We start from the raw sequence: 72,089 nt of genomic DNA, 5'->3' as shown, positions 1-72,089 counted from the left end.
GTTGCAAAACTAAAATTAAAAATTTTGGTTAAATTAATTGAAAGATATTAATATCGTCATTATTTAAAGGATTATTACTTATTCTCCATATTGTTATTAATTGAGAGAGGTATTCTTTCACAAATTTATTTATCGACAGATGGAAAAATAACTATAAAGAAATGATTTTAAAGTAAATATTTGAATTTTTTGAAATGCATATCATCATTATAATAATCATATTCACTATACACGTATCCTAATTAAAAAAAGAAAGCTTTTTAGTATTAATTTTATGCATTAATAAATAAGATTTAATGCATTTATTTCAGGCAATGACAACATCCACTCTCTTACAAATCAGGGGCAATATTCAGTAAGATTTGATATGAGAGACGAAAACCGAACATCTGTTTTTGCCATATACGAAAATTTCTGGATTGGAAATGAAGAAAGTAAATATCGAATTCACCTATCAGAGTACAGTGGGACAGCGGGTAAGTAACTAAAAAAAAAAAAAAAAAAAAAAAAAAAAAATTCCACAATTCATTTCAGCATATTTTAGCAATAAAAGCAGTTAAAGATGCTCAAAAAAAAAAAAAAAGAGTAATTTTCAAAATAAATTTATGAAGATTCAACAATAACTGCACATTAATTACAGATATCTGCTTGTAACTATATCACAAAGCAGACAATACATGTGTTCCTGTAGGTCACAAGAATATCTCCTAAGCATTGGAAGGTATTCTGGATTTTAAAATTACAACTAATTTGTACGAGATCTTATTCTTCAGATATTTTTGTGGTGTTCTTTCTTATGGCACTTGTCATGGACAAGCCCACTGTTACGAAGGCAGCGATTTTAAGCCAGTGTGGAAGCGTCTCTTGTTTTTATAGTAGGGTCATCTAGGTCCAAGAGAACGACTTAGCTACATACACGTCACAACTCTTTTTACGGGGCGGCCTTCATTCACAGATCGTAATTTAGACCTGAATCAGAGAACGATCACCCTTGATCCAGTACCCCCAGTGGTATCGTTCTCGAAATGGAGGACTTTGTGACCACGACAGGTTTATACGCGTGTCAGCCATCAAGCACACGGGGAATCTTCGGCCGGCGGGGTTCGAACTCGCAACCTAAGGGACACGAATCCAACGCTCTACCAATCAGGCTATCCCGGCCCAGATAATGGTGTAATTATATGAAATGCAATCTTGTTAATGCGGGATGGAATCCATTTTCAGTCCTGAAGAGAAGGACAATAAAAGTGCTTATATGTTTATGCGATTGCAATACCTCGTGTCGTGTACCCTAGGCTGTGGACCCCTGGCATTTTGTCATCCTAATTATAAAGCACTGTTACAGAAAAAGAGTTTCCTTTACTTTTTGTTTTCTTTACAATTTGCTGAACACTGGAAAAATGAAATGAAGAATAACAATTCTTGTCTTAATTTTTTTTCTTTCTAAATAGGGGATTCTCTTTCTTCTCACAGTGGAGGTTTATTCTACACGGCAGACAAGCCAAACTTACCATCCGGCAAAGATGGTAAAACGATGCGTTCTGGTGGTTGGTGGTTGAATAGGATGCCCAGTAGCAGTCTCAATGGTTTGAACCTTGTCGGAACAGACAGAATTGGTTCCAGAGACGGCATCTCGTGGAATACTTTTGGTGGATACGACAATTCATTGGCGGGAACAGAAATTAAAATACGCCCAAGGAGATTTTACTAAGTATTTAGCTACGTAAGGCCGTCTCAGAAAGGCCAACATATGTTAATATAATATAGTAATAATGGACTGTATTAAATAACAACACTTGTGGAATCTAATAATTATTCTGTATTTATTTTAACTGAGAATAAATCATTTTTCTGGCATCATATAGTGATTTCATTATGAACATACATACTTAAAAAAGATTAATTGCTGGAAATAATAAGTTTTTGGGCGAATTCGCAATTTTTTTTTGACAGCTAGATAGTAAAAAAAATTATACTTAATTTCAAAAAAAAAAAAAAAAAGAAACAACGCAGTACAAAAGACTATGTTGTTGTTGTTTATAATGGCACTTCCCATGCACAAGCTCGCTGACGAAGTCAGCGATTTTAAGCCAAGGGAGCGTCTCTTGTTTTAGTAACGCCAACTAGGGCCAAGAGTACGTCTTAGCTACTCACACATCTCATTCGCTTGCACAACCCCTTTTAACAGGGGGGAACATTCACACATCTCACAGATAGAACGGAGGAAGAACAACCATGCCCGTACCGGGACTCGAACCCAGGACGCCAAGAACACGGGGAAGACGTGCTACCCCTGTGCCAGGACGCCGGTACAAAAGATTATAAGTACTATGAATGTTTTAAGTTTTTGGTTCCGCTAATTTGTTATGCTTTCTTATGCAGATTTCTTGTTTGCAGAATCGAATTTTTCTTTTTATTACAGATAACAAAAAAAAAATCTCTGATTAATGATGAACTAGTTCAGTCAAGCGAGATAAATGTCATGTTTAGAATATGAGTTCTCCGTTGTTTTGTGATAATTGGGCTTACAGTATAATTTTTCTCTAAGAAAGTGCTCATCGTACAAAAGAAAGTTCATCCTGTTATAACAAATGTACGATAAAACCTTGAGTAATTCAGCTATTTTTTCTATAAAAAAAGTAGAACCAATACATAAGTACATTAACAAAACCAACAAATTTATAAATGAGATTTATAAATCTCATTTATAAATTTATAATTGAGATTGTATTCCTCTAATTATAATAACTAGTAATGACAAAAATAAAAATAATTAATTATTTTAAATACATTTATATAAAGATTAAATTAATGTGAGAGTGATTGTCACTGAAAATTCAACGCAAGTCAGAAGCTGAACTTATAAAAACCCTTCATTCAGTTGCTCTTTATTGATAGCATATTTAATGCTGACAAGATTGTAAATGAACTTAGTTATAAACTTCCACTTATATTCAACTGAAATTTTTTTTTCTTTATTGAAACAATTTTAAATGCATTTTAATTTTAAGCAAAACTGACATAATTGTTTTTTTTCTCTTATTGAAGCAGTTTTAAATTATTTTAATTTAAAGTGAGGTAGACATAAAAATAGTAGACATAAAAAGTAAGCTTTTTGAAATGATAGAAATGTAATAATCTTTATAATGCAATAATCGTGACAATATTAGACAGTATTTAATAGATAATCGTATGTTTTATGGAAACATTTATAAATTTATAAAAGAAAATGTTTATAAGCCCTTTAAATAGTTTTCTTATTTAATATTTCACGAAGAAATCTGGTTTGTGTTTATAAGTACCATCGTTGCTGCTTTAACTAAAATATAATGAATATCAGAAGCACCAAGATTGGAAGTGAAATAAATGAAAGTAAAAATAAAACCCAGGAGACCAACATAAAGACATATAACCTTATAAAAATGCGATAATTGTGAATGATATATATTTTAACCATCAGTCGTCAAAAGCCCCAAACGTCCGTTCAAATAAATTACGGCAGGCACTTGAGATGCCTGAGTATTCCGAAGAAATTCCTCCCTTCTCTGTTAATTGCACTTATTGGATATGGAAGAGCTTGCTTTGTTCGTTAGATATGCTCGCCCAAATGAGTTTGTTGTTGTTTCTAATGGCACTTGTCATAGACAAGCCTACTGACTTTAGAAGTCAGTGATTTTAAGCCAAGGGTGCGTCTATCATTTTTTCAGTAGCGCCATCTAGGGCGAAGAGTACGCCTTTGCTACACATACGTCACAACCCTTTTTACGGAGCGGACTTCATTCATGCATTCATTCACTCATTCACAGATCGTAATTTAGACCTGATTCAGACGACAATCACCCCTGATACTGTACCCCCAGTGGTATTACTCTCGACATGGAGAACTTTGTGACCATGACGGATTTATACGTGCTCCAGCCACCACATACACGGAGAATCTTCGGCCGGCGGGGTTCGAATTCGCAACTCAAGGGACGCCCTACAAACCTGGCTATCCCGGCGAGGTTTCCAGAGAATTTCCAAAAAGGTCTTGGCATATATTTTCTTAATAGGAATCAGTTCTTTTGCATATCAAATCTTTAAGAACATTTGCAGCCATTACGGTTAAAGAACTCTAATTCAGAGTTCTTATCAGTTTCACAACCAGCTGTCAAAAGATCATTGATTGATAGTTTTTTTTATCTGTAAGGCAATCATCCGAATAAAATTTGACTGAAACTGATAGATAATAATTTTCTGATTAGAGTATTCAATTTTCTGCTTTTAAAGAGTACAAGGTCGTTAGTATAAATGTTGACTTTTCTTTAGTAACTTATAATTGAAATAGCAATCTAAAATAATTTAACTGAAATGAATTATAATCAATATAACCGGCAGATCAGCTGGTCCTGAAGATGGCTAGTAGGGACCCCCCCCCCGTCTAAGCTCAATTATCGATAAAGCTTGACGTAATGCACGGTTATTGACAGGCACGGTTATCTCTAAAAGACGCAAATGAGCTTAAGCTTAAATTTTTGATCTTTTAATCTTCAACCCTTCCTATCCCACACATTTTTTTTAGATACGACCTGAGGCAAAAGTATACTAGACTTTCAGAAAGATAAGATATCATTGTGGAAATACAACATGTGTGTACTTGTGTTATCATTTAAATAAGAAAAAGATCCTCCGAAATTCCGTGATATTTACTTTCCTTTTTAGAAGGCATATAAGTAATGTATAAAACATTATTCAAATAAATATAAGTAACTTTGATTGATGATTAATTTATCCTACATTCAACACAATTTCAAATAGAGTAACAACTTGGTATGGTATACTTTTCCCATGAGGAAATTCACATATTTTCAATGTTAATTCTGCAAAATAAAGAAAAAAATTAAGTTTATGTCATGCAGTTTTGTTCTTCTAAGATGTCTCTTATAAACGCTTTACTCTTGGTAAACTTTCATGAGCTTGGCGTATTCTTCAATCTAACCATTATTGTCACTAACGCATGGTTCATTTTAATATGATTTTATTTATTTATTTTCGCGTAAATGTATTTAGATTTTTTTCTACATCTCCAGAAGAAATTCATTCCTTGATTTCAAGAATTATTTTTGAAAGAGATATTGACTGGATTTAGTTGAAAAGAATACATTTCAAGAAATATTACATTTAAGTATAGAATATAGATTTTGCTGATATTGAATAAATATTATTTTTTATACATGGCAAATATTAAGTTGATTCTTGCTAAGCTTTCTGTAACATATCTACGCCTATGCTTATAATTATACTGGTATTATGGGCATTAAAATCCCTAATAGTCTTTGCGTATGAAACCACATATAAATGATATCGTACCCTCCGCCTCCATATACATACAAAAGATTCTCACATAAAATGAAATAGGATGGCATAATGATCAAAATAGTATTTCTATATATTTACCAGTTTAATGAAAATAGTTATATGTTTGTCGAAGTCTTTTTTTTTATATATATATATAAGTAACATTTAAGTATCGTCCCATCGACAGAAAGATGCAACAGAAGATTTGGTAAAAAATATACAGTGTGGTCACAAAATCTCTTTCTGATAACAAAGAAAAAAAATTATGAAAAATTATCATAGCCTAGCATATGATTGTTCCGAAATACTATAAAGACCTATATAAGGTTAAAAAACCCGTTTGAGATACTAAATTTCAATGTGACTAACTTTGGCAACGGTATTCCATTTCTCGCCAAGTATTGTTCGACATTGCGGCTTCACACTAGACCCGTTGACGCATTGCGTACGGCGTTCTGCGCGTGCTCAATGCGCTCCCAGAATCCGCACATGTTTTAGTGCTCTAGAAACATGTTTGTCAAGTAATAGGATGCATATATGCACGTTTTTAATTTGCATTTGGTATGCATCTTTAAATAAAGCATTCTTAAATATTACTATATATTTTATTCATGTATTTATTATATAAGATTTTTTTACGTTTTAACTATAATTTTTTCACAGACTTGAATACTTTAGAGTCGCTCACGAGTTTTCTCGTATTTCGCCTTCCATCTGTTACGGATCACTCACGAGTTTTCTTGTGTTACGTGTCCCGACTGTTATTGCTTCATAAATAACAAAGTTATGACGATTTTAGAACGTATGAGTTTGCCCAAAAACGTTCTGTCCCAGGCATAAAGATTTTTTTGTGGTCCTTTTTTCTCAAACAGCCTACTGTTATTTTTTCTTTACTTTTACTTAGTCTAGTTCGATGACAAGATGATCAGAAGCTAGTCAATAAATGTTAATATTGTTTTTGTATTCCGTTTTGATCATTTGTTGCGATAAATTTAATGTTTTTTCGGTAAAGGTGCCTTCTGGTTAACATATTCGAACTAATTTTTTTTTCTCGAAATTCCATGAGTGCATCTCGTGTATAGTCTATATACCAAATTTCGTTGCAATGCGTTCACCCGTTTGCGTTGTAGGATGTTGCTTATAGGGGAACTTTAATTATAACCACCCTGTACTCTCTATTAAGTAGTTCTAGAAGTTATAAATTCCGTTATAATTCATTTCGTTTCGTTTCGTTGGAAGTTATAAAATGTTCGGGAAGATCACTCCTGCTAGTTCGCTATTCTGTCCTACCTCATGTTCTATCTCCCCTATTCCTATTCTGTCCTCCCTATGAAGTTATTTTGTTTATTATTCCATTACTATTCTACCTTAGTGTGGATACTTGAAACTTTTCTATAATCATTTTATCCATTTTAGAATGAACATGTATGGGCAGCTCTCTTGCTGCTGATGTCATTCTACTTTTGCCAGTCGACAATTATAAAAAAGGATGCTGCAAACCCTGAAAACGTTAAACAAACCAGCTGTAAATGCAAGAAATTGCAACGATTTCTTCGCTTTTTTTATAATTAAGATATTATCACTCCAAAAAAAAGATCAATGCAATTTGATGGTATAAATATTTGGTTTCGCATATGGCCATTGTGTATGAAATATATTAGTGAAGCAAGGCAAAATAATATCTGGAGGCAATCATTAGAAAATACAAAAAATGACGAAAAATTAAATTAAATTATTGCTACAGTTATCCCAGAAACAAAGAACTCGATTATAAATAACGAAATTAAATCGTTCATTTGTTATCATGATTTTATTGAAAATGATTACTTTGTTATAATTTGCCATGTGATACTTTTAAATGGTTATTTAGTAGTTTGAGATGATAATTACTATATTAAAAATCTTATTATTAAATATTTTAAAACACAAGTTTTGTCATTTATGAAAATTAAAAAAAAATCGTATTTAGGGAGAGAAATAGTTAGCTATTAAAATTGGAGAGAACAAATTGATTTATAATAATATTTTATTACACTTTATTTAAGGCGTTTAAAATAAGATGATGGACATATATATATATATATATATATATATATATATATATATATAAAATTTAATTTCTCAAAAAATCTATCAATGCAACATGGCTTTGTATGTTCTATCAGTTGAAGAAATTACGAAAAAACAGTTTCAATAATTGCCATTTCTTATAAAAAATGGGACTAATCTGAGTGCAAGCAAAGGAGGGCAGACTCTTTGTAAATGTGCTATTTGACAAAATAATGGTTGAAAATGTCGACGTACTGGCATAGGAGTAGCGCGTCTTCCCCGTGATCTGGGTGTCCCGGGTTCGAATCCCGGTTCTGGCATGGTTGTTCTGGTGTTGTTTTTTATGGCACTTACTATGGACATGCTCGCTGTTACGAAGACAGCGATTTTAAACAGGAGGGGGAGTGTCTCTTGTTTTTATAGTAGCGCCATCTAGGGCCAAGAGAATGACTTAGCTACACACGTCGCAACCCTTTTTACGGGGCGGACTTCATTCACGCATTTCATTCACTCATCCACAGATCGTAATTTAGACCTGAATCAGAGAATGATCACCCCTGATCCAGTACCCTTAGTGGTATTACTCTCGAGATGAAGGACTTTGTGACCCCGACAGATTTATACGCGTGTCAGCCACCAAGCACGCGGGGAATCTTCAGCCTGCGGGATTCGAACTCGCAACCTAAGGGACGCGAATCCAACGCTCAATCAACCATCTGTGTTCTATCTGTGAGGTGTGTGAATGTGCTCCCCTCTAAAAAGGGGTAGTGCAAGCGAATGTGTGAGTTTCATCTTCATATGAGCTAGAAATCAAACTTCTGCCCTCTGGTGCTCAGGGGTCTTTACCCTCAGAAGCTACTGCACCCCCTTTCCGTGGTAATGCGGACACGACATCATCATCAATGGTTTAAAATGTGAAATGTCAAACAGCGGTTCTTCAATATAAATTGAAGAGGACGGACAATAAATATAAGCACAAGATATTATTTGATATCTCCAATGAATTATAAACCGATTGCATTAATTAATGAATTTTCCGATAAAGTAACTTCTATTGAAATACATAAACAACTAGAAAGACGTAAAATACACTCGAATGAAACTTTTATGCAGTATTTTATTACCATGCGTGAAATTGCGAATCAGTCTGCAACCATTATTTATGAATATTCTGTTATTCAATACACAATAAATGAGATACAGGGTTCCCCTTTTGATAAAATTATTCTTTACGGTGCAAAATGTTATTCTGAGTTTAAAGAAAAGTTACGAATTGTCGAAACTATCGTAAGTGCAATGAACGCAAATAATACAAAGATGTATTATAGGTATGCTTATAGGCCGCGATGGCCTGGTGGTAAGGTCTCAGCTTGTGAGCCATACGGTTTCAGGTTCGAGACCCGATTCCACCCAAGAACCGCCGTGTAAGGGGGTCTGTAGCACGTTAAATCCGTCATGCCAAACGTCCTCCCGCTGGTGTGATGTAGAGAGGGGGTGTCAACTCAAGTGTCGTCCTCTTCAACTGACTGCGGTGCAAAATGATGAGGTCCGTCCCAAAATAGCCCTAGTGTTGCTTTACAACGGTACGTTAATATAATTAAACTAAACTAGATATGCTAATGACGCCAAGGACGTGGTACAATACATACAATTCCTGTCTAACGAAGAGAATCAAAATCGAATCTTAGTAATCCGACTAACAGTAAGATGCGTTGTTTTAACTGTAATGATTTTGGACATATCTCGAAGTCTTGCCCTAATCGTTCTCGTGGTCCTAAATGTCTTTCTTGTAATCTTTTCGGACATAAATCTTCCGATTGTCACCGTACTACTCGGAATGACAGTTCTACCCCACGTGATAATGTCAACACTTTACATTTATTGCATTCTCCGTCGAATATGCATAAAGAGGTTGTTATTCTTAATGATACACTTACCGGATACATTCGGTTTTTCCCGAACTAAAATAATAGGTTCCTTTGAATCTAAAATTAGTATTGATAAAAAAAGTTTTCCTGTTTTTATTTCTGTGGTACCTAATAATTGTACTACTTATGATTTAATAATAGGTTGCGACGTAATAAATTAGGCAAATTTGACAATTAAACCTGACGGTGTTGTATTTTCCAAAATTTCCAAATCTGATGATCATGTTGAAACTAATAGTTTTATAATGACCATTTCTGCCGATACTCCCACGTTTGATATAGGTCCAAATATTTCTAAACAAACTCGCAATGAGGTTGAACAGATTTTGTTAGCCTGTAAACCTAACAAAACTAAAACCGTGAACATCGAACTTGATATTATGCTTATTGACTCCTTGACGTTTACCTTTTGCCGAACGTGATGTAGTAAATGCGCAGATAGACGAGTGGTTAAAAAATGGAATTGTAGAACCATTTTCTTCACCCTATGCTAGACAAGTTGCCGTCGTTTCTTAAGAAAGATGGAAAACATAGAGCCTGTATAGATTATAGAAATAGCTTTCCCACCATTACTGGCAGACGAGAGTTGGATAGTGAGGCTGTAAGACGTACAGCTCAAGCTCAAATATCTTTATATGTTCTATGTTAGTAATGTTTTGTCCTTTGTCCTTTAATCTTAATAAATATATTTCACATATTAATGCTGGTCGTTGCCTTTCCCCACAATACTATTATTATTATTATTATATACTAAATGCATCAGCTGCTGTTGAATATTTATAGGAAAGATGCCCCGTACAGTATTATCTACAAAAAGGAGTTTCGGCTATAGAAAAATGCTGATTCTGATACGCTAAACAGAAAGCATGATAAACCTACAAAAAAAAATCGAGGATACGGGTTTGAAAACATTATTTGATGAAATCATCAGTAGTGAACGATACAAACAATAGTTTTTCAATTTGAATTAATCATTGAAGCAGAAATGTTCAAAATGTGACAAAAAACATGAGATGGGTGTTTTCCAATACGATGATGCTGAAGGAAACAAACAACAGTTGATCCATGAATCATTGAAGCAGAAATGTCCTGAATGTGACGAAAGACATGAGAAGGGTGTTTTCCAATACAATGATGCTGAACGATACAAACAATAGTTTATCAATGAATCATTGAAGAAGAAATGTCCAGAATGGGACGAATGATATGAGAATGGTGTTTTCCAGCACGATGATGCTAGAACACATGTTGCCAGATCAATGTAAGAAACTTTGAAAACATTTCGCTGGGATCTGTTGCTCTATCCGTCCTGTTTACCAGATGCCATGTCTTCAAACTGCTATTTATTTCATTCAATGCAGAGTGCCCTTTCTGAAGAGAGGCTCAGTTTCCACATATATATTAAAAACTGACACAATTGCATCTAAACAACCAGAGTTTTTAATTCGTAAAATTCGTTTATTGATTGAAAGCCAAACAAGTGTTGTAGTTTTGGGGAAGAAATATTTTGAATGAACCATTTTTAATTTTTTAAATAATGAGTGTCTTTTTTAATTTTTTTAAAAAAGGACTCATATTTATACACCTATAAAAATTTAGGATGTCAGGATTTTATCAAGGAATTTGTGAAATTTGTGTATTGTAAAATTTGTGAAAGAAACGCTACACATTTAACAAGGAAATCAGTTGTGTATAGACTGTAGTATAGTACAGCAGAAATTTGTTAACCCTTAATGGGGACGTGCGGTCTGTGAGACCGCTAGCGATGGATTTTCTGTCACCCCTATTCTATTTTTAGCTCAATTGAATGGATTGACAGTGTAGCTTCCTGTTTTATGACCTTGAATACACGTGCACTTTTTCAACTGATTTCAGCAGATGTTTTTAAAAATAATTCAGTTATTTCTTCGAGCGCTGTCTCTAAGACCGCATCTCCCTGTTAGTGTCCCAGTGATAAACAAGGCTTAGCAGATGGCGCTAAAACTTGGGCCCCTAAATATCATCCAGTTTACTGATCCTATTATGAAGCAGTGCTCCAGATACTTTTAAATGAAGAATTAAGTGATTTTAGTGATAAAGATAATTGTACAGAAGAGTTTTTCGATGAAAGTTCACATTCAACTGATTTTGATATGTATGTTCAAACATAATTAATTTTTCTAATGATAATGTATTTTGAAAAATTCATAAAATATATTAATATACCAAGAAATATATATACAGAATTTATAGGTTGATTTTTATACTAGTTCTTAACCTGTATATTTAAAATGCCCTAGAAAACCGTACTATGAAAGTCATACAAGCCGATAAAAAAAGGGTCAATTTTACTCATTGTCATTTTTTTATTTTTCATATAATTGTTGAATTTTACATTATATTGTCTTCTATATACTTTCATATACTGTAAAAATAAATATAATTTAAAAAGTAAAAAGTAATATGCTTTATCAAGAATATTATTTATTGTAACATGTAATTTGAGAAGAAAATGTATGTTCCAACGCATTTACTCTTTCCAATGATAATATATTTTAGAAAATTTCTGAAACATATCTATTTATCAAGAAAAATATCTGCAAAATATATTGGCAGTTTTTCATGCTAATGCATTCATTAGAAATTTTAATTTAAGTGTAAAGGAAATGCGGTCTCGTAGACCGCACCTCCCTAGTTAAGTCCTAAAGTTTCACCTCCCCAGTTAAGGGTTAAAACTGCAAATAATACATTCCAAAAATGATTTATTCCTTTAAAATAAATATGCAGGATTGAAATATTTTAAATTTGAATAAACGGCATATATTTTTTCTCTTGAATTTACTTCAGGATAATAACAATCAGGATAATATCTCAGGCAACTAAAAAAATGTATAAAAATAATGCCCACTTCCAAATTTTAAAAACATGTTTTATTTTCTAAAGTGAATCCAGGCTTCTTCATTCACGCTCATTCAATAACAGACACACAATCTGAAAGAGTTTTCTATATACAGAAGAGCAAACTCTGTAATCTAAAAAAGCAAATAAAATTACTTGAATATAAGTTATGGAAAAATAAAGAAATTTCCAATAAATGACAGCACTATTATTCCTTCTAAATTCTTTCAGTATTTAAAAAATTACTTTTTGAATAAAACCTAATGTTTTGAAAAAGCGTCCAACTAATTATATACTTCTACGACATGATATTCTAAAATAAACTAAAACATGATATAATAGCCAATGAATCGAAAGTCGGAGATGCTTTCGATTTTGGTACAAAGAAGCTTGCGTTCTCGGACTAAGATTTTACTTTAGTGTTGTTATGTTGGAAATTTACGAAACAGAAAAGTGTATAAAAAATAAAATAATGCATAAAAGATGCGAAGATATTTCTGATATATAAAATGGCTTAAACTGATACATTTGCAAATATATCCAAGAAACCCGAACAATCCAAAGCGGACATGCAAGTAATATTTGAAAATAGAGGTAACTCTTAAGTTAAAGTTTTGCACTTTTAGAGTCAACCCACTTTTTAATTTAGCCAGGATTTGCTATTCTTCGAGATTTCTTTCAAATTTTGTGTGAGAATTCTTCGTGCATGCGAGTTTATTTGCATTGGGAAATCGGGAACAAATCCGACTTCGGTTTGTTTATTACAAATATAATTTAGAAAATATATTAATCTGAGATTTAAGATAGCATAACCTGGATAAAAATGGAAAATAATGCAAAACGCATAAAATTTCTAACTTAAGGTTGCTAAAAAAATTCAAACGATAGCAAAGGAAGATCACTTCTATGCACTTCTTACTTAAATTTGTCATCCTTGTGGTATTTTTGAAATCACTGTTCTAATAGTTTGTATGCAAAAAATTTAAAAGGCAGATTATTTTAAATATAAAGAGTGATAATTGCTTGCTTTCAAGTGCTGAATTAAGCATTATAATGATTAAAAAAGAAGGAATTATATAATAATCAGTTTTAAACAAGAAAATTTCATAATTTGAATGATAATAATTATCTATCAAATTATATGTATCAGTATGAAAGGATTTAACTGCTCATGAATGGATTTAGTGCTGCTCATGAAACCTTAGTTTAAAATGTGCAGCAATACACTACAAAACATTTCATATTTTATGGATGAGATTTTTTCTTCATTCATATTTTATAAAATCAGCTATTAAATAAAATATTATTTTAATAAAAAATTTCATCTTTGAAGTTCCATTCTTTAAATAAATTTGTAGAGATATGTATATACTTCTATAATTTTAGAAAATTAACAAACATAGAAATGGAAAATACAGGGATATTATAATTAAAACTCCACTTAAAAAATGCTGCACAAAAAGAACCACTGGAATTGAAATATATCTGAAGAATGGAGATGGGATATGGCATAAGAAAACAAAAATAATTCCCAAGTGTGTCTGTCAATAGTTGATGCTGTAAATAGCATAGTATGCAAATTAAAATACACTCATGCGCATGACACATTGCATTTATTATCAAAACGCGAGGTGCGTGGTGTTCTCCTTGTCCAGCTTGTCTTTACAAGAATGGAGACTGCGATAGTACCTTTAACAAAATTATGATCATTAAATATTAGGAAAAGAGGCCGTGATCCAATGTGATAAGGGTCTGAAAAAACGGCTAAGAAATTCGGGAAGACAGGTTCTTTTGAAGTGAAATCAGGGGGAGGGAGGAAATGAAATATTTCGACATCAATAGAAAGTGTGGACACGGTATTACAGGAAGAGACGAGCAGAATGGAGATGGGATATGGCATAAGAAAACAAAAATAATTCCAAAGTGTGTCTGTCAATAGTTGATGCTGTAAATAGCATAGTATGCAAATTAAAATACACTCATGCGCATGACACATTGCATTTATTATCAAAACGCGAGGTGCGTGGTGTTCTCCTTGTCCAGCTTGTCTTTACAAGAATGGAGACTGCGATAGTACCTTTAACAAAATTATGATCATTAAATATTAGGAAAAGAGGCCGTGATCCAATGTGATAAGGGTCTGAAAAAACGGCTAAGAAATTCGGGAAGACAGGTTCTTTTGAAGTGAAATCAGGGGGAGGGAGGAAATGAAATACTTCGACATCAATAGAAAGTGTGGACACGGTATTACAGGAAGAGACGAGCAGAATGGAGATGGGATATGGCATAAGAAAACAAAAATAATTCCAAAGTGTGTCTGTCAATAGTTGATGCTGTAAATAGCATAGTATGCAAATTAAAATACACTCATGCGCATGACACATTGCATTTATTATCAAAACGCGAGGTGCGTGGTGTTCTCCTTTTCCAGCTTGTCTTTACAAGAATGGAGACTGCGATAGTACCTTTAACAAAATTATGATCATTAAATATTAGGAAAAGAGGCCGTGATCCAATGTGATAAGGGTCTGAAAAAACGGCTAAGAAATTCGGGAAGACAGGTTCTTTTGAAGTGAAATCAGGGGGAGGGAGGAAATGAAATATTTCGACATCAATAGAAAGTGTGGACACGGTATTACAGGAAGAGACGAGCAGAATGGAGATGGGATATGGCATAAGAAAACAAAAATAATTCCAAAGTGTGTCTGTCAATAGTTGATGCTGTAAATAGCATAGTATGCAAATTAAAATACACTCATGCGTATGACACATTGCATTTATTATCAAAACGCGAGGTGCGTGGTGTTCTCCTTGTCCAGCTTGTCTTTACAAGAATGGAGACTGCGATAGTACCTTTAACAAAATTATGATCATTAAATATTAGGAAAAGAGGCCGTGATCCAATGTGATAAGGGTCTGAAAAAACGGCTAAGAAATTCGGGAAGACAGGTTCTTTTGAAGTGAAATCAGGGGGAGGGAGGAAATGAAATACTTCGACATCAATAGAAAGTGTGGACACGGTATTACAGGAAGAGACGAGCAGAATGGAGATGGGATATGGCATAAGAAAACAAAAATAATTCCAAAGTGTGTCTGTCAATAGTTGATGCTGTAAATAGCATAGTATGCAAATTAAAATACACTCATGCGCATGACACATTGCATTTATTATCAAAACGCGAGGTGCGTGGTGTTCTCCTTTTCCAGCTTGTCTTTACAAGAATGGAGACTGCGATAGTACCTTTAACAAAATTATGATCATTAAATATTAGGAAAAGAGGCCGTGATCCAATGTGATAAGGGTCTGAAAAAACGGCTAAGAAATTCGGGAAGACAGGTTCTTTTGAAGTGAAATCAGGGGGAGGGAGGAAATGAAATATTTCGACATCAATAGAAAGTGTGGACACGGTATTACAGGAAGAGACGAGCAGAATGGAGATGGGATATGGCATAAGAAAACAAAAATAATTCCAAAGTGTGTCTGTCAATAGTTGATGCTGTAAATAGCATAGTATGCAAATTAAAATACACTCATGCGCATGACACATCGCATTTATTATCAAAACGCGAGGTGCGTGGTGTTCTCCTTGTCCAGCTTGTCTTTACAAGAATGGAGACTGCGATAGTACCTTTAACAAAATTATGATCATTAAATATTAGGAAAAGAGGCCGTGATCCAATGTGATAAGGGTCTGAAAAAACGGCTAAGAAATTCGGGAAGACAGGTTCTTTTGAAGTGAAATCAGGGGGAGGGAGGAAATGAAATACTTCGACATCAATAGAAAGTGTGGACACGGTATTACAGGAAGAGACGAGCAGAATGGAGATGGGATATGGCATAAGAAAACAAAAATAATTCCAAAGTGTGTCTGTCAATAGTTGATGCTGTAAATAGCATAGTATGCAAATTAAAATACACTCATGCGCATGACACATTGCATTTATTATCAAAACACGAGGTGCGTGGTGTTCTCCTTGTCCAGCTTGTCTTTACAAGAATGGAGACTGCGATAGTACCTTTAACAAAATTATGATCATTAAATATTAGGAAAAGAGGCCGTGATCCAATGTGATAAGGGTCTGAAAAAACGGCTAAGAAATTCGGGAAGACAGGTTCTTTTGAAGTGAAATCAGGGGGAGGGAGGAAATGAAATACTTCGACATCAATAGAAAGTGTGGACACGGTATTACAGGAAGAGACGAGCAGAATGGAGATGGGATATGGCATAAGAAAACAAAAATAATTCCAAAGTGTGTCTGTCAATAGTTGATGCTGTAAATAGCATAGTATGCAAATTAAAATACACTCATGCGCATGACACATTGCATTTATTATCAAAACGCGAGGTGCGTGGTGTTCTCCTTGTCCAGCTTGTCTTTACAAGAATGGAGACTGCGATAGTACCTTTAACAAAATTATGATCATTAAATATTAGGAAAAGAGGCCGTGATCCAATGTGATAAGGGTCTGAAAAAACGGCTAAGAAATTCGGGAAGACAGGTTCTTTTGAAGTGAAATCAGGGGGAGGGAGGAAATGAAATACTTCGACATCAATAGAAAGTGTGGACACGGTATTACAGGAAGAGACGAGCAGAATGGAGATGGGATATGGCATAAGAAAACAAAAATAATTCCAAAGTGTGTCTGTCAATAGTTGATGCTGTAAATAGCATAGTATGCAAATTAAAATACACTCATGCGCATGACACATTGCATTTATTATCAAAACGCGAGGTGCGTGGTGTTCTCCTTGTCCAGCTTGTCTTTACAAGAATGGAGACTGCGATAGTACCTTTAACAAAATTATGATCATTAAATATTAGGAAAAGAGGCCGTGATCCAATGTGATAAGGGTCTGAAAAAACGGCTAAGAAATTCGGGAAGACAGGTTCTTTTGAAGTGAAATCAGGGGGAGGGAGGAAATGAAATACTTCGACATCAATAGAAATTGTGGGCACGGTATTACAGGAAGAGACGAGCAGAATGGAGATGGGATATGGCATAAGAAAACAAAAATAATTCCAAAGTGTGTCTGTCAATAGTTGATGCTGTAAATAGCATAGTATGCAAATTAAAATACACTCATGCGCATGACACATTGCATTTATTATCAAAACGCGAGGTGCGTGGTGTTCTCCTTGTCCAGCTTGTCTTTACAAGAATGGAGACTGCGATAGTACCTTTAACAAAATTATGATCATTAAATATTAGGAAAAGAGGCCGTGATCCAATGTGATAAGGGTCTGAAAAAACGGCTAAGAAATTCGGGAAGACAGGTTCTTTTGAAGTGAAATCAGGGGGAGGGAGGAAATGAAATACTTCGACATCAATAGAAAGTGTGGACACGGTATTACAGGAAGAGACGAGCAGAATGGAGATGGGATATGGCATAAGAAAACAAAAATAATTCCAAAGTGTGTCTGTCAATAGTTGATGCTGTAAATAGCATAGTATGCAAATTAAAATACACTCATGCGCATGACACATTGCATTTATTATCAAAACGCGAGGTGCGTGGTGTTCTCCTTGTCCAGCTTGTCTTTACAAGAATGGAGACTGCGATAGTACCTTTAACAAAATTATGATCATTAAATATTAGGAAAAGAGGCCGTGATCCAATGTGATAAGGGTCTGAAAAAACGGCTAAGAAATTCGGGAAGACAGGTTCTTTTGAAGTGAAATCAGGGGGAGGGAGGAAATGAAATACTTCGACATCAATAGAAAGTGTGGACACGGTATTACAGGAAGAGACGAGCAGAATGGAGATGGGATATGGCATAAGAAAACAAAAATAATTCCAAAGTGTGTCTGTCAATAGTTGATGCTGTAAATAGCATAGTATGCAAATTAAAATACACTCATGCGCATGACACATTGCATTTATTATCAAAACGCGAAGTGCGTGGTGTTCTCCTTGTCCAGCTTGTCTTTACAAGAATGGAGACTGCGATAGTACCTTTAACAAAATTATGATCATTAAATATTAGGAAAAGAGGCCGTGATCCAATGTGATAAGGGTCTGAAAAAACGGCTAAGAAATTCGGGAAGACAGGTTCTTTTGAAGTGAAATCAGGGGGAGGGAGGAAATGAAATACTTCGACATCAATAGAAAGTGTGGACACGGTATTGCAGGAAGAGACGAGCAGAATGGAGATGGGATATGGCATAAGAAAACAAAAATAATTCCAAAGTGTGTCTGTCAATAGTTGATGCTGTAAATAGCATAGTATGCAAATTAAAATACACTCATGCGCATGACACATTGCATTTATTATCAAAACGCGAAGTGCGTGGTGTTCTCCTTGTCCAGCTTGTCTTTACAAGAATGGAGACTGCGATAGTACCTTTAACAAAATTATGATCATTAAATATTAGGAAAAGAGGCCGTGATCCAATGTGATAAGGGTCTGAAAAAACGGCTAAGAAATTCGGGAAGACAGGTTCTTTTGAAGTGAAATCAGGGGGAGGGAGGAAATGAAATACTTCGACATCAATAGAAAGTGTGGACACGGTATTACAGGAAGAGACGAGCAGAATGGAGATGGGATATGGCATAAGAAAACAAAAATAATTCCAAAGTGTGTCTGTCAATAGTTGATGCTGTAAATAGCATAGTATGCAAATTAAAATACACTCATGCGCATGACACATTGCATTTATTATCAAAACGCGAGGTGCGTGGTGTTCTCCTTGTCCAGCTTGTCTTTACAAGAATGGAGACTGCGATAGTACCTTTAACAAAATTATGATCATTAAATATTAGGAAAAGAGGCCGTGATCCAATGTGATAAGGGTCTGAAAAAACGGCTAAGAAATTCGGGAAGACAGGTTCTTTTGAAGTGAAATCAGGGGGAGGGAGGAAATGAAATACTTCGACATCAATAGAAAGTGTGGACACGGTATTACAGGAAGAGACGAGCAGAATGGAGATGGGATATGGCATAAGAAAACAAAAATAATTCCAAAGTGTGTCTGTCAATAGTTGATGCTGTAAATAGCATAGTATGCAAATTAAAATACACTCATGCGCATGACACATTGCATTTATTATCAAAACGCGAAGTGCGTGGTGTTCTCCTTGTCCAGCTTGTCTTTACAAGAATGGAGACTGCGATAGTACCTTTAACAAAATTATGATCATTAAATATTAGGAAAAGAGGCCGTGATCCAATGTGATAAGGGTCTGAAAAAACGGCTAAGAAATTCGGGAAGACAGGTTCTTTTGAAGTGAAATCAGGGGGAGGGAGGAAATGAAATACTTCGACATCAATAGAAAGTGTGGACACGGTATTGCAGGAAGAGACGAGCAGAATGGAGATGGGATATGGCATAAGAAAACAAAAATAATTCCAAAGTGTGTCTGTCAATAGTTGATGCTGTAAATAGCATAGTATGCAAATTAAAATACACTCATGCGCATGACACATTGCATTTATTATCAAAACGCGAAGTGCGTGGTGTTCTCCTTGTCCAGCTTGTCTTTACAAGAATGGAGACTGCGATAGTACCTTTAACAAAATTATGATCATTAAATATTAGGAAAAGAGGTCGTGATCCAATGTGATAAGGGTCTGAAAAAACGGCTAAGAAATTCGGGAAGACAGGTTCTTTTGAAGTGAAATCAGGGGGAGGGAGGAAATGAAATACTTCGACATCAATAGAAAGTGTGGACACGGTATTACAGGAAGAGACGAGCAGAATGGAGATGGGATATGGCATAAGAAAACAAAAATAATTCCAAAGTGTGTCTGTCAATAGTTGATGCTGTAAATAGCATAGTATGCAAATTAAAATACACTCATGCGCATGACACATTGCATTTATTATCAAAACGCGAGGTGCGTGGTGTTCTCCTTGTCCAGCTTGTCTTTACAAGAATGGAGACTGCGATAGTACATATAACAAAATTATGATCATTAAATATTAGGAAAAGAGGCCGTGATCCAATGTGATAAGGGTCTGAAAAAACGGCTAAGAAATTCGGGAAGACAGGTTCTTTTGAAGTGAAATCAGGGGGAGGGAGGAAATTAAATACTTCGACATCAATAGAAAGTGTGGACACGGTATTACAGGAAGAGACGAGCAGAATGGAGATGGGATATGGCATAAGAAAACAAAAATAATTCCAAAGTGTGTCTGTCAATAGTTGATGCTGTAAATAGCATAGTATGCAAATTAAAATACACTCATGCGCATGACACATTGCATTTATTATCAAAACGCGAAGTGCGTGGTGTTCTCCTTGTCCAGCTTGTCTTTACAAGAATGGAGACTGCGATAGTACCTTTAACAAAATTATGATCATTAAATATTAGGAAAAGAGGCCGTGATCCAATGTGATAAGGGTCTGAAAAAACGGCTAAGAAATTCGGGAAGACAGGTTCTTTTGAAGTGAAATCAGGGGGAGGGAGGAAATGAAATACTTCGACATCAATAGAAAGTGTGGACACGGTATTACAGGAAGAGACGAGCAGAATGGAGATGGGATATGGCATAAGAAAACAAAAATAATTCCAAAGTGTGTCTGTCAATAGTTGATGCTGTAAATAGCATAGTATGAAATTAAAATACACTCATGCGCATGACACATTGCATTTATTATCAAAACGCGAGGTGCGTGGTGTTCTCCTTGTCCAGCTTGTCTTTACAAGAATGGAGACTGCGATAGTACCTTTAACAAAATTATGATCATTAAATATTAGGAAAAGAGGCCGTGATCCAATGTGATAAGGGTCTGAAAAAACGGCTAAGAAATTCGGGAAGACAGGTTCTTTTGAAGTGAAATCAGGGGGAGGGAGGAAATGAAATACTTCGACATCAATAGAAAGTGTGGACACGGTATTACAGGAAGAGACGAGCAGTGGTGTGCAAATGTGCAATGCACGTGTAATTGCAGGATCTTTATACATGTCTGAAGATCGGGGAACATCCTGCGTTGCTATCCATACAAAATTACCTACGAGTTGCTTCTTGCTGAGTTACCAATAAGACATACCAAAAGTGTATAAAGTAGTCTCGAATTTCTTTCTCGTCTGGAAGTGGATAATGAATGGCCGTGGAACATCTTTTGGACTGACGAAACTCATTTTCTACTTCCAAAGCTTAGTCAACACATAAAATTCCAGGATATGGAACAATGTGAAATACATTCCCACATGCATCAATACAGTTTCATTCTGCAAAGGTAACTGAGTAGTATGGCTTGGCGGCATCATTTATTGTAGAGCTATTTTAGGAGGTGGATCCTGCGAGTCCCGTTACTTGCATCGTCAATGTTAAATAAAATGAGAATCTTTTGTGCAAATAGGTCATTTTAACATTTCAGCAGAAACATTTTCATACAAGATGGCGCTCCTACGAGCGTTGTAAAGCCAGTTTTGCAACTGCTCAGGAGGGCATTTCAAAATTTACAGAATAATCAACTGTCATTTTTCAGCAACCTGACCTTCAAGATCACAGGACCACAATCCTTTTCAATTTTGACTGTAGAGTTATCTCAAAACTGTTGTGCTCATTGATCCAATTCCAAATTTTGCTGTATTGAAGGCGAGAATTACGCAACATATTAAAAATAGGACCCTTGAGATACACATGTGTGTTGTGGAACACGTTGATTATTGGTTTCAAATTGTGGTTGAAAATGAAAGACAGCATATTGAGTATTTCTTGTGCAAGTGTAGCGATAATTAACAGGCATTTTCATTGTTGCTTTTTATGCAGTTGTTGGCGTAAGGGCAGTTAAAAATCATATCATTATGATTTTTTATACGGATTTTTGGAACAAGGTCAATTAAAAACCGGATCATTATTTACTTTTTATGCTGTTTTTGGACAAAGGATTATTAAAAATATTTTTCCCATAAAAAATAATAGAACCTTGCCGTGATGGATGGAATTGCCTCTCACGGTGGCACAACTGTTAAGTGACTTGAAAGTCATGTTTTATTCTCAAAAAAACAAAACAAACAAAAAATATATATACATTTAAAAATCAGGCAGCTAGTTTAATGTGCATCTCATGCCAAAGCAGTCATATTTTGATTCAAAATGTGATTTGTAGCCGAATCCACTATCATTATGCCACGTACAGCGCTATATATTGAGACACATTGGAACTTTTTTATACGACTTGCGATTTCTTTTTTTTTCAAGTATATTAAATTCAAATTTGAAGTCAATCTGACCTGCGACTCTTTTTTGCAGCATATTTAAATTCGGAACTTTAATTATAATCAACCTATAATTGGTTTCATTTATCATATACTAATTAAACAAATAAACTCACAAATACATCTACAAATACTTCATCTTTACTATTAGAAATAAAATAATTAAATTATCAATGTTAAAAGAACTACCGATCATGTCCTACCTCAGAGAAGATTAATGTTTTTCATCATCTTCCTCAATACGATTTACCACTACCGCTTAATCCAGCACTTCCACTGCTTCCTCCTTTAATTGAACCTCCAATAGCTCCACTAGCACTGCCTCCTATACTTCCACTCCCTGCAGCACCTGCTGAACCAGCAATGCCAACACTACATCCAGGTGATCTGCATTCTATTCCTCCACCTGAACCAGCACTGCAGTTAGGTCCGCGACATTCAATGGCCCCTGCAACCCCAGCACTGGCACCACAATTAGGTCCGCGACATTCAATACCACCTGCAGCACCAGCACCTTCACCACAATTAGGTCCGCGACATTCAATACCACCTGCTGCACCTGCGCCACAATTAGGTCCGCGACATTCAATACCTCCTGCAGCACCAGCACCGGCACCACAATTAGGACCGCGACATTCAATGCCACCAGCAGCACCAGCACCGGCACCACAATTAGGACCGCGACATTCAATGACATCTGCAGCACCACAATTAGAACCGCGACATTCAATACCACCTGCAGCACCAGCACCGGCACCACAATTAGGACCGCGACATTCAATGACATCTGCAGCACCACAATTAGGACCGCGACATTCAATACCACCTGAAGCACCAGCACCGGCACCACAATTTGGTCCGCGACATTCAATACCTCCTGCTGCACCGGCACCACAATTAGGTCTGCGACATTCAATACCTCCTGCTGCACCTGCACCACAATTAGGTCCTCGACATTCAATACCTCCTGCAGCACCAGCACCGTAACCACAATTAGGACCGCGACATTCAATGCCACCAGCAGCACCAGCACCGGCACCACAATTAGGTCCGCGACATTCAATACCTCCTGCCGTACCTGCGCCACAATTAGGTCCGCGACATTCAATACCTCCTGCAGCACCAGCACCGGCGCCACAATTTGGACCGCGACATTCAATACCACCTGCAGCACCACAATTTGGACCGCGACATTCAATGCCACCTGCAGCACCAGCACCGGCACCGCAATTAGGACCGCGACATTCAATACCACCTGCAGCACCAGCACCGTCACCACAATTAGGACCGCGACATTCAATGCCACCAGCAGCACCAGCACCGGCACCACAATTAGGACCGCGACATTCAATGCCACCTGCAGCACCAGCACCTTCACCACAATTAGGTCCGCGACATTCAATACCTCCTGCTGCACCTGCGCCACAATTAGGTCGGCGACATTCAATACCTCCTGCAGCGCCAGCACCGGCACCACAATTTGGACCGCGACATTCAATACCACCTGCAGCACCACAATTTGGACCGCGACATTCAATGCCACCTGCAGCACCAGCACCGGCACCGCAATTAGGACCGCGACATTCAATGCCACCTGCAGCACCAGCACCGGCACCACAATTAGGACCGCGACATTCAATGCCACCAGCAGCACCAGCACCGGCACCACAATTAGGTCCGCGACATTCAATACCTCCTGCTGCACCTGCGCCACAATTAGGTCCACGACATTCAATACCTCCTGCAGCACCAATTGCTCCTGCAGCTCCACCTTTGCCGGCTAATCCAAGCCCTCCTCCCCCGGCAATACTGCCACTGATTGCACCACTTCCGCTAGCACTGCCACGTCCTCTAAATTGTCCAGCTGTCAGATTTGATACAGTGAGCAGTAGGAAAATGCTGCAAATCTAGAAAGAAATAGAGAAAAACTTTGAGAAGATGACAAATAATCTTTTTTTTTTTTAAATCATGCATCAAAAATGGAAAAAAAAGTAATTTTTTATTCTTTTTAAATTTTCACATATATTTCTCCCAATATTTTTTAAGAAATAAAGCATTATTACTTATTCAATAGGTGTAAAGCTAGTATGATTGAGAACTTATCAAGGACGTTTCCTTCAGGTGCTCTTCTATTCTTAAAAATTCTTGCAGTGCTTTTGATGTTTTTCTACTAATAGTTAAGAAAAAGCGCGAAATATTCATAAAAAGTCATTTACTAACTAATAAAATGTTAATAGGCCGGGATTTTAATTATAAATCAATTTTCAAGAAAAGAATTGAAGGATTTCTAGCTTTCTAAACTAATATTTTTTGGAGAAAACTGATATTTTTATTTATTTAATTATTAATTTCACTGTTTGCTGTTCGCTTTCTTTCACTTTATTTTCTTACTAAATCTGTAGGATTTTTTTTTGTACTTTTCAAAATTATGTATTTAGGTATTACTTTTTGTACTGGTGACTCAATCTTCAAAAAGGAGAGGGTTGTTAGAACCACAGACGCATTTCCGATGCAGTATTTTTAGCCAGAGCCGAGAAAACCACGGGTGTATATGGTGGAGGATCATTACAAAAATCTATGTGTAAAATATGGAGTCCCCAAAGAATTTTCGCACGCTGTCTAATAAAGCTGTTATCCCCATCTCCCAAATTGTCGACGAGGGGTGAGACAACGAATACGAATCATAATCAATCATAACGAAAAACAGATTGGTTTGAATACAGTTTTTTTTTACTGAATCTACCAGCAATCTTTGATGATTAATCCTTGATATGCGGCTAAAACACAAGTATCCGAGAATCGAATATGTGTTTTAAAGTAACCTTTTTCTCAACGATTAGAAACCAAACTTTTGCACAGAACTACAGCTGTAGTCATATGATCACATACTAAATTTCATTTAAGTCATTGCATCAAACATTTATTAAGCTATTTAGTCGCCGGCGTTCTGGCATAGGCGTCCTTCCCTGTGATCTGGGCGTGCCGGTTCGGGCATAGTTTTTCTTCATCTGAGTTCTATCTGTGAGGTGTGTGAATGTGCCCCCCTTGTGAAAAGGGGTTGTGCAAGCGGATGTATGAGCGTCATCTTCCTATGAGCTAGAAGTCAGACTTCTATCATCGGGTGTTCAGGGGTCTTTACCCTCAGAAGCTACAGCACTCTCTTTCTGTAGTAACGCAGACACGGCATCATCATCATAATCTTAAATTATTAAGTCATTATATGAGAAAATCCAAATGTCGGCGTCCTGGCCTAGGGATAGCGCATCTTCCCCGTATCTAGGCGTTCCGGGTTCTTCTCTTCCTTGAGTTCTCTCTGTGAGGTGCGTGAATGAGCCCCCTTGTAAAAAGGGTTTGTGCAAGCGAGTGTGTGTGCTATCTTAATTTGAGCTAGAAGTCAGACTTCTGCCCTCGGGTGTTCAGGGGTCTTTATCTTCAGAAGCTACTGCGCAAAAATTTGGCTTAAAATAGTCACACAACAACAAAAAAAAATCCAAATCGATTGTCAACCAACCTTTTGACAGATTTTGTTCAAAATCTAAATAAATGCACCAGATTTTATCTACTTCTCTTTACGTTTTATAATTATCAAGTTCCTTTGTACTCGAACAGATCCACAGACAGACTTTCCGTCAATGGATTTTGCTCAAAAGTTGGTAGAAACCTACAAATTCGGTGTAAACATACACCAGATTTCAGCCATCTAGATCAGAACGTTTCTGAGTCATCCTGTTCACAGACAGGCATAATTTCAAAAACGAGCTCATCAGACTCAGGGAAAAAAGAAACATGAAGATCGATCAAAAACTTAAACTCGAACTTTTTTGATTCTCACAATACTTTCTCTTCGTATAGTTCATATATGAAGAAGTGAAAAGGGGGAAAAAAACTATAATCTTCCATCATGGGGGGGGGCAGATATTGACAACATTTTTAAAAGCTAATGTGCCAACTGACGACTTTTAAATTCATATGCATTTTTACATTTCTATAATTAGTAATGCGTCCCATATTTTATAACACTAAAATTAAAAAGTCAATTTTTTTAAATTTTCAATTTTTTTTCCAAATTTTTTGAAAAATGAAAGATTTATTAAATATAATACTAAGAAACGATACTTAAATGCATCATTTCAAATGACACAGTGCTTTGAAAATGAAATTTAAAATTTCTGTAGTAAGAAATGCGACACATTATTACAACAGTCAAGTGCAACATTGAATATTAGAATTTAATATTTATTTGACTGATTCTAAAATGATATTTTGACTATTCATCGCTTTAAGTCAATGCCATCTTGACTTTATTTCGCTAAATAAAAGTAATTTAATGACGCAGTCGTATCTATATTTTAAAAATATTTGCTTGCATCAATAATCAAAAATATTTTTTTATGTTATATATAAAATAATGAAGAAAAATTACTGCTTCGAACATTTATAATCAAAGTAAGTTATTAGTAAGTTAAAGTAAGTTATTTACAAAAATTTATAAACATTATTTGCAAACATTTATAATCAAAGTACGTCATTAGTAAGTTAAAGTAAGTTATTTACAAAAATTTATAAACATTATTTACAAACATTTATAATCAAAGTAAGTTATTAGTAAGTTAAAGTAAGTTATTTACAAAAAAAGCATTTTTTTTTTGTAATTGTAGTAAATGCTGTTTTAAGTGGTTAGTGTTAGAATGCGCTTTATATTATTTAAATCCCCAGTCTTTCTGTTTCATGTTTTATTTACGCAAAAAAAGAAGAAAAAGTTTTAGTGCGACCACTATATCGTTTGATGTTATCAGATTTGAATTAGAAAATTGCAAATCCCTTATTTTCAGTCAGCTTTCAGCTTTAAAATTCCGCGTGCAGCATTATTCAGCAATTATATTTAAAAACAAGATTTGTACAAACAATATATAAGTTGACTTTTAGGGAATTATTGTGGATAAGCAACAACTAAGAAATTTCTTAATTATTTTTGAAATGAAATATAAATAGCCCTTAGATAAATATTTACATTTTTTTTTCATTAATGGGATCAAAATATTGTTGCTAATATCCAATTAAATTACTACTATCAATCAAGTGTTTTTATAAATGTTTTCAAGTCCCGAAATAATAGCATTAAGCAACAGTTACTGTACTAATATTTTTTTTTGATTAAATATTTTTAAAATTTTTGGAAAGAAAAAATAGGCTTCTACTCTAGTATCAAATCTATCTTCAAGATAAGTTATATGTGCATTAATATTATAAACATTTTTCAGAATTTAGTAGATAGAAAAAAAAAAAAAAAAAACTGTCGAAATAAAAACACAATGAATTCTCGTGAAATGGATTTCCTTATAATTTTTGAAAATTTGTGTCTTGTTCTCAAACAATACGATAAATAAATTTAACGTCATCATATTTGAAATTTTATTTAGAAAAATAATTGCATGTAAATAGTTTATATGTAAACTGCTTTTCATACATAAATTAAATTAACAGGTGTATAATATATAAACTATAGTTTATATACGAATTGTGGCGAAGCTTTATAAGCCAGATAACAGCAACGAGACGTGGGTAATTACTTTTGTCTTGTGGTTTGTTACTCGGCTACGAACCCAAACATTGTGAGTTCGGTCCTCGGTATAACCAAATAGCAATGTTGGCGACCTAGGACGCTGAAAAGAAACGCAACCTTCGTACAGATATTGTGGCGCCCTCTACTTGAAGAAAAAATAATAATGACAATAATAATAATGAAATTGGCATCTATAAAAAAGTAATATCTAATGACCAATCAGCACAGTAATAAATTACAGTTTTCTTTCAACTAATATAAGTTCGCCTGATAATGTACTAAAAACCTTTTTAACGAATTCGGTTATGAGGATTCATAGTTTCGGTTAATATTTCCAATAACCGAAATGCATCTAACCATGTACAGAGGCAAGAGAGTTGTGTTTTCCAGAAGAAATCCCAAACAAAGAAATTGTAGAAACAATGATGTAATCAAATGCTGATTTGATCGAAAAGCTCATAGCAGATGACGTGGACAAAACAGAAATAACTGACGATTGCTTTAGAATACAAGAGATAAGCTTGAGTTAACAGTCAGTAATCTATTACAATATTTAAGCGCTTTTTTTTTATTTAATGTGAAAATTAAAAGTATCTAGTGTACTAAATATGGGTTACTGAATGTAGTGTATTAATATGTTTTTGAAACAACACAGGAACAACAATATATTATTGTTTTAGATTGTTCTATCATTAATTACTCCAACTCCTTTCAAATATGCATAAATGTGCTGTTTAAATAACTTATTATGAAACATTACTTTTAACCAATTAAAAAAAGTTATCATGAATCACAAAATGTAAATAATTAAGGGCCATAACCGGCCACAGTACAACCCTTCCCTAAGGAAGTATTCCCCGTCGTCGAGGGAAGGAAAAAGACCCCCCCCCCTTTTCAGGTACCCTCCAGGGTGGCGAGATCCAACCACCATGCCGGAAGCATCATATCCTCATATCGAGGTGCCCCCTAGGGCAATAATTTACAGATAGAAGTAACAGTTTTATCAAGAGGTTTCTAAGAAAATAGTTTATTTTAAGTTTTCTGAGGACATTCTGAGAACACTAAAAAACATGTTCACAATCTTCAAAATCTATTGAATTCACCATCTCGTAGTAACATTCATTCACAAAAAAACATTTTGTTGTCGTGAGTACTTTTGCTTTATTGAAAGAGACGGTCAATTTCTTAAATGTAAATACATATGTGAGTGTTTCGGATAATATTTGTCTTCTAATAAAATAAGGGCTCATCATGATATATGGTATCTAACCAAAAAAAAAAAAATGCTTGAAATTATAAAATATAAATGCATTAAATGCTTTACATGCAGTAAATAAAATTAAATTCAAACGTCTATAACAATATTTCATCAGGGTGAGATAATAGTGCTTCAGAAAAAAAAACTTTAATGCCTACATGTAAATGTTGATTGAACAATCAAAATTAAATGAAATGAAGTAATATTATTTTACTGTCTATATTAATCTATATATATAAAATGCTAACGTATGTGGCAGAGAAATCGAGCTTTTTACTAATTGTCGAATGGCAGCAGTCAAATATAAACAAAATATCATACAAATTTCAGACTGCTTCAGTCACTGAATCTTTTTGCAGCTGTACTGATTAAAACGCTTCGCTTAGCTAATTAATGGAGGTGTAAAATATTATTAGAAGTGTTTTGAAGATGCTTCGCCATGTCACCAAAGAGGAAATTCAGTCAGAGGAAAGAATATACAAAAAAAAAAAAAAAAGTGCAAATATAGGCTTAACCATTGCCAGATAAATAATCGTGGTAAGAATTAAGGTTAATGAATGGTTTATCGCCAAGTATGTCAAAATTCTGTCAATCATCTTAAAACTTTCTAGAAATCTGTAATCCTGGATATATACTAGAAATGTTAACAAATGGTTTTTAAAGTAGCAATTAAAATTTGCCACGATTATATTCGGCGAGAAATCGCTCAAAAATTTTTCCAATTTCGGAGTCGTATATTACTCTTAAGTCTAACCGTAACTGTTATGAATCTCCTATGGCAACTGATACTTATATCTTCCCAAACAATAATCTTATAAAAAAGCTTTATGTATTGTCTTAAGATATAAAAAAGATACTTTTTTAATGATATAAATTTCCTTTTCGTACAATTTTTCATTTAACTTCAAGAATATTTTTATTTCCATTTGGTATACTATATGGAACAATCTTTTTAAATGTTATGATGGAATTCAAGCTCTCCATCAAAAATTCAAGCATGTGCTTTTTTCAATCATTAAATCCATAGTAGGAATTTTATTTCTGCTTTTATTTCGTAATTTATATGCTTTGTAAATTGCAGTAAGTTGTTTTAATTGAATTTGTGTGTTTTAGTCGTACCAAATTATAAGGGGAAATTTCTTTAAAGAAATGTACCCTAAACTAATAATTTAACAGTCTAAAAAGTTAATAATCTAGATGAACAAACTGGTCGCCAAAGGCGGCTAGAATTCCATATTAAATAATGTTTCATGAAATAAAACCAAAATTTGATGAAATAATTTTCAAAATGAAGTTTATTAAAAAAATTTCTATTCTGAAGAGTGCAATTTGCTTACTACATGTAAAATTTAAAATTTTTACTGTTACCCACTATGTCTCATGTACAGAAAACATTCTATTGTAATACTATTAAAGTGTTATTACTTTAAGTAAGGTAAGGGTTGAATTCACTCTTGATGAATTTAATGCCGCAGTTCTCAATTTTTTAATTTATTTGCATTAAAAAATTACTGAAATAGTTCCTTACCCAAATCTCCATATTTTTCATCACTAACGAAACTTCAGAGCGACTTTATGACTTTATACATTGAAAGAGAAATTGCATACAAATTTATAACAACAGCTGCTTACGCAATAGTTACACGCATCGGGAAAATGCAATTCCTTTATATGATTGTGTAATCCATAGCAGTACTTTAAATAATAACTATTTTTAATCTTACAATGCAATTTCCGAAAAAAGTGTTTTATTTTTTAAATAACATTCAAGCATGAATTGCCGCAGATTTCTTTAATTAAAAAAAGTAACAAAATATTTATAATTTTAGTCGATAAAATTTTTATTACAGTATGTTTTTCAATAAATTTCCCATGCGATAGAAGATCTTACACAATTATGGCATTATTCCAGGAATAGCATTCAAGAAGAAATTGTAATTTCGCAAAGTCAACTTAATTATACTTAATGATAAAACTATATTTAGAAAGCACAATGAAAAGGAATACTTAGTATCTAAAATATTCAACATCTTAAAATCACTATTCTACAAAATAATAATGTTATGTTACTTAATATTACGTTAAATAAAAATCACTGTGGATTTGTAGGCAGTTTACATCTCTACTTAAATTCCACCGATTTTAACTAAATTTTGTGCATTTATTATTTAATTTAAGAGAAAGAATAACTCGCCTTTCTAAAAACAGAATTTAATTAAATATTTGATTTATTAGAGTTTAACCAAACTTTTTCTGTATTAATAATTTCGGAGCAAATTATTCCACGAAAATGCTTTATATCGACATTAAATTAGAAAATATTTTTTTATATTAATTTCATTTCTGTGAAATATTTCTTTCAGTTTTTATTATTTTTTTCACAATTTAATATTTGAATAGATGCAGACGATTTTAAAATAAAAAAGAATTAAAATATTCTATTGTTAGGCAATAGTGAGACTTTAAACTATTCTATTTTTATTATTATTTTTTTTAATATTTATGCTTTTTTTTTTATAAAAGCTCTTTTCAAATTTATCAGTTATATTTTTGTTGTGAACTTTCTAAGTTGCAAAAAGGTAAGTAATATTATAATTTAAAAAAAAGTACAGAATCTTGAGTAGTGAGAAATTTGGAATAACGATGAAATGATGATTAAAATAAAATATACTTTGGCTCAAACAATTAAGAGTACACCTTACATTTACTTGATAAATCCGACTTTCATTATAAATAGCACATTAATGATAAATGCAAACATATTTTTATTATTACACATGACAAATGGTTTATTTTAAAGTAAAAATAAAGAATACCAACGAAAAACTTCCAAACTTAAAAGTTTCAGAAGCATTTTAAATAAACATACACAGATGATTGCCTCAAAAAATTGAGAATACACCAATGAAATTTTTGTAATATCTCGCATAGAAAGAATGTGTTAGTATTTAGTTCCATGTCCTTTGGCTTTTGTAATGATCTCTAAACTTCGTGGTACCGATTCGACCAATTTTTTTGGAATCTGAAAATATTTTGCCCCATTCTTCTTACAACACTTGTTTTAAATGGGTTTTGTTTCTAATTTTGTGTTTTTGCACCATTGTTTCGAGTGTGACTATCAGATATTCAACGGCATTGATATCGGCAGGACTATGGTAGTATGTGTCACTGCTGTTTACAATGAAAAAGACACCACATATTGACATTACGTGCATTATGTTTGGGGTCGTTGTCCTGCTAGGAAATGAAATGTTCATCTAAACCAAATTTTTAGTGTTTTCCTTTAGATTGTTGTGACCGTACGGTTTATCCAACTTGCTTCAGAAATCATAGGCAGATAGTATCAAATCATAGGCAGATAGTATCAAATCATAGGCAGATAGTATCAAATCATAGGCAGAAGTGTAAGTGCTGAAACTGTGTGAAATGTAATTAGACAAGCTGGATATAAAAGTCGAATTGTTAGAGAGAAGCCATTCATCAGCTTGCAAATTCAGAAAAAGCGTTTGAAGTTTGCAAAAATTCATGAGTTGACGACCAATAACTTTTGGAAGAAAGTTATATTTAGTAATGAAAGAAAATTCAACATTTTTAGCAGTGACAGTCGTCGTACCGGATGGAGAAAACCTAATACTGCTTTGGATCCAAAAAAGTTACGTCGTACAATTAAACATGGTGGTGACTCCGTTATGATTTGGGGTTGTATGGTTTCATCCGAGGTAGGAAATTTAGTTCTTATAGATGGCATTATAAACCTTATGGTTTGCATGGATATACTTTGCTGCAATCTAAAGGGACGGGAAAATTTGGGTTTAGATGGAAATATTATTTTCCAGCAGGACAACGACTCCAAACACGTCACGTAACGTCAAAATGTGATGTCTTTTTCATTATAAACAGCAGTTACACACACTACTGCAGTCTGCCGATATCAATGGCATTGAATATCTGTTGGCCACACTCGAAACAGTGATCCAAAAACACAAAAGTAGGAACAAAACCCATTTATAACAAGTGTTGCAAGAAGAATGGGGTAAAATATTTTCAGATTCCCTTAAATATTGGTCGAATCGGTACTACCACATTTAGAGATTATTACAAATGCCAAAGGACATGGAACTAAATAATAACACATTCTTTCTATGTGAGATATTACAAAAATTTCATTGGTGTATTCTTAATTTTTTGATGCAAACATCTGCGTATGTTTATTTAAAATGCTTCTGAAACTTTTCAATTTCGAAGTTTTTCGTTGGTTATTCTTTATTTTTACTTTAAAATAAACCATTTGTTATGTGTAATAATAAAAACACGTTCGCACTTCTCGGTTATGTGTTATTTATACTGAAAGTCGGATTTATCAAGTAAAAGTAAGGTGTACTCTCAATTGTTTGAGCTACTGTATGTCCAAATGAACAGAATTCTGAAAGAGTAATTTCTGGAATTTAAAAGCAGACGACTAACAAGTTAGAACAGAACAACTACCAGTTTGTTTTATTTTGTGTTTTTCAGTAATGCGAAATTAACGATTTAATTGCATCGAATATTTCTTTTAAATTTTACTTAAACTTCAGTATCTCTGAATGATGTATTTATAGAGCAAATATTAATAACTAATGGAGAAAATTAAATTTTGAAAAAATCATCCAGTTCAAATGATATTTACATTTTAGTTTAAAAAATGTTTCAGATGATAAAAGAAATTTGCTTATTAAAACATTTTATGCAAAAGTATCTTTTTCATCAAAAGCGTTATGTAGACAATAAAGTATTTTAATCTCGATAAGTATAGAGTATATTAATTAGTATTATAAAAAATTTAGATCATAAATTAAAGAAACAGATTAATTTCTAAAATTTTCATTGATCTTATATGACATAAAGTGGTTGAAATATAATATATTGTTACGAATCTGTAATGCTGCTTCCCAGCATAGTTGGTTCCACCATCGGAAAGAATGTTTTACAGTCATCGGTATTGGACGTAGTCCAGTGTCGCGTCGGAGGGTCCCGGAGCTTGGCGACCATTTAGCGACTTGGCGACGAATTTGGCGACTTTGGTGCCAAAATAGATTATACCCGAAACATCGAAAATTTTCTCGATCCGTCCAATAGGAACGGAGATACGCCTCGAACGTTCCTGATTGGTTGAGAGGCGTCTAGCCCCGCCTCCTGAGACCTATAAAAGGAAGCGGCCGCAGCTACTAGGGCAGAGTAGTCGGAATCGACAGAAAGAGCTGGCCTTCCAGAGATTAGTGGAGCAGCGACGAAGTCAAGTGAGTGCTGAATTAAGTTGTGCGCTACGGTCTGCATTAGAGTCTGTTGTCTGCACGTCTCGGCTGAAGATAATTGTGTGCTGTATATAGTTGTCGTCTTTGTGTTGTCCTGTGTGTCTTCATGTAAATAAACGTCGTTGTTTCATTTTCTACTGCCGCCTGCTGATTGAGTGTTCTCAACACCACATCACTTCCACTATCCAAACGAACCCGGAAATTTCGTAACAATATAATCATATGCAATAAATATTTTAAAAACGCCGCGAAGCTAATGAATCCATGTGCTAATATAATTTGGATAAATTGGATTACATATTACAAAGTATAAAATTAAAATAAATAAATAATATTAAATTAAATAAAAAAAATTTAAAAAGTGATAAGAATTTTTTTTAATAAGAATGCGTTGTAAAAAGATATACTTATTTATTAAAAACTAATCTTTTATTTAGGATATTTTGTTGCTTTTCAACGTTTTTATGCCAATAATCTACAGAAAAATTTGTGGCCAGAATTTCACATTAAAATACAGAGAATGTGCCAAGCGTAGAATTTTATGCTTTTAAGGATAAATTTTCCTTTAATGATAATTTCAACTAACAATAAAGGAGAAAGTGTTTGTGCGTGTGTTTGTGGATTTGTTGGGTGTAAAAATTTCTACAGGATAGTGATAATGATTTGATACTGATTCGTATATACAGTGGCTCAAACAATTAAGCGAACACCTTATCTTTACTTGATAAATCCCACTTCCAATATAAATAACACAATACTGAGAAGTGAAAACATCTTTTTATTTTTACCCATAACAAGTAGTTTAATTTAGAGTAAAAATAAAGAAAAATCAACTAAAAACTTCTAAATTGAAAAGTTTCAGAAGCATTTTAAATAAACATACTCATAGTTTTGCCTCAAAAATTTGGGAGTACACCAATGAAAATTTTGCACTATCCCCCATAGAAACAAAGTGTCACTGTTAAGTTGCATGTCTTTTGGCTCTTATAATGGCCTCTGAACGTCATGGTACCGATTTAACCCATTTTTGGCGGTATCGGAAGATATTTTATCCCATCTTTCCTGCAACACTTGTTTTAAATGGATTTTGTTTCTAATTTTGTGTTTTTAAACCACTTTTTCGAGTATGGCCCACGAATATTCAATGGCATTGATCTCGGGGTACTGTGGTGGTGTGTGTAACTGCTGTTTACAATGAAAAAGACATATTTTGACGTTACGTGCATTCTGTTTGGGGTCGTTCTCCCGCTGAAAAATGGAATTTCTATCTAAACCCAAATTTTTAACACTTTCCTTTAGATTATTGCGACCATATGGTTCTTCCAACTTGCTGCTTACACTTCTCAAGTCATAGGCAGAAGTGTAAGTGCTGAAACTGTGCGAAATGCCATTAGACAAGCTGGATATAAAAGTCGCATAGAAACCGTTCATGAGCTTGCAAATTCATATAAAGCATTTAAAGTTTGCAAAAACTCATCATTTGAAGACCAATAACTTTTGAAAGAAAGTTATATTTAGTAATGAAAGAAAACTCAAAATTTCTGGCAGTGACAGCCATCGTACTGTATGGAGAAAGTCTAATATTGTTTTGGATCAGAAAATTTTTCGTCCTACAGGTAAACATGGTAGTGACTAAGTCATGATTTCAGGTTGCATGGCTTCATCCGGGGTAGGAAATTTAATTCTTATAGATGGCATTATAAACCATATGGTTTACTTTTTCGGATATTTTGTCTTTACGAGCAATCTAAAGGAAAGTGCTAAAAATTTGGGTTTAGATGAAAATTTCATTTTTCAGTAGGACAACGACCCCAAACAGAATGCTCGTAAAGACAAAATACGGTGTCTTTTTCATTGTAAACAGCAGTTACAGACACTACCATAGTACACCGACATCAATGGCATAAAATATTCGTGAGCCATACTCGAAAAAGTGGTTCAAAAACACAAAATTAAAAACAAAACCAATTTAAAACAAGTGTTGCAAGAAAAATGATATAAAATATTTTCAGATAAAACCAAAAATTGGTCGAATCGGTACCATGACGTTAAGATGCCATTATAAGAGCCAAAAGACGTGTAACTTAACAGTGGCACTTTGTTTCTATGGGAGATATTGTAGAAATTTCATTATTGTACTCTCAATTTTTTGTGGCAAAAATCTGAGTATGTTTATTTAAAATGCTTCTGAAATTTTTCTTTTTAGAAGTTTTTCGTTGATTTTTCTTTATGTTTACTCTAAATTAAATCATTTGTTATGTGTAAAAATAAAAACATGTTTGCTCTTTTCAATAATACGTTATTTATATTGAAAGTCGGATTTATCAAATAAAAGTAAGATGGACTCTCAATTTTTTGAGCCACTGTAAATGAAAACAAGAAAACTGACCCGACGGATATAAAAACAAGCAAAAAAAAAAAAAAACATGATACGGAAAGAGGAATCTAAATGTGGTAAATTTGACAGTTTTCAGCAACAACTACAATTGCAACACAGAGACTATGGAGATGGAGTAAGTAACATGTCAAATCATCCACGGTTGCAGAAGGTGTATATTTGATCGATTATTTGACATAGTCAAGAAACAGGCATATTTTGCACGATTTTGTTGAAGATACCACAATCAATAAGCATTATTCAATCATCCGAGAGACTGGTTAAAATCACGGTGGTCAGGAAAATGTGATAAATTTGCAGAGCACCAATTTGACTTAATCAGAATTGTTTCGGTGGTTAATGATAGTCTATGATTGTTATATATATATATATATATATATATATATATATATATATATATATATATATATATATATATATATATATATATATATATATATATATATATATATATATATATATATATATATATATATATATATATAAGATGAAAGTTATACTACTATATCCTATTCATTAGTAGATGTATTTAGAGCTGCATAAATCTCAGAGAAAAATTAGTTGAATTTGCGATATATATATAACATATTTTTGGTTTAAGTAGAATGCAGGTTCGAAGCAGTGAAGAGACTTGGTATTTTTAATTCCGTTTTCTTCTCTCTCGGGAGACAAACATGATTATTTACAAAAAGAAAAACAGAAGTAAAAAAGAGACGAACAAATGATCACTAGTCTCATATAACATAGGATTTCTGGCCAGGAGCCAATTCAATATACGTGTGACCTTTAACACCTTTTGAAGGGTACAGAAGATATCATTTTCATTTGATACGTAGTACTGCCGGCGCATTATTTTTACAAAGGGATTAATTAGACCGAAAGTGGAATTGGATCAAGAAATAAGAGAATATTTTAGAATGAAGTTACGATGGGCTATAAATTAAGATAAAGTTTTGGAAATTAATTTGGATTAAATTAAGAGTTTAAAATATCATTACACACACACACACACACACACACACACACACACACACACACACACACACACACACACACACACACACACACACATATATATATGTATATATATATTGATTAATTGAGAATAAATCTGATGATAGATCTTTTTACAAAAAAAGCGCTTTTATATTTTAAATGAAAAACTAAAATGAAACGACAGATTGAGTAAAAAAGAAAACAATTTGCTAAAACGAAAAAATACCATTAAAATTTTTTTTTTAAAATTATTTATATTTAAGAAATCATAATTTTTTTAAAGTAATCAAGTATTATTATTCCATTTGGTTTTAAACATGCATAAAAATGACCTCATGAAATAGCTTTAGCATATAATTCTGATATCATACAATATCATTTTCTATCTATCTCTTGTATATTTTTATCCAGTATAATATCATTTTTCAAAATCACTCTGTTGTTGCGTGATTGTGTATCAGAACAAAGCCAATTTCTTTGACGGATTTTATTAAAATTTTAGTAAGTATCAGCAATTACAGTACCAAACTTTTTGTACTGTCATACAAGATAATTTTCGTCTTATTCGCATACAAATATACAGTTCCAGTACCAAAAATTAAAATTCGGTTGTCAAGAAGAAGAATTTATATTTTCATTTTCTCATGTACGTAGTATAAAAGGAGTATTGTAGACGTTAAAAAAATCGAGTCCGCCTGTCAAACTGTTCGAATATAAATTAATACAATAACTACAAAGCGAAAAAAACTTGATAAATAATATTCGGCACTCAGATTTAATGTCATTTGCGTAGACACGTATCAAATTTTGAGGCACATCCGACACGGGTTGACAGTATGTCTGTATTTTTGGAATCATGTAAATATGTAGTTAAAAAACGGAATGAGTGTTTACATTTTAGATGATACTTAAGTTAAATTTGATATATATTTTGGTATAGATTGTGCCTACAACTGTAGTTTTGTATTAAATTTTTGTTTCAATTGGTTGGGAAAATTGCGTCTAAAGTTTAAATTCGATTTTTTCCCAATAACATTAATTATTCGATTTAATAACATTGGTCAAAAATCTCGCCAATGATTAATATTTCGTGATTGTTGTACGTCCATACCAGACAAGGCCTTGCCTTGAATAACACTTTTATTAGAGAATATGCGTGAAAGTTTCAGGGAGACAATTGCTGCTGGTTGGATAACAAATTCTGAGTTAGTAAAGTACTGAGATAGAATTTCTGTTATAACTTATTATCATTATTATTATTTTGAATTATCATAGCGTCGTATGAAACAACGAGAAATAGAATGTAATTCAAATTCGAATTCTTACCGAAATAGACCTATTCGATATATATATATATATATATATATATATATATATATATATATATATATATATATATATATATATATATATATATATATATATATTTTATCCTACATTTAGAACCATAGATTGAAGTGCATTAAAAGGAAATTAATATTTTTTACATGTAAATATATTATTAACTTGTATTCACAATTCATATTACATAAACAGCGTTTTATTAAAATTAAATTGAAAAAATTCATATTTTTCATTATTAGATTAATGGTCTCTATCACTCTGAAGTCACTAGTTTAAATGAATGACAACAAAGAAATTGCTCAATCCCAAAATTTGAAGAAAAAGTTTTATTTCTAAAAGTGGAAAATAAGTTTCTTCAATCAGGTTACAGTTAAAAGCACACAGTTTTCAGAACCTTTCTTTTTCCAGAAGAGAAACCACATGTGACCTGGAAGAGAAATGAAAATATTTCAATTTAAGCTATTAAAAAAAAAATGAGTAAGTGAGTATGAATATATTCAGTTATCGTAAGGTTAAGATATCACAATGCTGGCAAAATATTTGCTCACAATATTCCGAAAACATTTCGTGATTTCTCAATGAAATTTCATTTCTACTTTCGTATTTCCATAAAATCATCATTAAGAGCAAAGATAAAATATTGTTATAAATCTGTAATGTTGTTTCCCAGCATGGTTATTTCAATCACTGGAAAGACCGTTTTAAAATCAGCTCTATGGGATACTGAACCACGACCTTCGTAGTACAAGGCCTCACAACTCCCAACGCTTTCAGCCCGTGACGTCATGAGGTTGGATGAATTCTGTAGAAAACGATTGTCGTTATCGTAGTGAAGAATGGGAAATGTGTTATTGGCTTTGTTTGAAAGTTTTCTGATCTTTTTGCATATTAATTTTAATTTATCGTAATGAAGATGCCTAGTGCGTGCTGTGTTCCCAATTGTAAAAGTAATTACACAAAAATAGCTCCAATGTTTCTGTATTTTCGTTTCCAAACGATGAAAACACTAGAAGAGCATGGATCTCTGCAATAAAGCGGGACGATTTCGTACCAACTAAATATAGTAAGGTAAGTTTGATTTTTTTGTACAATTTTTAGTTAATTAATTCTTTTGAAATGCGAAACATTTAAAATTATGTATAACTTCCATTTATCTCCTGTCATTTTTGTTTGCTCTACATTTAGTTGCTTATATGCTTCCAATTACTTTGGTATAGTTTGCTTGAACTAAATAAAAAACTTCTTTGTTTTATTGTTACTTCTCATAGTCTTTTGTTTATTTGTTCTTAATATTTAAAATGTTTTGTTTCTGTATCTTTTTAATTATACTTCATACATATTTTTTAAAATCTGATGTAGGCCTAATATTTGTTGCTAACATTTAGGTCTGTGCTAAACATTTTCAATAAAATCAGTTTTTAACAGTTAGAGAAGCGTTTAATACCAGTACAGGAGAACTTGTTCAAGTACCACTAGAGTGTAAAAGGCAATTTTTTTAGAAATTTTTAATAATTATCACCAAAATCTTACAAAGTACTTAAGTGATTTATTGTTATTATGTTCTTATAAAAAAGTTTAAAATCATCTAATGAATAATAAAACTTAATTTTTAATTATATATATCATGACTATAGATTGTAGCAGATTAAACTTATATTTTATTCTAAAATATTATGTAAAAAAGTTAGATATAGTTTTAAAAACAATATGAATTGCATGCTCATATAGGTTCAGAAAATGTAGTTTTTATTTGTTTATCTATAAATCATCAGATTATATATAAAACAATTAATATTTATTATTATTTTTAAATATCATTAGTTATACACAATCTTTAATTATAAATGAATGCAACTTTTACAGAATATCTGAAACTTTTTTTAAAAGTAATGAAAAGTTACTGTTTTTAAATCCATTTTTCATACCGTGTAAAATCAATTGATTAATTCATGTAGAATATTTTATTACTTGAATGGTAGTATAAATAATTACTATAGATATTCCAACATAATATTGAACTAGGTATTTATTTTGGATGAATGAATGTTTCTGCTGATTTTAAATTTTATTATTTAATACTCAACATGATTTTATTTAATGCTGTCCGACATACGTTTGCTTTTAGTTTATGTATTAAGAAAATATCTATTCTGTTTTTGATTTTAAGTTTTAATAAATTACTAATTTTTTTTATCTAAAGAATTCCACTTTTTTCTTCTTTTTTTCTAGGCTTGTACCTGATGCTGTACCTTCAATTTTCCCTAATTTGCCCTCATACTTTCCCTCAGAATCAAAAGCAAGAAGAGGAACTCCAATGGATAGGGCAACACATTAAAAAATGGGAAAAAAACTTAAAAGCAACTTTAAATAGCAGTCTCCAGGACATAGCAAAAGGAAAGGAGATAGAAAAAATCAACACTTTTTCTGATTTAATTTTAAAATTTTAAAACTTTAAATCAAATACATGGAGTATAATTCAAAAAGCAAACAAAATAATTTTTATTTGTCAAGGCACTTACTTTTAAGGTAAGCCCCCCCCCCTTTTTTTTAAGAAATTCTATTTCCTGCTACTGTTTTAGGGTGTTTTCAAATTTAATGAAAAAAAGGTTTTTTTTTTCAAATGTACAAAGGTATTCTGGCCTTTCCTACAACGAATTATTCCATAATTGTATCTTTTTACAAAATTTATTAAGCTAATACATAAAATATTTAAAAGGCCATTATGTTTTTAAGAGCTGAAAAATTGAAATAATGAGTTCAAGTGAAAGAAATTAAAAGGACTAAAAATCATACATTTTTAAGATGAAAAATATTTGTTACTTTAATGGGGTGTAAAGATTTGTAGATACGCATATTAAATATCTGATGTTGAAATGTAACAATTTATCCTTCCAGTTTAATTATCGCATTTTAAATCGCATCTATAGTTCAAAATTGGGACGATTTTCACTCATACCATTTTTCTTTTTGAAATGCATATTTTAGAAGATCAGGAAACATATTAATAAGAACCAAGAGTTTTTATACTGTTAACCAAATTTTCATACTGTTAGTTACACTGAAACTTGAAACAATCTCAAGTTTTATTAGCTCAAAAAGGATGAAAATTAACGTTATTCATAGTGTATTTTTTTCTGAAAATTTTCTATCAATAGATCTATTTAAAAAATTATTTAAATATTTTTTATTATATTTTATTATTTAAATAATTTTTTATTAAAAAAGGGATTCTGTTTAATATCTGTGTAGTTTACAAGTGGAAAGAAAAAGTAAAGTTACACTACCACGAAAATTTGACGATAAAGGAACCCGATATTTATGTTTTTAATAGCATTATGATATGGATTTGGTATCCATTAAAAATCCCCATGTACAAAATGCACAGAACACATGTTATATATTGAAAAAGATAAATTTCAGTGCCTGACAAATGGATCGAATCACAAAGGAGAAGCTATATCTAATGAATTTTAATTGATAATAAATACAACCATTAGCCAAAACGATCTAGCTGGTCTGAAAAGTCGATAAACAAGAATTATTATTTTGTGTCTACTTGATAGTATATAAAATATAATTTGATAACAAATTCTTTATGTGTTACATATTTTTATACGTATGAAATTATTTTATTAATATGCTAATTGATTGATTTCACATTAAAAGGAAAGAAATTGTTAAGGCATTATGAATAGAACGATTTTAAATTTAAACAATTGCAGAGTTAGAAAACTTCTTTAATTTTTACAAAATAATTATTATGTTAGATGCAATTTTGTCTCTAACAATAAAATATTTTCAGCTACACAAATTTTTAATCGTGAACTCTATATTTTTATTTGTAATTTCGTAGTAACTATAACAGACAGATAATATCAAAAACACTAAACAATAAAAAAAGCTGTGATTTTGAGAACATATATTTATTTTCTAAATTTGAATACTAACATTTTCAATTTTTTGTACAACCAATAACACCCACACAATTTTGAAGAGATTTCGTTTTTTTTTGAATAATACCGAGTACCTAAAAAAGAAAAGGAAACAATTTAATATGAATTAAAGAAAGGGAAGAGATTTTTTTTTAACTGAATGAAAGCGGTTAAATTATGTTACAGGCTTCCTGCGTTAAAAAAATAATTTTTTTTCTCGCGTATAATGTTCTCAATTTCAAAAAAATGTTTTTTTAAAACAAATTAACATTTCCTGCATTGCTTGACAACGATATATGTACTTATGAATGTATATCCGAAATAAGATTAATGGGAAAATAATAAGATGAGACTTCCAACAACAGATAGATAGAAATACATACAAAACAGCTAGCATTCTATAAAATTAATTTACATTTTCTATTTTTGCATATTTTTCAGATTTTACCAAAAGAATTTCGAATAAAAAACATTAAGAGGCATATATCTGGCATGAACTAATACAAATAATATAGTTTAAGAAACTACCTATTTTCACCCAAGGGACGACGTGAAATCTGTAATGGTAACCGCAAAAGCGAGCCCTGTCCCTTCTGCCCTAATTAATTGTCGCGGTAGCACTGAAGCGGGAACTATAACTGAATCCTAATGACCATCACCGGTAATGGCATTGTAGCGAATTAAGATGAGCGAGGATAGAACCTGGGACCTTGTGGTTCGCAGCCCAGTAACATGACCTCGATACAAAAGCAATTGCTCGGGTAGCGTAGCTGTTAACTGGCTTATAAGCTATTCACTACAGACTCTCTCTCCAGTGAGTCGGAGGTGAGACGAACGATATGGCTGTTGAGAGGTAATGAGAGCTGTTGATTCTAATGCGCCTGTACCCATTTGAGCAGCGCCAATCGTTATGGCGAGCGTTGTGTGTGTGAGTGATTGCTGATGCTGTTGCTGCGTCTTTGTGTTGCTACGTCAAGTGAATCTGACGACTTTGGTTTGCTGTGGGTAGATGGCGCCACAACAGCTGCACGAAGATAGAAGGCTCATCGTCCGAGGTCACCAATGTAGCGAATTGAGATGAGTGAGGATAGAACCTGGGACCTTGTGATTCGCAGCCTAGTAACATGACCACGATACAAAAGCAATTGCTCGGGTAGCGTAGCTGTTAACTGGCTTATAAGCTATTCACTTCAGCCTAACCACTCTCTTAGAAATGCATATATCGTCATCAAAGAGCAGATGATTCAATCTTAGACTTTTTTATCCGGTAAATACAAACTATTATACCGGAAGCTTGTCATCCTTATATTTGATACCCCCTGACTGAGATACTGAAATAGTAACGAAGATTTCCGGGTTGTAACGACGCTTAAGAAAGGAACTCGATGAGTAGTATATTATGTTTAACAGCAAAATGTAATGTATTAAATAAATTTTGCTATAATGCAATATTATTAAATTTGGTTATTTCATGATTAAAATATTATCTATAAAGCGAAATTTATTATAGTCACTTAATTCGGGAAATCTTTCATATTTTTCAATAAAATTTCATTCATCAATAATTTAGTGACATCTAAAATTAAACTGAATTTATAGTTTTAATAAATTCAACTTATTAAAATCATAAACGCAGTTTAAATTAATAATCTCAGTTAACTCAAAATATGTTACTACTTAAAATGAATTTTAATCTGTCTGAAAAAGAAACCAGTCAGTTAGTAAATACATATAAATCATAAATACCTCATAAAAGACGGGTATTTTACAATAATCAGTAAATATGTTTTCTTTAGATTAAATATCATTGTAAGAGCTAAAATAAAAATCAGATCATTTTTTCTGCAAATGAACTCATATTTAAATTCAGTATTAAAAACCTTAAATGACGATATTTTAGATACGTCCTTACCTCCTGACAAATTTCTCACAAAGGAATATATATGCCATATACTCCAGGTCGTCCCCTGGCACCACGAATATAACCTGAAGCGTGACCTCCCCTGATAGTTCCACCAATAGCTCCACCAATACTACCACCAATACTACCACCAATAACTCCACCAATACTACCACCGGTGATGGTTCCATTCACCGATTTTGAAAGGAAGAGAAGCACGAAGAGACTGCATACCTAGAAAAGATATAAGCAAAACTCTGTGGAAATAGCGTACACAATTGAAAGGAATTAATCTCTTCTATGTTCAGTTCAGTTATATTAACATTCCGTTTTAAAGGAACACTAGGGCTATTTTGGTATGAACCTAAAAATTTTGAATCGTGATCAGACAACAAGAATGACAGCTGAGCTGGTACCTCCCTCTCCAAACTTCCACGTCACACCAGCGGGAAAGTGCTTGACCCCGACTGATTTATCCTTTTCGTGACGGGCGTGTCATATATGCATCAACAGTGGACGTCTCCCACAGGCCGGGCGTACCGCCAGTGCATTTCTGGAAATTGAACTCATGGGACGGTGATGCATTTTAAACTGGGATAGTTTTTAATCATCACTATATTTATTTCAATTACTTTTTAAATAAATATAGTTTGGGTATCCGGATCTTCAATTTGCTCATATTCAACCTTACGTTGGTATTTCACTCATCAGCTGTTGCGAGGGAAGGCAGTAAGAGTAATATATACAGAGCTGGGTTGTGTAACTTTCCACTTCATAGAATCAGTCGCTTTTCTTCTTTTTCTTTCTATTTCTGTGTCTTTTCGGGTTTTACCGTCAGTTCTGTTATATTTTGTGAAGCTTTTGGATACATTTCTCTTATTGCTACGGAATATGATATAATTAAATTTAATATGACAAAATGAAGCGATTTGTCAGAGGAAGAATGTGCTCGTATCATGAATGAACTAATAATCTAAAAAGATTGAAAAAATGACGACATTAGGATTTAAAATTTATCTTTTGTGAATTTTTTTTTTTTCAAAGTTAGGCTTAGAGACGCCAAACATCTGTCCTTTGGGATCCTACCTCGTACACTCCGTCTCGTGCGTGCGTCTAGGATAGAGGACTCCCGTTCCGAAAGGGTTAAAGTGCACCCTTTCGGAACGGGAACCCGATTCCACCGACAAGCCCACTAACACGAGGGCTTGTCGGTGGAATCGGGTCTCGATCCTGAAAAACCTCCAGTTCCGAAGTCGAAACCTTGCCAGCAAACTATCATGGTCCTCTCTTCTCTGTATATATAACTCTTATCTGTATACCCCGCCTCCCACCACTCATTTTTGGTGACAGCCTTCTTTGAATGTAGAACATCGGAAGTTTTGTTGTCACATTTAAGTCACACTTATTTTTAAAAATAATTTACAGTTTTTTTTTTTAAATAAACTGATTTTTTGCTTTAATTACTCCGAAGAGCAATAAAGAAAAATGTGCATTTATCTCTCTATGTGTTGGCATTCTATAAGATCGTTTGACATCAAGCTACATATGTATCTTGGAAGATGAGAATTTGTATCTCGGAGCAATTTTTTCAAAAAAAGCTTTATTAATAAAAAAATTAAATGTAATTTTGTTAAACTTAAATTAAATTTTGGCGTTTTTCGCTATAATTTCCGAATGTATTACAGCACAAAAATGACTTATGTTCCATTTTAAAACTGAATATCTTATCTTTCTAATGATGTCATTTTATATTATGCAGTTTTTTTCTATTTTTAATAATTTCTTTACAAATATTTTAAACGCATTTTACAACACTATATTTCATTTTGAAGTGAAATTCAAACGGTTTCATTGTAGCGACTAATGTTTCTTCTTGTCCTTTTTCTATTGTAGATAATTAAGATATGAAATTACAACTTATTTGTCCACAGCAAGTGGCCTACTATCAAAAGTATGGTTTTAATATATTTTTCAAAATTTCTTGCGATTACATTGTACTTTTATAGTACAGTCATATGATTTAATTATTGATACTTTTAAAATTTGGTGCACTATTATTGATAAAGTAACAAATTAAAAAATAGTACTTCCTATATTTTTAATTACATTAAAATATAAAGAAATAAAATATTTAATTTCATTATTATTTAAAGTTGTTATGAAACAATTTTCTTAGATATGTTTGAGAAAAGGATTGGCCGTGTTATTCTGTCACTATTCTGATGCAGAAAGTTAAATTAAAGTATTTTAAAGCAATAAAATGATAAAAGAATTCAAGATAGAAAGTCATGAATCTTAAAATTCTAAAATCATTCATTATTTCATCTATTTTTAATATATGAAAACACAAGTTTTAAATAGCTAATATTCCCAATTTCGGTTTACGGCCAATTAATAAAAAATCGAAAGCATTTCAAAACCTAGTAACCAAACCAAACGTTTCCTTTGTTCATCAAATTATAGCTTCTAATGGGCATTTTAAAAATCTTAATTAGTGTCCCTAGTGGATGTTTTAAACAATAATTAATGCGTCCAGAAACGTTTCTCTTTTCAAAATGCAGGATTTTGAAACAAAGCCGAAGAGGAAGATATCAGTAAAAGCAAAATCATAGTTCTTTACTCTCAGCAAGTGCAGTAAATAAAATTCAAACAAAGCATCATCGTGTGTTTAAATCCCTCTAAAGGAATTCGAATGGAGTCTATATATTTTAAAGAACATTTTCTAAACATTTGAATTAGTAGAAGTAGTATCTGCACATTAGAGAAGAAATCCAGTGCATTCCACCATGCAATTTATTTTTGGATTCAAATGCAAAAGTTGGAAGATTCCCAAAACGTACCATAATAATCAAATGATATTAGTTTTCATACATCCTATGCATATTCATTCTTCAAAAATATTAAAATGTAATACTGTTCCAATGTTACTAGATTAGGAAACTAATAAGGAATAAATTCCTTCATAGTGAAAATATTATCGCGGTTTTTAATCTCTAAATCTGTTCATATTCAAAAGAATAAGTGAAATACTTTCTTACCAGAAATATCATACACTTCATAATGACCCAAAATTAACTGTGTCTTAACGGTTCTATTCACTGATAGAGAGTGATGCCACTCACATTTATAGTAAAAGTTAAATACGTAATATTGACAGTTGCCGCGAATCCGATTGTCTAAAAATCCAATTAAGTCCCGGAAAGTAAATAATCACACGATTTTGTTCATACAATTTTCAAAACAAGTGATTTTTGAAACAATGGAATGAATGTAATTCAACGGAACATTTTCTTTTTGCTTAGAAAAGAAAAATTTAGAATTTACATCACTTTTTAATTGAAATCTCTGTTTAATTATTTTTTCGGTAAACTGTGCATGTGATGAAAGTCTTGAAATACGATATAGAATTCTAAAAATAATTCTCAAGAGGATGAAAATACGACATGGAGTCTTTTTGATAAAAGTATTTATAAGAAAAAGAAAGATGTATTGCATAATAGATTGAATTAATTGATTTAACGGAAACGAATACAAAAATACCGAGAAGATTAACATGTAATAAGCGAGAAAATACGTTTTTCTATTTTAATTCGACTTTAATTATACGCGATACAATAAGAATTTACCAAAAAAATTCTACAATAATTAAATTTTGAATATTAGAGAAAAATATTTTTAAATTCAATTTTTATATTTTTTAGCATTTTTTACAGCCTCACATTGCAGAAACTACATGCATATATAATGAATATTCTAAAGAACATCATAAATGCAAATGTATAATAATATTAATTTCATTTAGATCAATTGGATTATTTTTTTTTTATAAAATAGATAATACCGCACGGCGTTGCATGTGACATGAAGAATGCAAGTGAAGGAACTGCATGTATATATATAATAAATATTCTAAAGTACATCGTAAAGCTAAATATATAATAATAATAATTTAATTTAAATTAATCGTGTTATTTTTTTATAAAATAACTAATAATATCGCATGGTGTTGCATGTGACATGATGAATTCTAGCGAAGGAACTGCATGTATACATAATGGTTATTCTAAAGTACGTCATAAAGCTATATATATAATAATAATAATTTAATTCGTAAGCGAAACATTTTTTTACATAGGAATCCGTATAAAAAAGGATAATTTTTTCCATTTCAAGAAAATACCCCCCAAAATTTATAATAATGTAATTTATTCTTTGCATTGCATACTTACTAATACAAGAAATTATGCCCGCATTCAGGAATTTAGATTTATCAATTTTCTTAAATTTCATTCGTTAAGATATCGATAAACTTTTTTGAGGGAGCGGTAATTACTCCTTTTAAGGGTTTTGGCATTCTTTACACACACACACACACACACACACACAGAGAGAGAGAGAGAGAGAGAGAGAGAGAGAGACTTTATCTTTCGATATTACAAAAAACTAGCTGCCTGAGGTGACTAGCTGGATACCAGTGAATTTTCGTTGAGCTGGATATGAATTAAATCTCCGATTCATTATTAAATATTCATGATTCTCTGAAGAAAAATTTTTATTATCAAATTGTGATAGGAATTAATACCGCGTCAGTTTAATAGACAAACATTTGTTGTGTTCATTGCGTACTATACTTTTCAGTATCCCAAGACTATCACTTTTCGGCGATTCTACCTCGCTAAGTGGTGAGATGAGGGAGGGTGAATGCATTTCCGGTGTTCTTCTTTATTCTTTGATTTCCAGGCTGTTAGATACTTTTTTGCTCTGATTTTTCTCATGTATATGTGAGGGTTTTGTAGTTGCTAATCGTATTATTTTATTGTAACTCAAAAAGGCGTATTCATTGCTTATACGGCTAGTTCAAGAGCCAAAAAATTTTCAGAGTTAGTACGAAAAATATTTTATATAATATCATTGAATGTGATTGAGATTATCTACCTCTCCCATGTTATCAAAAAATTCTATAACAAATTAAAAAAGTGTTTGAACTCTAAAAACTATCGCTATTTTGTGAAAGAGTGAATTACCAAGTTTTAAGAACAAAAGCTTTAAATTTATGCATCATAATTTTATATTTAGATATCTCGCAATAAATAAAAATTGCTTTATTGGGAATTAATATTTTTTTCGGATAATATTAAGAATTACCTGCAGTTTCTGCGGCTCCTAAGGCCTCCTAATATCCGAGTTAACCTTATCATTAAATGTAAACTTCTCCTTTCATCTCTCTCCTCACCTTTATTTTGACTAAATAAATAATAATAATAATTAAAAAAAACATCTCTTTCATCCATCACGTCCTGATGCTTGAGCAAAAGTGTGAAAGGTTTTAACACTAGAATATCCGTCGGTGTCGACACCGTTATAAATTCTTTGACAAAAATAAGTCATGTATAAGTTTGTGAAAATCTTTCATTTCTGATTAAAGAATTTTTAAGATTTTGAAAGTAATTTGTTTCACAGTGGAATGTAAAAATTTGAAACTTCTTCTCTTAAAATATTAATAGTTAAGAAAATTCAATGAAATATTTTCTTACCAAAAGATTCATGGCTTTCATGTTAAAAAATTCTTCACAGGAGCTTTGAAATATTATACTTTGATAGAGAGTTGGTATCTAGATTTATAGTAAGCTGTGTATACTTAATAAAGACTATTTTAATGAAATGCAAATATTTAATTTCAGCATTTTAAATAAAAATAATCCAATGTAACCACAGTTTTATTTTTTATTCTCAGTAATAATTAATGTGAAGCAATAAACGGAAAACGTATTCTTTAAAGTAAATTGTAAGTGTCAATAGCGGAACATTTATAAATAAAGTCACCAATCTATTTTTGAATAACCTTCATTTTCTATAGAAACCCATGATCGGCTTTTTTGTTTTTCCTTGAATAAATACTTCAGAAATGTAAAATACATATTGCAAAATTCTAATTAGTCGTTAGCTAAGAATATTTGAGAATAGAAATCGAAATGAAAAGAAATTTTTCTTCCTAAAAATATAACTCTTTTTTTTTATTTATTTATTTAAATCGTCTTCCATTCATATGAAACCAATAACGCCATTAAAATAATTTCAAAAACTTGATTTTTAAAATTAATTCTTTTTTTTATTGACTATAATAAGAATCGAAATAGTTCATTTCAACTTCGAACTAAAGCAACTACAAAATATTTGATACATAAGATAAAATGCCTTGTTAAAATAAAATTTTTAGCACATTGTCTGTCGGAATTGCATTAATTTTTAATTAATTCTTATTATTAACAACAATAAGAATAAAACTGGTTCATTTCAAATTCTAATTAGAACAATTACTAAATATAGGAAATAGTTTTGAAACATAAGATAAAATGCCTTGTTAAAATAAAATTTTTAGCACATTGTCTGTCGGAATTGCATTAATTTTTAATTAATTCTTATTATTAACAACAATAAGAATAAAACTGGTTCATTTCAAATTCTAATTAAAACAATTACTAAATATAGGAAATAATTTTGAAATATAATATAAAATTTTCCATTTCAAAATTATTCTGTTCGTATAGAAATCAATTTAATGTATGTTCCTTAATAATTCCTAATTATGTTCTTTATGATAGATTTTATCATAAATGTATCGTTTTCATTTCGTTATTTACAAAGAAAAAAAAAAGAAATGTATTAATGATTCCTAATTTATAAACTCGTAATTCTATGAAATTCTATTACAAAGAATGAATTCTTAGTGTCTTTCATGGTTTTTGTTATGATTTATTATGTTTTTTAAAAATATTTTTGGGTTTATTTGCGAGAGTTGTAAAATATTCTCTATTTTAAATATATCGGCCAATATTTACTTATCGATTTCAATAAATTTCTCAAAAAAAAAAGAAAAAAAGAATAATAATTTGTTCGTTTTAGTGCATTACCTTTTTGCCTAGTGCGCATTACCTTTTTGTATTTATAGTGAAAGAATAACAATTATAAAATGAAAGAAAACGAATCTATTTGAATGAATTTTTAAGATTTTGGCTTTTGGAGTTTTGGTGCGTTAAATGGTTTCTCCTTTCGAATTTAAAAGCCATTGTAATAACATGTAGTTGATTCTTTTCGGAAACCCAGGAGTGAATTTTCATTTTTTTAAAAATTCTTTTAGGGATGTGAAGTTTAATCTTGTTAAACTATTATTGGTGTTAATAATAGTTTATTCACCAATACTTCTGGTGAATAAACTATTTAAAATGCTAATCATAAGTGCTTGATTTTTAGCATACTTTATCTAGCTGAATATCTTCATTACAAATGGTTTTAACTTTCAGGTTATATAGAAAATAAAAACCATGTTATACGAAGACTTAGTCAGATAGTGATATTTGAAAATATTGAATAACTAATACACGAACTGAGTCATTACAAGAGTTGATACCAGTAACTTTTATTATTTATTACATATTCCATATTTGTAACGATAGAATAAACCTATGATGTTGGAATCAACTTCTTGCTTTCCTAGTACAGTGGAGTAAGCAAATACTATCCTCAGTAGCATCGCAATTTTGTAAAATATTTCTTATAATATTAAATAATTTCTAAAATCTCTAGAAATATCAAATGCTGCATTGATATAACTGTACAATGAGTAACAATGTTCAAAAGATAATGAAATTTTACATTATCCTTGCCTTTTTAATGAATATGCTTAGTTTTCAACAAGAAAGTTGTTACTTTTTTGAAATTTTATTATTTCCGTATCAAGTTAAAATTTAAATTTTAAGAGAGATCATAGAAAATTTGGAAGATTGCTTAGCATAATGGCCAAAAGGTGACATATTCTAAAATAGTACGATTTACATGTCTGACAAAGTTTATTGTTTTAAAATGTATCGTTAAGAAAACTTTTAAAAGAAAGTTCCATAAAATAATTTACTGAAATTTTTAATAAATCCCTGTGAACCAGCTGATTGCAAAAGACAGATAGTTTGAACTAAAGTTAGAAATATTATAGTAAAAAACAATGTGAATTGCATTTATAAATTGATCAGATGATATTCTTTAGTTTTGGTAGTCTTTCTGTAGTTCTATTAAACCAAACTTATATTGCCGCTGAAATCAATACCTTATTTAAATTTCAAAGCTATTAAATAATGGAATGCAAAAGAAAGAAAATCTTTTCAATTGAGAACTTTTAAAATTTTGCTGATTGCTTAGACTTGAATCCTTTTTTATCCTTTTATAGATTTTCAATTCTTATTAACTGATTTATTATTATTTTCTTTTCATACGTGATATAGAGAAAGTTTAGTAATCATTGAAAAATTTGAACTCGAGATTTTAATGAATTCTCCCTTTTAGACCCTCCTGAGATCGAAAAATACATTTTTGGAAAATGTCTGTCTGTCAGTGGCAAAGATAATCCAAAAACACTTTGACCTAGATAGTTGAAACTTGATATAAAGATCTTTAAACCAAATTTGCAAATCTAAAATTTTTGCTACAGTCTGTGCAGAAGAAGTTCATCTGTTTAACTGTTTGAATGTAAGTTAACACGATTACAACAAAACAAAGAAATCTATATAGATAAGATTCGGTACACAGATTTAACATCTAAAGCGTGCCTAACAAATTTTGAGCCAAATCTTTCAGAAGTATGTAAATGCGATAATTAAAAAATGCAAAAGCTTACAAATATCAAATTTGGTATGATTTTTTGTGACTACAAGTGCAGTTTTATACCTAATTTTTGTTTCAATCGATTAAGAGAAACGTGTATAAAACACAAATTCGATTTTTTGATGCTATTAACGCATGCTAGGAAATCGCCAAATATCTCGCCAAGGATGACGCAATAGATTCAGTAAAAGTGTTAAATTCACGCCAAAAAATATTTCGTAGCTTTTGTACATAAATGCCATGCAAATTTTATTTGAAATATTTGATCTTCCGAAAAGACCTCCATTATTTAAAAATAAACATATTTTCTTTCTTTATACATATCAGTGTTAACTATTCCATCATAATGAATATTAAAGCCAAAATAATTAGGCTGATATATGATATGATTAGAAATCTGCTTTTATTCATTTTTCTTCTGGATAGACTTTTATTACTAATAAAATAGAAAATTTTAAAATTAATACTAATTAAATCAGCATTGTATCTATGTGGTGATTTGGTGAACTTTTTTTTAAAATTTTTTTGTTAAAAGATTTGCCTAAGAAATAACATGTACTATCATAGTATCATCATTATTTTGACTCCTCTGCGAAATTATTTTCCTCGATGATATTTTACTTAATCAGCAGCTAAAATAAAAAAACGCTTAAACTCCTCTAAAGAATGTGTAGTATGTATTTGATTGCATCTATAAAAAGAATAGTGCATCGTTTCTAGTATTTTTGCTTTATACAATTTTTTTTCTATTTATTTTTGTGTATTGAATGCATATAAATATTTCTCAAAACTGCAAATAGATGGCGCCATATGTCTGGCCACTTTCCTTGAAGTACTCTGAATAATTTCGAGAATTTCTGTAAGTTAACCCTTTAAAGGGCCATTTTTTTCTAGTCATATTATGTTAAAATATTTTTAGGCTTGAAATTAGAATAAGAAAAGGGATTCATTTAGCTTATTAGATAAATTTAATTTGATAAATTAATTAATTTGGTTAATTAATAATTAAGTAACAAATCAAGACACATCATTTTGTCTGAGATAAAGAACTGAAGCATCTAAGTTTCTGACTTACTAAAAAAATGTGTCAGAACTTATGCCAACCTACATAATTTCATACAAAGATTGATAAATTTGGTGGGAAGCATACTTCCCACGACCCTAGAAAAAGTTAAAAAAAATAAGAAAAATTCAGTGGCTTTCCCCCTGTTTGTGCAATGAATAGTTGTATGATGTAATTAGAGGCGGCGTATTGTTCGTTAGCGGTACATCTGCATGTTCATACTAATCTTTGTACTGTTTTTTTCATTATCTTATGTTGTAAGAGGTAAAGACATAATAAACTGTTCATTTGATTCACCATCTAATCAAAGAACAGCACTCTCTACTATCAAATAAATTAATATTTAATAAATTTCGAGCATAAAGACAAAAAATAAATTATACAATAACTTTCGTAAATAAGATTAGATCAAAAAGACTTGTTTGAGTCATTTTAAGGTTTTCGATTTTATCTATGAATCTGAAAAATTTTAGCATTTACTTTCAAAATTTTGTTTCAAAAATGCAGATGCTCAAGCTACAGGGAAAAAAACTCATTATCAAATTTTATTCTTCTAAATACAGCTTCAAATTCAAACTTCCATACAAGTGCTGATATCATTAAGTTATCAAAAAGAATATATATATATATATATATATATATATATATATATATATATATATATATATATATATATATATATATATATATATATATATATATATATATATATATATATATATATATATATATATATATATATACAGGGTGGTCAAAAAAAACTTCCCCTATATATGAAACCCTAGCGGCCTATCCGCTCAACCAATCGAACCAAAATTTCAGAGATGGTTGTTTGAAGGTATGCGCTGGAGATTTGTGATGATTCTAAACAACACAGGGTTCACGGTTACGGTTACAGTGAGAGAATTTCGAAATTTTCGAATGGCAACACCCACTTTTTCCTTGAGCAAATTGATCAGCGTATTGAAAAACCACAAATGACGTTGGAAAAATTAACGTGTGACGAAAATTGCCGGCGGACAACGCATTGCATTCGAAAGATTGTGAACAACAATGTCGAACGTAACATGAAAGAAGGAATCTGCATAACTTAACACGTGTTATGACATCTTGCAGTTCTGACACATCTCGTGGACCAGGCGTGTACACCTAAGATTTCAGATAACCCCAGAAGTAGAAATCCATAGAAGTGTGGTCGGGGGATCGCGGTGGCCACGAAACTGCAAAGTTATGAGAGATGACTCTATCATGAAAGTGTTGTTGCAGCACTGATCGAATACACTGGGTGACGTGTGAAGGAGCCCCATTTTGCATCATACAATGTCACTAATGACATTTCGTTGCTACTGTTTAACCCTGTGAATTATGCAAAGTGCGTTAAAGCTCTTCCTCCCTGTTTTGTCATTATTCCTTTATAATGCTCTTCTTTGTAAATGATTTACGCCGCTAATTTTCGTCACACTCTAATCGTTTCAACACCATTTGTAGTTTTTCAATACGCTGATCAATTTGCGCAAGGAAAAGTGGGTGTTGCCATTCGAAAATTTCGAAATTCTCTCACTGTAACCGTAACCGTGAGCTCTGCGCTATTTAGAATCATCACAATCTCCAGCGCATACCTTCAAACAACTATGTCTGAAATTTTGGTTCGATTGGTTGAGCGGATAGGCCGCTAGGGTTTCATATGTAGGGGAAGTTTTTTTTTTTGACCACCCTGTATATATATATATATATTATTTCATAGAAATCCTTAAAATTCTTATCAGTTTTTGCCGCACAAAATCAGAAGCCCTTTGGACTTTACTGCTGCAATATCAAATCTATGAAAGTAATTAGGAAATCCATCTCTTCACCTGTAGCTGCTGCATTAGCAGCATTGCCTCTGTAACATCGTACAGCTATAGGATTTGAAAGAATAGATAGAATTAGAAAATTAAAAAATCTTGAAAAAAAATAAATCCAAAGTTAAAATTTTTTTAAAATAAACTATAGAATCAATATAGATGTGTTTTTATAGCACTAAGTATTAAACCAAACTGAATTTTTATTTCCTTTATAAAAATTCATTTCTTGCAAATTTTTGAGATAACATTGTGGCGAATTGTTATGAGCGAGGATAGAACCTGGGACCTTGTGGTTCGCAGTCCAGTAACATGACCATGATACAAAAGCAATTGCTCGTGCAGCGTCGCTGTTAACTGGCTTATAAGCTATTCACTACAACATATTGAACGGCTTTGGAAAATGGAAGAATATATTTCTAGCAATATTTTAATAAATCTTTCATTATCGAAATTCAAATCAATGCTAGTGTATTAACTCACATAACTGAGATAGTCTTATCGCAATCTCTCCGACCCACCCGAAGGCACCCGGATAAAAATTACTGAATGACCGGACCACCGTACCAGCAACACTAGCTGGAAATATGGTTGAGTCCTAAGTTATCGTGTTAAAAAAAAGGCAGATATAATTCCAAAAATTTGTTTGTCGAACTCGGGGTGTTCTAAAACGTGGAGAAACATCAAAACAATAAGTTCGATTATTTTGAAGATCACAACAGTTTCACTTCGTATATAAGAAATTATTTTACTGAACTAGCTTCAAAGCAATGAGCATGAATTTACTACTGCGAGTTTCCAATTTTATAGAAATAAATAATTTAAGAAGCAAATTTTTTGTATTCATTTATAAAGAAAACATCATATCATATCCAAAAATAATAAATGTTAAATATTATTAATATTTAATCCTCTTTATTGTTGTTATTTATGGCACTTTACAAGCCCACTGACGAATGGTCAGCGATTTAAGCCGAGTGAGCTGTAGCTTCTGAGGGCCAAGGTCCCTGAGTGCCCGAGAGCAGAAGTCTGACTTTTAGCTCAATGAAGATGACACTCACATTCGCTTGCACGACCTCTTTTTATAAGGGGGCTGTTTCACACATCTCACTGATGGAATGCAGGGTAAGGAGCAACCATGCCAGAACCAGGACGCTAGCCCGGGACATCCATATGAAGCCGCGGTCCCACGACCGGAGGATCTTCACAGATGTGGTCATAAAACTGTCACCCTTCCTTCGTGGTGCCACCCCCGCCTGTGGCAGCGACCCACGACCGGAGAAATCTTCAGACGGCACGCGTTCCCCTTTCAACCGCTCAAAACCCTCAGTTTCTTTCACCCCCCCCCCCCATAGCCCAAACAAATTTCCCGGCTCTTTGATGTTTATCCATTTACCGACATTTTGATGGAAGCTACAGGCGTACCACGGGCGACGGGGGAGTGTGGTCTCCCAGTGGGTCGGATGTCATATTTATGACCAAATCCGTGAGGTGGCAGGTCGTTGGACCACCGCTTTACGGGGACAACGCGCTACTTCTATGCTAGGTCGCCTATCTCTTTTATTTACAATTGGAATTTCGATGACTTTCATCGTCAGCAGTGTGCCATTTCCTACAAATATTTTTAATTAATTTTTTTTTAATTAGGGTCATTTATTGAAAAATAAATAATCTTTTCTGACTACAAAAAAGTTTTTGAAATACGTCCCTACAAGACATTTCATGCTTTTCATCAGGCTTTTCATGTCTCTTTGACTTTATTGAGTACTACGATGATCGAGAGATGATATGGAAATTTATTTAAAAAATGCTGTTTAAACAATGACAACTTTCATAAAATGCCTGGTTCCTTAAAGTTGCAATAATTATTTGCAATTAAATTATAAATAGTTCTTTTTCAGGATTAAAGTCCTATTTTTGTCAACGAAAATATTTATTTTTAAACAATTATAGAGTAAATTTCAAAATATTTCTAAATTAAAACGAAAAAAAATTGGAATTATTATGAAATTCTTTATTTTCCTCTTTAATGATCTATTATTTTTCTTCAATTTCTTCATTTACTATAACAACAATGGCATAATTGAGTCACTTTAATCATAATTATATGATTAACAATTCAAACATCAAAAATATTCTTTGAAGAGTATTATTATACTTAAAAAAAAGAGAAGCTAAAAGGGATTGTGTAAAAAAACAGAAGATTTAATTTCTAATTCATTTTAAAATAAAAAATGTCCTTTTTCAAAACTATTCAATGGAAATTCTGTACTTTAAACATTTCCACTAATAATTTTATTAAATGTTTCTGCTGAATAATTAAGAGAAAAATGGATTTGAAATAAATTTCTGCAGTTTTGTCTCATTTTAAAGACTTTTATATTTGACTTGTGTCATATTCGTAAAGATGTAATTTTATAATCGATTCTTTCTTCTTATTCTAGAGTTTTGAAATTTTGTATAAATCTGTTTTCTCCACAATAATATAAAATTTTAATATTTTCGGAATTGAACTATAAATTAATCAACTGAAATAATAAAATCTTTATCCATACGAGGGGCGCCATCTGTTAATGAATTTGAAAATAAATAGGTTTCCAGATTCTATAATATTTAGGGTGATGAATTATAAATCCAAATCTAAGATTATATAAAATAATTATAAATGTATATTAAATTCTACTTTTTATCATATTAATAAAAGTGTGTGTTTTATCAAAAACTGTTTTTTTTTTCCAACTTTTTGTTGAATTCTTTTCGTTGTCATATATTTTCAGATTATTGAAAAGATTACTTTCTTATTCATAAGCATATTCCATGCTGGCCAATTTCCCTCGTGAGTTTAAGCTGCTTAAAGAAATCAGCCATGGAAAATGTATTTAATGATATAAGTATTAACCATAATTTATACAATCTACAGCAAAAATAATATATCAAACACAGATATCATTTATATTTCACTTGTTTCATAACAGATAAACAGCATATTACTTGTTTTCACTTTCGACATATTACACGTTAATATAAAAAAATGACTCGTAAATCTTTATATAAAACGGTATCTAATTTATTCGTTTCCAGGAAGGTGAATCAAGTGAATAGAATTGAAAAGTATTTTTGTTCAAAAGGAATGTATGAATAAAAATTAAATCCTTAATTCATAAATAATTCCTAAACAATTCATTTAAATGAATTAAATGAATTGTTTAGGAATTTACGTATAAGCAAACGTTAACGGAAATTACATTAAGCAAAAAAAAAGTTTCTTACCCTTTTAAAATTTTGAATGAACTAATTTATTAAATCCCTAAAATGTGCGTGCTTTTGTGTGTGTGTTGTCACTCTCCAAACCGAACAGTTTAACCTACAGCTACTAAATTTGGAACATGTATACCTTGGTGATTGGAAATGTGCAAATGGGAGCGATTTTTTTTTTGAGATTTTAATTAATTAAAAATCATGCTGACTTGTGGCGTTTTTCAGTAAAGCTTTCCGAAAATATTATTGTATAAAAATAAATTTTGCATCGTTTCAAAACATAAAAAATTGACTTTTAATATAACAATATTAATTATCGTAAGAATTTTTGCCGAATTTTGTCAATTTTATATAAATATTTTTTTCGCTAATTTCAAACAACAGATTACATTGCTGCTCTGAAATTCAGTCTGTTTGCATTGTTTCGTCACATATTTGACAGTGTAATTTTTTCCCACTGTTAAAAATTGAAGAACAAGGTTTCTCTTTAATATCTGTATATTTTACGTGGTGTATAAAAAATGAAGTTATAATATCGTGAACTTTAGAAGTTTAAGGAACAGGATATTTAAATTTTTAATGGTGCCATGATGTCATGGGACTTTCTTCATTAGAAAGGTTCATACACACAATAAGCAGAGCATACTCAAGAGATAAAAAAAAACAGCTTTATAAACTGATAATTTGGCGGAATCTTGGACATCTTCCTGTTTTAAAGAAAATTAAATACCAGCCAACATTTCCAGCTAACTGATGGATAGAGAATAGATTTAAAGGAAATAAAGGTCCACTCTGTTGTGACTAAGGATGACTGAATTATGAAAATTTGAATATTATTATCGCATAACAAGAGAGAGTGTCTCCCCAAAACTTTCTCGCATACTCTCTTAAACTTGTTGTGTCGGTTTGAGATGAGCGAGGATAGAACTTGGGACTTTACGGTTCGCAGTCCAGTAACATGACCACGATACAAAAGCAATTGCTCGGGTAGCGTAGCTGTTAACTGGCTTATAAGCTTTCACCACACACTCTCCCTCCAGTGAGTCGGAGGTGAGACGAATGATATGGCTGTTGAGTGGTGATGTATTAACTGTTGATTCTAATGTGCCTGTACCCATTTGAGTAGCGCCAAGCGTTATGGCGAGCGTGTGTGTGTGTGAATGATTGCTGTTGCTGCGTCAAGTGAGTCTGACGACTTTTGGGTTGCTGCGTCAAGTGAGTCTGACGACTTTGGTTGCGGGTAGATGGCGCACAATAGCTATACGAAGGTTGAAGGTTCATCGTCCAAGGTCACCAATGTGGCGGATTGAGATACGCGAGGATTGAACCTGGGACCTTATGGTTTGCAGCCCAGTAACATGACCACGATACAAAAGCAATTGCTCGGGTATTGTAGTTGTTAACTGGCTTATAAGCTTTCACCACACTGGACAGGCAGAATTTTTTTTCACAGATTTTTACTCAAAATGTGATAAAAATCTGCAAATTTGTTTTTAAGTCAGTATACCAAATTTCAACGTCGTGTAGTTCAAAGCATTTTTAAGGTAAGTTTTTCACCGACAGACAGACTGACGGGTAATTTCCAGGATTGTGTTTATCGAACTTGGGGAGGTCTAGAACGTGGAGTTCTTCAAAATCTCGTGTTCGAATTTTTTGATGTTTCTTGTCCTTTCTTTATACTACAAATACAAAAAAGTAAAATAGCGCGAATTTTTGATCATTCCATCTACGTTCTTAAAGAAGATACGCCAATCAGCTCCCAGAATTTTCCCAAGACTGAATGACCTAAAATTATGCTGTAAAACTGTGATTTTCGAAACTTCATGGTCAGATTTGTTGCGGTAAATAGAAAATTTATATATATATATATATATATATATATATATATATATATATATATATATATATATATATATATATATATATATATATATATATATATATATATATATATATATATATATATATATATATATATATTAAAGTTAAATTGTTTCACAGAATTTGATTCATTAATAACAAATAATAATATAAAATTCGATGAATAAATATACTTTTTGAAGTATATTTATTGACCAAAACAAAATAAAATATCATTATAAATTTCATTTAAATCCTTTTAAAAGTAAAACTGAAAATTGAATTTTATGAAGCATTATAAAAAATTTTTAACGAATAATTCTCTGAAATATTACATAAAATTATTCTGTAATGCACATAAAACTTCAATGCTGAACGATTGTGTTTTCTCTAATGATATTTTTAAGAAAGCATGTTTGGTTTTTGCAAAGTTTATAGTTTTTAAAGTTTAATCACTTCCGCTTTAATTCAAAATTCAAAATTTATGGAAACTGACAGAAAATTGGAGAAGTAGATAGTAAAAATGAATTGGATGGGTTGTAGTACAATTAACAGGAACGTAAGGTTCTATAATAGTATGAGCTATATAAATATCAATAATTGGGGCAAAAATAGTTTGCTGAAACCAAATTACATAAAATATTTAATTGAAAATTTTAGCAAGCATTCATCCCGGCAATCCAGCTGGTCGCCAAAGGGAGTTAATTCAATAATAATTTCTTTATGAATTCGCGAAGGCTGTTTCTAATAGTACAAACAGAAAATAATTTTATATAACACTCGAAAAATAACGGTTCGATATTTGATTATATTCATTGCATAATTAACTCGTGTTTATTTTTTTATTTTTTTTTATGATCCATACATCTAGTTTTTTTTATTGACACGTAGATATTTTTTGAATCAGTTTTTGTTTTAACAAGAGACAGACAGTTCATCTCAACCGGATCTTGCCTGTCGTTTTACAGTCGAAAATTACATTCATCGATTATTTTTTTTATTTTAAAAATACAGAAGTATTTCTAAATTAAAAATATCCAAAAATTCGATAGGCACTCAGAGTTTCATGTGAAAACTTGAACCGCACAGCGTTTGTTTATATTACTCTCAATGAAATTAATTTTTGATTAATTAAATAGGCCAACACTTTAAAATATATTAAATTTTAGAAGAGTAGCAGGCAAATTGATAATTTCAAAAAAAAAAAAAAAAAAAAAAGATTTGCTAGTGATATCGTCATTCCAGGATTAATAAAGAAAAATCATTCGTTTCATAGGCGACGCCTATGAAACGCGTTGCATATGGCAAAACATACAGTAACAAGGCGGAAGAAACTGAAATATATGGAAATCTTTGATGTTAAGATATTCTTATAAGTCATATCACTGACTCTCCGGCCCGCCCGAAGGCACACGAATAAAATTACTGAATGACCAGACCGCCACAACAGCAATATTGGCTGGAACTGTGGTTGAGTTCTATGGGCCATCACCGGCCACGGCACAATCCTTCCCTAAGGAAGCACGTCCCGTCATTGATGAGAAAAGCCAGACCCCCCACCTTTTCATGTACCCTCCAAGGTGGCGAGAATTAACCACTATGTCGGAAACTTCTCATCCTCATTTCGAGGTGCCGCCGGAGGGATGGATGTTCTTATAAATAATTTTACTTCCTTCCCTTATTTTTAATATTTGTTGAGTATTAGACATAAACACATTCGGTATTCAGTACACAGGGCGTTTACAAATAAATATCCCAAATCTGCTGGTCTTCTAAAAGAAAATAGCAGGGCCACGGTGGCCTGGTGGTAAGGTCTCGGCTTGTGAATCGTAGGGTTTCAGGTTCGAGACTCGATTCCACCGAAGAACCGTCGTGTAAGGGGGTATATTGCACGTTTAATCCGTCATGCCAAACGTCCTCCCACTAGTGTGGTGTGGAGAAGGGGTGCCAGCTCAGGTGTCGTCCTCGTCATCTGACCGCAGTTCAAAATTACGAGGTCTGTCCCAAAAAAAAAACCCTAGTGTTGCTTTACAAAGAGACGTTAATATAACTAAACTAAAAGAAAATAACACAAGGCACAGCCTTGTTGTAAATCGGAAATCAAAAATAACAACACACAACAACAAATAGCACACAATATGTTCAACACAATCACAAGTATTCGTGTGAGTCCCTCCAGAAATTCAAAGAATATCTAAGTAGTCGATAACTCAATCCTCAATTTTTTCTGCATGTCTAGAATGAAGCCTGGGAAGGATGCAGATATGAATGTATGGAGATATTTGATTTTTTTTCCTGAGTCACATCAGACAGCAAATGTTATTTACCCTGCTATCAACAAGCATTGATGTACTTAAGACATGCATATCTTCAAGCTTTCAAAGCGTCATGTCAGAGATGCTGAAAATGTGTAGGATGAGTCATCGTATCACCTTGATATCTGTCAAAATTTTGTAGGAGCTAACAATGAACACTAATAGTAATGTTGAATTTAAATTTTCAACTGTTATTTGTAACTTCTGATAAACAACAAGGTTAGACTTTGTTTTTGTTTTCCTTTAATAATCCTGCACATTTAGGATAGTCATTTCTAAGCATCCAGTATATTTTATTACTTTAATTTTGGGCTGTTGATACTTTTTTCTCTCGTGGTGAGTAAAAAAGAGAAAAAGTGTATCAAAAAGAAATAATTTGGATTCATATGACTTACATGTTTCAGACGAATTTTCAGGTAAAAGTTCTATAAGTATAAAAAAATTATGAAAAACACATTTGTAATGACATATAATTAAAAAAAAATTTGCAATCAAATGCTATTTTGCTAATCCACTTTTGTTGTAATTCTGACTCACAAATTATATTAATTAAGATACCCATTATTTGACAAATCTTAAAAATTTCAATTAGGAATGAATCAAGAGCTATACAACTTGAAACAGAAATGTCAATACGAAATAAAGATGGTTCGCACAAAGCATGGAATAAAAATAATACGAATCTATCCGAATCATCAAAGATAGACAATGTGCTGAAACTTCTTAATTTGACAAGGCATTTCATATATTTAGTAGTTGTTTTAATTAGAAGTTGAAATGAACCGTTTAGATTCTTATTGTTATTAATAATAAGAATTTATTAAAAATCAATGCGATTCTATCCGAATCATCAAAGAGAGACAATATGCTAAAAGTTTTATTTTAACAAGGCATCTTATCTTATGCTTCATATATTAAATAATTGTTTTAATTAGAAGTTGAAATGAACTGTTTAGATTTTTATTATTGTTAAAAATAAGAATTAATTTAAAAGATCAAGTTTTTGAAATTATTTTAATGGCGTTATTGGTTTCATATGAATGAAAGACGATTTAAATAAATAAAAAAAAAAAGAGTTATATTTTTAGGAAGAAATTTTTTTTTTCATTTTGATTTCTATTCTCAAATACTCTTGGCTAACGACCAATTATGTTTTTGCAATATGTATTTTACACTTCTGAAATATTTATTCAAGGAAAAACCAGAAAAAAAAACTGATTATGAGCTTTCTATGTAAAATGAAGGTTATTCAAAAATAGAATGATTTTGCTTTTGACACTTGCTGCTATTGATTCTGCAATTGATTGGATATAAATGTTCTACTATTGACACTTAGAATTTTCTTTAAAGAATACATTTTTCTTTCATTGCCTCACAGTGGTTATTACTGAGATTAAAAACTAAAATTGTGTTTGCATTAGATTATTTTGATTAAAAATGCTGAAATTAAATATTTGCATTTCATGAAAATAGTCTGTACACAAAGCTTACTATAAATCTAGATACCAACTCCCTATCAAAGTATAGTACTGCAAAGCTTCTGTGAAGAATTTATTAGCATGAAAGCTATCAAGTTTTTGGTATGAAAATATTTCATTGAAATTTCTTAACTATTAATATTTTAAGAGAAGAAATTTCAAATTTTTTATATTCCACTGTGAAACAAATTATTTTCTCCAACTTTTAAAATCTAAATATTCATCAGAAATGAAAGCTTTTCACACACCTTCATGTCTTATTTTTGTCAAAGAATTTATAATTGCGGTGGATAGGTGCTTTTAGTCACATAATAAGCGCAAATGCATATTTTATATTAACGTTATATGCATATTTCTGCATTTGGCCAGAGTTTGTATGTTTGCATTCCACTTTACCATAAATGTAGATATGTGAGGAAGATATTTAATGCTTGGATAATTAAAACAAAACAGAATATTCCTTACAACAATTCCTGAAACGTTTTAGGACCATACCATACCACAAATATTGTGCAATAATTAGATTCATAATTAATAAATCTATGTCATTATTGTTCATGTCAGTTAAAGAATGTTAATTGGAGGAACAATATTATGGGCAAACAGAATATTGTTTGCACCATTTCCTGAAACGTTTCATGAACATCCATTAGCAATATGGCAAAACAGAATATTCTTTACAGCATTTCCTGAAACGTTTTAGAATCATACCATAGCACAAATACTGTTCAATAATTAGATTCCAAATTAATAAATCTATGTCCTTATTGTTCATTCCAGTTAAAGAATGTTAATTGAAGGAACAATATTATGGGCAAACAGAATATTCTTTGCAACTTTTCCTGAAACGTTTCATGAATATCCATTAGCAATATGGCAAAACAGAATAATCTTTACAGCATTTCCTGAAACGTTTTAGAACCATACCATAGCACAAATACTGTGCAATAATTAGATTCAAAATTAATAAATCTATGTCCTTATTGTTCATGCCAGTTAAAGAATGTTAATTGGAGGAACAATACTATGGGCAAACAGAATATTCTTTGCAACATTTCCTGAAACGTTTCATGAATATCCATTAGCAATATGGCAAAACAGAATATTCTTTACAACATTTCCTGAAACGTTTTAGAACCATACCATAGCACAAATATTGTGCAATAATTAGATTCATAATTAATAAATCTATGTCATTATTGTTCATGCCAGTTAAAGAATGTTAATTGGAGAAACAATATTATGGGCAACAGAATATTCTTTGCAACATTTCCTGAAACGTTTCATGAACATCCATTAGCAATATGGCAAAACAGAATATTCTTTACAACATTTCCTGAAACGTTTTAGAACCATACCATAGAACAAATATTGTGCAATAATTAGATACATAATTCATAAATCTATGCCATTATTGTCCGTGAGGGTTAAAGAACTTTAATCGGAGGAACAATATTATGGATTAAAGCTTGATTAGATCGAGTTCCGTTTCAGTACATTTTTATTTCATGTATTAAATGCATATCAAATGATTTAACTGACAACAAAATTTCTTCTGAGATTACAACCTAGATAAATTACAATACAAAATCTCATGAACTTTAATTTAAAATAAAATGAGCATAGTAAATTTAAGGAAATCAATTAAAAAGTGTTGTAAGAATCAGAAACACTTTTAAAATAGGCACGCAAAAATATGCAATATTATATATGTATTCTTATTTCATGAAAAAAAAGTGTGTATACATATGCCGAAATTGATATTAATAATAAAAGAATTTATAAAAAGATAGCCCATTAAATTCAATGGTTTCTAAAACCGTATATTGCATTGGTCAGATTAAAGAGCAATTCATCTCCAGTCACTGAAAAGCAATGTAAGTGTTTATTCATAAATTTATTTTTGAGTCTGTCATTTAAAACCAGTTTTGCTCTATTTCCCTTAAAGATCTGCTGTGTTCTCATACTGGTCGCCATTTCAATGCCGGCATATGCACAATTTGGTGGCTCTGCAGCTAGTGCAGCAGCTGCTGGTGGAGGAGTAAATTATCCATTCATAATTGGTGGCGGTGGTGTCGCAGCTGGTGCAGCCGCAGCTGGAGGTGGTGGATATCCTGGTATATATCCTGGTAGTTATCCGGGCCGCTGAGAAATTCTGCCTGTAAGACATAATTTTTATTTTTTTTTGGTGCTAAAATTAAACATTTTTAAGAGAGTTTTTATATTAAATTCATAAATTATTTAATTTTGAAAAAAATTTAAAAACTAACGGAATTTTATGAATAAATATTTCGCTGATTAAATTCTACTATCATCATTCAATTACAGCATCCATTCATACTATATTTTACGTTAGTTGGGGTGTTTAATTCCACTACAAATTTTATCATACTGATTAAAAATAATTACAAGTTTTTTTTGATATTTTTATTTATCATTTTAGAATATTATTAGGTTAGTATTACTATTGAAATTTTTTTTAAATAGTATTGTAAGCACGTTGTTTTTCAATAATGGTTTTAAATATATTATTGAAATGTGATTACATTCAAACGGTTTCTGCAAAATGTTTTTCAAAATATGCGTCAAATAATTTTTTAAAAAATTATTATTTAAATGAAAGATTTCTATTCGAAATATGTAATTTAAAATGTTGATTTTTTTCTTATGTATTTTATCATATAAAATATTTTCTATTAAACATCTATTGCTTACTATTCATCTATCTATCTTACTATATATATCTTACTGTCAGCTTCTTACCCAACTTTTTATACTATACCCAATAAACTAACATTTCAGATTTTATGAAAATATCCTGATTTAATGATAGAATAATTAATAATTCAACAGTTGTGAAACAAAGGTTTCCACACATATAGATGATGAAATATCAACATAAGTGCTTCTCATTAAAATTCGAAATTAAATTCTTATAAAAATTTATATTTAAGTCATAAACTTATCAAAATTGCTTTCATTAAGGACGGTAAAATTATACAATGTTATAATGAACATTTAAAAAAAATTAGAAATCAAATGGAAATCCTCTTTTTCCATATAATTATTTTGAAATATTTTCAATTTTTTTAAATAGGTAAGATGATAAAATTCTGGAACTTGGGGAAAATGACCGAAATTGCTTTTCTTCTATGATTTTATAATCTGTTTTGAAATACTATGAGCTAAATATTTGAAAATAAAAGCATATTACTGAAATTTCATTTATTTGTAATTATTTAAACATTTGAACATATCTGTGTTTGTAGTGTAAAGTACTGTGTAGAATAAAGTGAACTAATATAAGTTTAAAATAAGACAAGGTGTATTTTTTTTTAATATGAACACCGTGGCATCAGAACAAAATTTTAAAAGGCACAAAGCATTTCAGGATCAAATATAGATAAAAATTAACAATTCATAATCTCAAAAAAAAAAAAACCTAAGAAAATTCTTGCTGAGTAAGAGTTTACTGAGTTAAATGCATAAATAACTATTTTACCATGGCACAATAGAGCAAACACTTATGCTGAACAATAGAATCTCATTTATCTGGCAATCATGATTAGGGTTGACGAATATTTTCAGAGCGGTTATTACGTAACCAATATCAAAAAGTCACAAATACAAGTGATCAATACTTTTCAAAGAGGGGTGTGATTCAAATCCTTGATACGATCTTACTGATGATATTTCGATTACAGGTTTTGGATCACGATAGAAAGTAACAATCGATATCACTGAAATTTGCCGGAGCGGTGACTTCACTGGAAAGTAACAATCGATACGATCGGTCCAATGGAAGCTCTCGAAAGAAATCTGTGATTGGATTGAAAAGTGAACGGACCGGTTATTGGAATTATGGTATCGTATCATTGAATTGCATATCACCGAAATTTATCGGAGCGGTGATTTCACCGGAAAGTGCGAAGTCACCGCTCCACTTTACGGAAGTGACAGATATTCGTATTTGATGATGCCCTATTCCATACAGATCATTTTTAATTGCTCGTGACATGATTGACTTTGATTACATGTACTCTGTTTACTACTGGCGCCATCTATGGGTAGAATATAGGACTAAAGTAAACATTTTAAAGAAATGACATATATTTTTAACTCATCTTTTCCAGAAAATGGTTCACTCTAATAAATAAATTAAATAAATAGTTTTGAGAAAAAAAATAAAATTTAAGAAGTAAGCTGAAACAGATAAATTAATTCAATCACACGTTACTTAAATTAGTAAATTAAGTATTAATTACAATTAATAAATTTTATATTTAATATTAAGTAATAATTTTTAATTAATCATATGATTGAAATAACAGATATTTGGAACGCATATTTAAAAATAACAATAGCAATATTATTTGTTATTCAAAAAATCGTGGATTATGCATCTCTAATCATGATATGTTTACAATGCTAAGGTAGAGATTTTTTCGGATTATTGAATAGAGATGTAGTTCGGGAGAAGGCCAAAATTCATTAACGCGATATATCATCCGACATAAATCGATATTTTTCGATATATCGTAATTTTATTATTCATTTATTGCAATTATAAACTATATAATTAATCCCTATTAACATACTGACTAATTAGAAATATATATACATTTGAGTTTATCTTGCAGAATTTTCATTTTATATAATACAAATATTCAAGTATTTTTTTCGTTTAAAAATAATTAAAAAAAATAATTCAACTAAAATCACTTTAATCATGAATACCAGTGTCAAAGCAATTTCTGCATTTCACAGTTTATTGCCGTATTTACTTTTTGAATAATAGTGGTTTTTTTTTTAATTTTACGTTCTTAGTTTTTATTTAGGAATTTCTCACATATTAATTAATATGTGAGAAAAGAAACGTATAATTAATTAAAAATTAATTTATTTAAATATGTCTCGATATTGAATTTAAAGTCTGTCATAAAAATTAATTTGGTATATGAATAACATAATTTTTTTTCTTTTAATTTTGTAAATATAATAGACAAATTTAATTTGCAACTAAAATTTTAGCATAATTAGATAATAATAACTAAAGAGGTTTTAATATAATTTGTAATTTCAGAAGTCAAAAAGAGATTTAAAAAATAATAATTCCGAAATGAATAAATAATATTGAGTATTGTAATTTTATTTATGGAAAAATAATGCAGTGCGTGAAAAAATTTAAAAAAAAGTCTCTCAATTTTTATTTAATTATGAACCAACATAGAAATTAAAAAAAATATGCCGTTATAGTTTATCATTAATGTAAATTTATCAGAAAAAGGTCTAACATTCAATAAAATACTGATTAACCATTATTGAACCATAAAATCATTTACTATTAATCATTAAACCATTTCCGGTTATTCTGCCAACATTTAAGAATGCATGAAATGTCAATGGAAATGAAATTGAAAGTTAATATATAAAAAATAAAAATGAATTAAAAAAAAAGGAAATAAAAGGGGTTATGTAAAACAATTATTTCATGGATTGGAAAAAATGCCACTGAATATAACATTTATTTTAAGAGCAAACTTAAATGAGAAGTAAGAAGTAATTTAAATGCGAGGCATTTTTTAAAGTAAAATGCTACATAAAAATTAAAAAGTACATAAGAAAATAAATTTCAAATCTTGTGAAAATGTTTAAAAAAATCATAGTAAACATTCCATTCATATAAACTGAAATTAATCCTAACAATAAACATTTATCATTCTTCCACATATTCTTCCACATGTTTAAAAATGTTTAAAAAAATTATAGTAAACCTTCCATTCATATAAACTGAAATTAATCCTAACAATAAACATTTATCATTTTTCCACATATTCTTCCACATGTTTAAAAATGTTTAAAAAAATCATAGTAAACATTCCATTCATATAAACTGAAATTAATCCTAACAATAAACATTTATCATTCTTCCACATATTCTTCCACATCTTTAAAAATGTTTAAAAAAATCATAGTAAACATTCCATTCATATAAACTGAAATTAAACCTAACAATAAACATTTATCATTCTTCCACATGTTATTCATATGCCGCACTTACATACGCTCTGAAATAGATTCAAATAATTAAGGTTTATTATTCCATAACAAACATGCCTTTCCTGAAGCGGTTCCAAAGCGATGCCTCCGAATCAATACCAGGACTTATTGGTAGGACTGATTCTTATTGATCATGAAAATTCTATCACCATCGAAAGTACACTGGTGTGCAAAATGTAAGCCACAAGCGCTTTTTTTTGCCATAACTAAACGAGAAATCATCTCAAAAACATAAAATTCAGAAATTAGAGACAGCACTTTGTACTTAAACGATGACGAAAGAATAGTTGCTCAAAAATGAGTACAATGCATATAGTATGGAATCAAGCAAAAAAGGCTTTATTGAACTGTCGCATATGGGATATTGCACGCCTGAATGTTACGTGCACGAACAACCTCCCATTCTGGTTGTATTACTTTATGGTAAATCTTTAATGCTGATTTTATTCATTATCCTTATTTTTTCTTTGAGACGAACACCCCACAAAGGCCTAAGAGATGCTCCATTCCGCTAACTTT

General features: G+C 31.6%; 2 protein-coding genes across 3 annotated transcripts in view; one reads left to right on the top strand and one right to left on the bottom strand.

The window, feature by feature from the left end:
- The window catches only part of LOC129976186 (techylectin-5A-like), an 11,339-nt gene extending 9,479 nt beyond the window's left edge, over nt 1–1,860 (top strand). For both annotated transcript variants that reach the window (XM_056089624.1, XM_056089623.1), the window contains 2 exons: nt 312–476; nt 1,452–1,860. In XM_056089624.1, the coding sequence (XP_055945599.1) occupies nt 312–476; nt 1,452–1,711 (425 nt within the window). In that variant the 3' untranslated portion in view covers nt 1,712–1,860. The remainder of the gene's footprint in view (nt 1–311; nt 477–1,451) is intronic.
- A 21,041-nt stretch (nt 1,861–22,901) lies between these two features.
- Nucleotides 22,902–48,156, bottom strand: LOC129975541 (loricrin-like). Its single transcript, XM_056088602.1, has 8 exons — nt 48,082–48,156; nt 45,056–45,277; nt 43,160–43,238; nt 39,594–39,638; nt 23,473–24,268; nt 23,102–23,427; nt 22,976–23,058; nt 22,902–22,920 (listed from the first exon to the last, which is right to left on the bottom strand). Exons 2-8 carry the CDS (start codon nt 45,232–45,234, stop codon nt 22,902–22,904), a joined length of 1,527 nt encoding a protein of 508 aa, XP_055944577.1. The 5' UTR covers nt 45,235–45,277; nt 48,082–48,156.
- Between the last annotated feature and the right edge of the window lie 23,933 nt (nt 48,157–72,089).

This window comes from Argiope bruennichi, chromosome 7, assembly GCF_947563725.1.
Source record: "Argiope bruennichi chromosome 7, qqArgBrue1.1, whole genome shotgun sequence".
In the NCBI taxonomy this organism is placed as follows: domain Eukaryota; kingdom Metazoa; phylum Arthropoda; class Arachnida; order Araneae; family Araneidae; genus Argiope; species Argiope bruennichi.
This window is presented reverse-complemented; position numbering and strand designations above follow the sequence as displayed.

Coding starts and splice junctions, on each gene's coding strand:
- LOC129975541 (XM_056088602.1), bottom strand. CDS start 45,234: ATGGAACCATCACCGGTGGTAGTATTGGTGGAGTTATTGGTGGTAGTA. Junction 39,639..43,159: donor TTGTACAAAAAATTGAAAAT/GTTAGTATTCAA, acceptor TTTCTCTTCCAG/GTCACATGTGGTTTCTCTTC. Junction 24,269..39,593: donor AAAGAAAGGTTCTGAAAACT/GTGTGCTTTTAA, acceptor ATTTCTTTCTAG/ATTTGCAGCATTTTCCTACT.